General features: G+C 37.8%; 2 protein-coding genes and 1 pseudogene across 10 annotated transcripts; all 3 read left to right on the forward strand.

The window, feature by feature from the left end:
* Positions 1-2038: 2038 nt before the first annotated feature.
* Positions 2039-2580, forward strand: LOC147501690 (putative LRR receptor-like serine/threonine-protein kinase At3g47570 pseudogene; annotated as a pseudogene).
* A 12915-nt stretch (positions 2581-15495) lies between these two features.
* On the forward strand, positions 15496-15969 carry LOC147501691 (receptor kinase-like protein Xa21). The gene has a single exon (XM_086604372.1). It carries the CDS (start codon positions 15496-15498, stop codon positions 15967-15969), a length of 474 nt encoding a protein of 157 aa, XP_086460498.1.
* Positions 15970-32359: 16390 nt separating this feature from the next.
* On the forward strand, positions 32360-38220 carry LOC147501692 (uncharacterized). Of its 9 annotated transcripts, none has more exons than XM_086606715.1 (9): positions 32360-32744; positions 32953-33289; positions 33403-33541; positions 33679-33756; positions 34016-34171; positions 34268-34383; positions 34464-34731; positions 35543-35726; positions 35848-38220. In XM_086606715.1, the coding sequence occupies exons 7-9, from the start codon at positions 34507-34509 to the stop codon at positions 36465-36467; spliced, it is 1029 nt and encodes a 342-aa protein (XP_086462841.1). In that variant the 5' UTR covers positions 32360-32744; positions 32953-33289; positions 33403-33541; positions 33679-33756; positions 34016-34171; positions 34268-34383; positions 34464-34506; the 3' UTR covers positions 36468-38220. The 9 variants fall into 9 exon arrangements, 8 of the variants coding, with proteins under 8 accessions (XP_086462841.1, XP_086462848.1, XP_086462844.1 ...); XM_086606722.1 differs by lacking the exon at positions 32360-32744 and adding an exon at positions 35150-35225 and having other exon boundaries at positions 32806-33289; XM_086606718.1 differs by lacking the exon at positions 32360-32744 and having other exon boundaries at positions 32806-33289; positions 35848-36117; positions 36241-38220.
* The last annotated feature ends 19244 nt before the right edge of the window (positions 38221-57464 follow it).

Genomic DNA, 57464 nt, shown 5'->3' on the forward strand with positions numbered 1-57464 from the left:
CTCCAGATCACTTACGGTTATCCCATATGTTTCCCTCAAATAGGGGAACGCCCTCAAAGCGTGTCTATCTACAGCCCTAGGAGGCAGCCCACTAGAAGACAACCTCTCACCGCGACCTGAAGTACTCGCTTCAGCAACCACAGACGCAGATCGGGCCTCATCTTCCCCACTCTCAGCCTCCTCAACTTCATCATCTTCATCACCACCCTCGCTCACCCCACACACCGACTCTTCCTTCTCTTCCTCCATGTCATCCCAACAAAGAGAAACTTTGCGAACTTCATTAGATCGCGTGTCGTCTGAGTCAGACATTTCTCTCTTGTTTCTCACAATTTTAGCCACAAGCAACTAAACGAAAGACCTAACAACTTAATATCTAAGAGCAAGAATATAGCAAAGAGTAGAAGATTAACAATGGCAGAAAACTAACATGGAAAAACTGGGTGTAGTGAGTTTTTCTGCAAAGCGAAGCAACAAAATGGTGTTTCAGAGAGCCAGCGTAGTTTTGTATAACCGCCCCTCCAGTTCCCAAGGTGTTATGATGGCACCCTAGCCCTAGCCGCACACGGCTCCCAACAAGCTGTCTTGTCTTTTCAAATCCCGAAAAATGGGGCGGCATGTTTTCTCTGCAACCGCTTCAGATCCGCTCACGTGTTGTCCACGTGTCAGATATTTTGCCCATCAGATCACCAGGTAGCACGGAACGATCCCCACAGTTTGCTGGATATTTCCACTTCCACCAGCTTCTCTCTTCCGCCATGCTCCACACGCGCTAATGTGTTTTCTCAACAACTCGCTTCAATGAGCGGCGCGACCTACTGAGAAGGGGCTGTGTAAGGGAGTGATATTCTCCTTCAGGAATATCAGGCACGTGCTCAGCATGGTGGAAATACCGCACCGATCTCTGATACACCTCACCGATCTATGTCACCAGCTCACACTAACACGCTATGAGATCACTCCAGAACAGGTCGTATCATTATACAGACCGATCTATAGTGTGACTCATCTTATCTTCTAGAAGCAATCATGAAGGAATCTACACGTACGCAAATCACTGCCGTCCGCTACTGACCACTGCCGTAAGCTACTAAGCCAGCCTACTAATCCCCATTATTACAGCAGACCTATAAACACAGTTCTCACATGCCTCCACAATCTTGACCCTACATTTGTGGTGTTCTTTATACGTGGTGGGTGAGGATTCACTTGGATCGCCTATAAATACTCTCCATATGAACTACGCCAGACCTGATTCTTCTCTCCCCCCAGAATCCAGAGAAGATACGTAGGCAGTTCACTCCTCGATGAACTCGGTCTTAACCATATTCTAATCCGTTCTCCATCTCTCCCCTTGTATGTAAAGGAAATACCGTAACGCCCCTTTACATTACCTTTATTAGTAGGAAAACTAAAAAATATTTTTACACTGGAAGCGTATGGAAATAAGTTATATATCTGGTTTATTGCCTAGTACTTTTGGTGAGTGTTTGAGTTTGGAAGTCCTTTCCTTGGACGAAAATTTGTTTGATGGGACAATTCCTCAATCTTTGAGTTCTTTAAAGAATCTCCAAGAGTTAGATCTATCAAGGAACAACTTGTCAGGTCAAATTCTAAAATATTGGGAGGACCTTCGGTATCTCCAGCAGTTGAATCTATCCTTCAATAAATTTGAAGGTGAGGTACCAGTGAACGGAATCTTTAAAGTTGTTGGAAATTCCGATCTTTGTGGGGGTATACATGAACTGCAATTGCCACCATGCCGAGTTAACAAATCTGGAAAGCAAGATGAAGAAAATCAAGGAAGGTCCGATCAATCCAAAATAGCAATTATGATCAGTGTGGCCGTGTTCATTATTTTGGCATCATGTTCTCTAATATTTTACTTGAGAAGAAAAAGTAAACTTAAAACGACTTCTTTGCCATCATTTAGTGAGCAACATGTTAAGGTGTCTTATGAAGATCTTTCTCAAGCGGCCGGTGGATTTTCTCCGACTAATTTTGTTGGTTCAGGTGTTTTGGCAATGTGTATAAGGGAATGCTCAACCAATATGAAACCATTATTGCTGTTAAGGTCTTCAAACTTCAATTGAAAGGAGCTTCAAAGAGTTTCACGGCAGAATGTGAATTGTTACGTAGTATCCGCCATCGAAATCTTGTTAAGATTCTAACTTCTTGCTCTAGTATGGATTATGAAGGAAATGAATTCAAAGCACTAGTCTTTGAGTTCATGCCAAATGGAAGTCTAGAGAAGTGGTTGCATCAAGAGATCAGTGAACAAGATGAAGAATCGAATTTGAACCTACTTCAAAGACTAAATGTCACCATTGATGTTGCTTTTGCGCTTAGCTATCTTCATCACGAGTGCCACGCATTGGTTATTCATCGTGATCTAAAGCAAAGCAATGTGCTTCTTGATAATGATATGGTAGCCCATGCCATGTTGGTGATTTTGGTTTAGCAAAGCTTCTTTCGGGATCAATAGAAAACTTGCATGACAATCAAAGTACCTCAATAGGGGTAAAGGGATCTATTGGCTATGCCGTTCCAGGTAGGAATTTAAAGATTGACATAAGTTGATTTCAGTCCTTTTTCCAATTCATAAATGCATGAAAATCAATATATATCTGGTATACTGCATTAGTGATAAGAGCCCAAAACTGTAGTTTTAACCCCTTAATAATCATACTGTTAGACCAATTATGTGAATAATAAGTAAGAGTTAACACTGATTACGCGTTTTTATGCATTTCAGGCTTCAAAGTCCATTATGTGCATAAATGTACCACTTTAGCGAGATCTGAGGAGCAAAAGTCAGTGAACTTCCGAAGCCGTATCTTTGGACTCGGACCACTCGAATTGGGCATACCTTATGTCAAAACGACCGGCTCGGAAAGAGCTTTGTAATGGTCCAAGCCTTGACCCAATCAGAGGAGCAGAAGTGGACGAAAAGTCTGTGGAAGTCAACTGCAGCTGAAGAGGCCTTTTGATTTGAAAGAATTGGGTTTTGGGCCCCATTCTCCTCGCCCAAACCCCGGCTCCAAGCCCATGCACGAATTTTGGATCTGAATGTATAAGAACAAAAGCTTAGCTCTTCATTAATGGTAGATAGAGTAGTTAGAAAATAATAGTTAGCTTAGAATAGAAAGTAGCCATTAAAATAGCTTCTAGATCTAGTTTTATTTAATTGTTTTTGATTAAGTATAGTTTTAATATCTAATTCATTTCATTAGATTAAACCTTGAATCTTGTTCTTCATTTGATTAGATCAATAAAGTAGTATTCTTTATCAATTTCGATTTTGCCAATTCCAATTCTAGATCTAATTTCAATTCATGTCCTTAGTTCAATTTAGTCATTAAATTAGATTTCATTATTGTTTAATTAAATAAATTTCAATGCTTTATATTATGTTTAGTTTTAATATAAATGGAAATGATTCTGAATGATTCAAGGCTAAACCTCCATTAGAGGGGTTGTGAAGCCTTGATGAAAGCTTGATTCGATTATCGTTAGAATCGTCGATTTTCTATTCCACTCTAGAAATGATTAGTTCACCATGAGAATGGGTTTAATTGTTCACATGCTAGTTATGAATTGGTAGAAATGCCATGTATAATTAGGGATTAGGAATAACCAATTGTTTCGTTAGCGATTCATTCGGATTACGAATTATTCGTCGTTAGTGGATTAAGTTGAGTTATGGTGGAATCAATCCCCCTCTAACTCCTTATCATAGAATCAACGTAGCATTCCATAATTATTTAGATAATCGACTAGTTGCATCTTGTGGGTAGTTGCATCGTAGTATAATTCCCTTCAGAAAACTCTCATAGACTTAAAAACGACTAGTTAGATTAGAAAACATCCATGCTAGAGCACTAGGAGTGGAACGAACTTATCTACTCCACTATATCTCATAGGATTGAGAGTAGAAATCTTTGATAACTCAAGCACGTAAAAGTATAAGTTTAGTTTACTTTACGTTGTGAATTCATCGCTCATTTAAGTAGGTAGACTATTCATTTACAATATCAAATGGCCATTTATATCTTAGTTGCACTTTAGTATTGTTTTCATAATAGAATTAGTAATTTTAAGTCCCATTTCACCCACCCACCCTTGTTTGATTCATACTGTGGTTTGCCGCTTTTAGTTTTGGAAAAATTCCGCTGGAAATACAATCGAATCGAAGGCCAGCGCTTGTTAAGAGCGACCAGCTAAGTTAATGGAATTTTCGAATTTACTCGAAGGCCAACGCTACAAAGAGAGCGCCGACCAGCTAAGTTACCGGAATTTCGAATTTACTCGAAGGCCAGCTTCAAGATAGATAGATACGCCTTTACCTGAAATTTACGGATTTCCACGGTTTTGTTTCAACTTCAAGTTGTCAAGTTTTTCAGTTTCTATTCTCTTATATACACCAACACGCTGCACACCAAGACGCTATTCATAAGCAAAGCAAGGACTTGTCGTATTCCTTTCTTCCACACCTCGCGATCTCTGTTAGAGGTTTATACTAGTACATCGTAATTGTTTGGAGTGTTGCATGTTTAGTTAAGCTCGACTTAGCCTTGCATGAGATTAAGGTCCGGCCAACAAAACACCGAACGTAAATACACAAATAACATCAACAATCAAGTCTATCTAGTATACCACACACTACACCTCTAGCTACTATTCCACACACACCACCCCCGAGATAATGGGGGAAGAAAGAGAGACTCCTCTCTCGGACTTCTACAAAGCCTTGGAAATGATAGCCCCAAATCTTGCATCGTTCTAGCGGACCCACCGGGATTTTTAATCCTCCTCCAAATATTTTTAATTTGTTACCCGCTTTTTCATGGTTTAGACCATGAAAAACCTTACCAAAGATACATGCGGATTGAACAAGTCCTTACAAACATTCCACCATCCTACGGTTGGTTGAACAAATTAAATTAAGGGTATTCCCTTTCACCTTAGCCGATAAGGCGGCTTGGTTAACCGCCCAAGCCTAATTCTCAGGACTCGTGGGCTAAACTTGTTCAAATTGTTTATGGAACATTTTTACCCACCCCCCAAAGACGGATGAGATGCTTTCCAAGATTCATTTCTTTTTCGACAAAATCCTCATGAATCATTTTCGAGGCTTGGAATCGCTTTCACCGATCCGCTTATAGAGTGTCCACACCATAACTTAGCAAAAGACACGTTAGTTCGCGTTTTTCAAAAGGACTTCAACATCACCATAAAGAAGTCCTAGACATAATGAATGGGGTAGTTTCTTAAGTAAAGGAGCCTCGTGAGGCTTATAAATTTTTTAGAGGATCAAACTAAGCGAAATAACAACCGGGGTAGTGATGATATCCCCGGCCCCGCTAGTTCTTCTTCCACGCTTAAGACTACCAAGATGTTTGAGGTTAAATCAGATCCTCGAGCTTAAAACTCTAATTGAATCCCTCACTAAAAGGTAGATGCCATTTCGTACAACAAAAGCCAATCCCCGTCATGAATGTAAATTCAAATCCATGTAGTTTCTGTTGAGTCCCGAGCATCCCGATTCCCATCGGCCCTATAGCCTATGAACAGGCTTGTTCCATTAATAGTGAACCTAACGCCCTTGGAGACAAAATCCCAACTTCGGTTGGCGGAATAAACAAAACGCCACACCTCAAGGGTACAATAATCAATATGTTAGGCCCTCGCAAAGCTTTAACCAAGCCCCACTACGACAAGGGCGAGTGGTCGGTAATTTTAATAATTATAACAACCAAGTGCAACCTCGACAAGGTCAAGCACAAGGTCAAGGTAATTATAATAATTATAATGCTAATAGAGGTATCGTTCCGTAAAATAATAACTATCAAAATCCACCAATAAATAATTCACGGAAATAGTTCCATCCACCACCCGTGACCACTACACCCACACAATACCGGATCGTCTTGACACCTTTATACAAGTGAGCCAAAAACTTTTCCAAACCATGGCTCAATCCAACCAACGGCTTCTACAATCCAAAATAATTTAACCCAACAATTGGCTCAAGATAAAGCCCAACCCAAAGGTGTGTTTCCGTGTAACGCAATACCTAATCCTAAAACAACAAACACAGCCTTTGAGGTCACCGATAATACTAGTAATGAATATGAAAATGTAGGTGAGATAAATGCCATCACCACTCTCCGCTCGCAGAGTGGTTGATAACAAAGTAACTATGCCTATAGTTACCCCACCAAGAGTCCCTACACCTACTACTTTACTAGATACCGACATAGAAATCAAGAGCCTACCACGGTAGAGGTACCCGGTTACAACACAACCTAAGAAACGTAAAGCCACGGGTTAAACATCCAAATGATACCATAGCTAAATATAGACGAAACCACCGCTTCCACAAAAAAATTAGCCGTGTTAACTAGGGATACAAATTACGAGGAGATTAGGGACGTTTTCAAGAATCTAACTATAAACCTTCCCTTCCTCGGCTATTATTAAAAGCTACCACATCATGCTAAGTTTCTTAAGGAATTGTGTACTACTAGGGCGAAGACAAATATACCAAAAGACGCCTTTTTAACGTAACAATTCCCAACCTTATCCGAACATAATGGAATTGTTAAGTACAAGGACCACGGTCGCCCCATCGCATAATGCACCTTAGGAGATTCCTATATCGACCAACTGCGTTATTAGACACGGGGGGCTAGTGTTAACTTACTCCCATTTTATTTGTATAGACAAATAGGTCTAGACAAAATGCAACCCACTAAAATGACGCTTGCAATTAGCTGATCGGTCTATTAAGTACCCTAAGGGTGTAGTCGAAAAAATGTGCCGTAAAAGTTCGATTTCTACTATCGCGGCTGATTTTGTAGTCCTCGATACGTAAGTCGCTAACGACTCGTCCGATTATTTTAGGGCGCCCTTTCCTCGCAACCGCCAATGCGCCATTAATTGCCGTGATGGTTCAATGTCCATGTCTTTTGGCCATCTTGTCATTGAAGTCAATGTTTTAAAACAAGGACACAGTTATCCCGATTCATCTATGGATGGACAGGTTAGCATGATCGAGAGCTTTGCTTCGAGATTATTTCAACAACACGCTCCCGATAGTCATATGCCCAAAATTCTTTCCTTTGGAAAGTCGACTCAATATTTCCATTCCTACACTAGTCGATACACATATTATTGATGAGGACCGGATAGATGACTTTCTCAAAGATGTAGAGGACTACCATAGTAATGTGGATATGACCAATCTAGATGAGGAATTTGATGAGTTTTTTCGAAAGTAGGTGAAATTTCACCCTATCAAGAACTAACTTGCACAACATCCACCTCGATTCCCTCCTTCCACCCTTTTTCAAAGGAATCTCGAAGTTTGCACTCGATCCTTTTGTTTCTCCCCGTGTTTCATAATTTTTTAAATCCTCCTAGCAAACGGATACTTGTAAGGACAAACTATTTGACACCTTCATTTTTTGAATTGAGGAGACATTTCCCTACACACCTAATGAATGAATGAAGTTCGCTAAAACCACATCCTCATTGTGCGCAGTCTGTCTTTCTAAAAACTTATCCATATCCACATATATCCCTCCACAACCATTCACTTTTCCACACTTATTTACTAAAACACCCACGCATTCAAAATGAAAAAGAAGGTGCATGATAGGTTACACAATAGGGTTATCCGACTTCGTTTGGATTCTACTAGGTCGTGTCGAGGAAATCTTGGTGCTTCATTGTGTTTGGATATGTTTTCTGTGATATTTATTTATGGAATGATCCACAACTATTTCGGTTGTTGATATATGATCAACCGCATGTTCATACATATGTTTTAGATAAAGTCTTTAGTATCCCACTATAAATCCACTCAAATTTCTGTGTTGGTGCATTTCCTTTCATTCCAATATATTGGTGAGTGCACCATTAAGGTAACCGGCCCTCCCTATGGAGTGTGTGGCAGAAGTACGGATCCTAAGTCCACGGTTCACATAGTTCACGCTTCCACTCTTGCATGTTTTCTCGGATTTTTGAGTCATGTTTCTCTATGGTGTGAATTATGTCATTATTGCTTATTGTTTTTCCTTCTAAAACTAAAATAAAAAAAAAAAAATAAAATAAACATAGTAATCTAGGAAGTCTCGAATCGACTTTAAAAGACCATTTCTTAAAAACAAATTTTGAAGCTTCGTTGTAAAAATTTGTTTGGGGGTGGGGTGTTCGTGTTTCCATACTAAAATGTTTTATGTCCCATTAGAGTTGCTTTAGGCCGTTTTATTGTATTACGATTCGGATTGACATAATCTATTAATTTAGATTTCATTCGTTCAAGATAACTTACGCCACGCACGCATTTCGAGGCGTTTTCCACTATCACGTATGTCATCCGAAGTCGGAATAGAGTGTTTTATGGATCATTGGATAGGAAATTCTCTCCTGATCATTTCCATATCTCATTCAAAAAATCGGACATGTAACGGCGGGAATTTTGATTTGAAATTCGCGAAAAAAATCGAAAAAAATCGAAAATTTCGATTTTGGGCTTCAGTCCAACTTCATCCCACCAGCCCCATGGAGAAGGCCTCAGCGCTTACATTCTCACGCAACAGTTCATCTTTTCCATCTTCCACCGCCATTAACAACCTCCAAACCTAGAAAAATCAAAATTAAAAAGAAATACCATAAACCCACGCCAAAAAATCAAATCCCAACCCCAAATCGACTTCAAACACCAATCAAAACAAACTCCACCAATTTAACCCAACAAAAACGCGACCAAAATTTCAAAATTTGTTGTTATACGCCACCACCACCACCACCACCACCACTTTTCTTTAGGGTCGGTCGAAGTTAAACCACAACTACCACACCCTCTACAAACCCCAAACCGTAATCAAACTCTAAATGGCTCAACGCCGAATCATACCGAGCAAGGTGTTTCATCCGCACCATTTCGCCCGCTTTACGGTGACGAAAATGGCTAGTAGAGACCGAGTAGTCAGTGGTACTTCGATCGAAGACTTCTACCACGAAGACTTGGTCCGACGGTTCTACAACACCGGGAGTTGGAGGAGAGTAGGATTTTTGTGATGGTAAGAAGAAGAGAAGGGAGTTGACTACTGGATCGTTATTGAGATTCTAGGCATTCCGCCTAGAATCCATCCGAGGCCACTTCTACGAGCCCCAGCTTTGACGGGTAGAGCCGTTGATGGGCGTTCATCGCCATCAATGGGAGTTACAATCCAAACTCCCATTGTGGCGCCCAGCATCCACGAGGACCAACCACCGGCTACTGCCCGATGGATTGGGTCGGAATGTCCTAGGGAAGGTCAAGGTCGCGACATCGGTCCGACCGCCTCCATCGCAGTTATGGGTACTCCAGAGCGGAAGTACGATTTCGTATCCCGGAGTTTTGCCGAAAGCATGATCGGGGGGCTGGAAGGTCTTTGGCACCTCTCCCTGTGCTTATTACTAAGATCATGCTGAAGATGAAGGCAACTCCGACTTCTGAGAGGATTTACATTACCCTGCACAAGAACCCGCGTATCTATAGGGAGTGTGTCCAACAAGTCTGGTTGAGAGGATAGAAATGAAGAGGAGGCTGGGGGACAGCAGGATGATTCGGAGGAGGATGAGGAGGATGGCACCTGCTTTGATACGGATGCCTTCCAGAGGTGTTGGTCTGATGCTGAGCGCATGACTATGCTACATAGGGGCATGCGTTCACTCAACACTCTCTCGCGGACCTCGGACTCGACAAGCGACCATTCACCACAACTTCGAGATCCGCACCCGAGGGGAGGATGAGAGATGGGAGCAAAAGTAGGGTCGGATAGAAGCCCAGCCAGCCAGAGTGGATATGCTAGCACGCTTCCCACCTCGCATTGACTCGCCTCCGAGGACACAAATACGAGACATGAGCGCCGCCGTCCGACGAAGGACGGCTCGCTGCTGGACCTTCGGAGCCCGAGCCACCACTGAAGTTCAGGCCCTCGCCACCAAAATGATGGCGGTGTTTAGAGAGGATGAGGAGTGATAGTCCCGGTTATTTGTGTTTTATAAGTTGTTGTTTTATTTACTTTTGTTGTCTTTATTGTAATGTAACTTTTATTTCAGTAATGTGAATTTTGTAAGTGAAAGGACCTCCAAATGAAAATTTTAATATAAGGGGTTATTTTCAGTTTGTGTGCTTGTTTCATATTGACCCCACCTTCCCAACTTGTTTGGGGGTGGTTTGATTATGTCAAGCTGTATTTTTTATAAAAAACCCTAGTGTTAGAATTTACTGTGGAGTAAGGTGAAAATATGGAGTTTAGGCATATCTATGATTGAGAATCATTGTAGGATGAAATCTAGATTAAATAAGTACATTCAAATCATAAAATCCAAATAAGAGATACCGGTTTGAATTAGAATCCGTGAGATGAGTTGTTTCCGCTTTCGAGTTTGGAAAATTTAGATTTCCTGAACCGCCGTGAATTAGTTTTGGCAACTTTCCGATCCATTCTAGCAACTTTAAACCTATATAAACTTGATACAATCTATCCTCACAACTCACACTACACCTAAAATCCATCACTCACCCTTCACACCCGCGATTCCCACGCTTCGCCTCCATTTTCACAAAATCGCAACTTCGGGCGCCTCAGCTTCTAGTTGAAGCGCTTCTCTGCCAATTCTGTCGAGAAAAAATTTGGTCGAGCGCCCCGTCAAGTCAAAAGCGACCGCTAAGTTATCGGAAATCAAAATACAAAGATACCAGCGCCGACTTCTCTCGGACCGTAAATTTTCCAGTTTTTTGCGTAGTATCCGGATCATTCGCAGCTATTCCAAAGCGTAATTTTGAGATGACATCTCCAATATTGATACCGAACAGTCTTTTCGAAGATTTGTTCCAAAGCACTACTTACGGTGCTTGGTTTCATGAGGTGATCACATATGTTGGCTGGAACCTCTTATGGTAAGACCGGGTGAACTTTATTCTCCAAAGACTTGCATCTTATTTTTATAATAACCGCATTTTCTTTGAGAGACCGGACGGAGAACAAGTGTTCTCCATCAACATTGACGATGAACCAATGGAGATTACCGTGTTCTTGCTAGCATTTGTTCTTGGACTTGCTATGCCCGCTGAGATACAAGACCCATGGTGCTATTAGGGTCGATAATATGCATGTCTACACTTATGAGTCTTTGCACGAGGCTTATGGGGCGTGGCATTTTCCGATTGAGGACCAAGGGGACTATAACGCTGTTCTTGGTAGCTTGTCCATGAACATAGGAACCGGTTATGTTTTGGATTATGCTCAACATTTTGGGGAATGGCGTTTTTCTTACGTGAAATGACGCCACTTGCGCAGTGAGTTTTCCTTGCTTTAGCCAATGGACGCCGATTCTATGACCTTCCCGAAACTTTGATGTCTAGTTTAGCACGAGCCCATACCATGAGGCATAAGTACCTTCTTATGCCCGCTTCTAATTTCAATGATTATGCTATGTTTCTTTCCTGCTTTTTGTACACGTTTCACGGATTGGATTAAGGTAGACCGCGGTGCGACCCACCAATAGTATTATTCGATCTTTCCGCGTAAATGACTTGGCATGGGTGGCGGATACAACCTCACCAGGTTGCTCTACACCCCATCGGACCAAGTGGCACTTAATAGGTTAGCAATCATAGATGATAAATGGCGCAGCCCGGCAAATTATCATAGATGGCAGATCGCTGAAGGAACCTCTTCTTTATAGAAGTAGAGGATGACGAAGATGACGAATAACAACGGAGTGGAGGTAAGTTTAAGTTCGGTTAGTAATCCGCTTATGTCCCAAGCAATTTAACTCGTTAACCCCATAATGGGTAGAACTCTTATAGAGTTGCATCGCTTTTATTTCCTATATTAGTACGCTCTAACATTGTTTTGCAGATGTTTCAATTTCACGCTTCAATGGTATTTTTCCTACCCTCTTTATTTACAATGCTTTGAGGACAAAGCATGCTTCTTGTTTGGGGGCATAGAAACACGGTAATTAAGACATCCGCTATTATTATATAGATAGACATAATATGCATTTGTTTTCTAGTTAAAATTTCAAAAATTTAAAAATATAAATAAATAAGTCATGCTATACACTTAGGAATATTGGTATTGTATCTTTCTCCATGCTCTTAACAATCTAGAAGTCTCACATAGTTGTTGCATCAGAATAATTGTTAGAAACTTAGGTTAATAATGTAGGTAATAATCTTTGCATCTATCTATAAATATATTACATGAGTATCTATGATTGTTAGCAAAGAAGTTTCAAATCTAGGCTAGAGTACTTATTCTACAAATCCTGTGGAGAATATAGCCTAAAGCCTTATATGAGCTAAACATTTGAGAAATGACACAAGGGAGAAGTAAAATCTGGATAGAGAAATCACACGTCCACTTGCTTGATCACTAAACCATATCCTAAGTGAGAATTTAGGCCGCTCTTTGGATCGATATAGCCGAAATTCAAACCTATGAATTATTTTCCGCTAGTCACCACTCACGAGCCTTTTCTTTTAGCCTTCCATACACCACAATTCCTTTACCCTGTTACAAAAAAAAAAAAAAAAAAAAAAAAAAATAAATCAACCTACCCAATTTAGAATAAGTCTGAGAATAGAATGAGTGAAGAAAGAAGAAGAGAAAAACCTGTGTAAACAAAAATTGTTACTTGCTTCAGAAAATAAAGAAAAGAAGTTTCCATCCAAAGAAAAGAAAAATAGAAATAAAATAAAAACTCCAAAAAATAGAATAAAAAGGAGTCAAAAGCCAAGGAAAAAAAAAAAAAAAATACGGCTAAGGATGGAAACAAAGTGTAGAAGCAAAAGAAAATAACAAGGTTTTCTCTAAGTTACATAATATCTGAAGACTCTATTATCTCGGACTTGTCCTTTTGAATATCCATTTCCTTCCTTCTTAAACCATCTCCTAATCCCCCGTAACACCTAATAAAGACCTCTAGCTCAATTAGGAATAAAGTTAGTGTGATAGTAAGTGGCAGATGTGTTTGATTGACCCCGACTTCCTTGTTGTCATGGAGATTGTAAGGTAAAGTGTGCCCACTGTACACTGGAGTAACGAAACTTGAGTGAAAAATCAGAGTGTTGTTTCTTGACTATTATTGTGAGAACCTACTTAAGGACGCTATTCCGAGTTCTCAGAAACAAACCTGCTAAACATTTGATAGTACTACTCATTGTATATATGTGTATTGTAGATGATTGATTATTATGCATATATTAACTTAGGGTTTTGACTGGTTATTCTTATGTAATTGCTAGAGAGATGTATAGATAGTTGAGCATGAATAAGGAAACAATAGTTTTATTTTCTTAGTCGTTGTAGTATAGATGAAGTTTGTGAGTACCTTCACCGGAAAAACTCTCACGAGGCTATAACTCGTCCACTAGGGAATTCCTAGTGGTTTAAGGCCTTGTTGCATATGGACAATGCAATCGCACTCAGCGAAACGAGAGTAGTTAGAACTCCACTTTTGGTCACTTATTCTAATTTCTCATCTTTGCTGAGGACAAGCAAAATGTTTGTTTTGGGTGGTTTGATAAGAGCCCAAAAACTGTAGTTTTAACCCCTTAATAATCATACTGTTAGACCAATTATGTGAATAATAAGTAAGAGTTAACACTGATTACGCGTTTTTATGCATTTCAGCTTCAAAGTCCATTATGTGCGTAAATGTACCACTTTAGCGAGATCTGAGAGCAAAAGTCGTGAGAACTTCCTCAAGCTGTATCTTTGGACTCGGACCTCGGAATTGGGCATACCTTATGTCAAAACGACCGGCTCGGAAAGAGCTTTGTAATGGTCCAAGCCTTGACCCAATCAGAGGAGCAGAAGTGGACGAAAAGTCTGTGGAAGTCAACTGTAGCTGAAGAGGCCTTTTTGGACTGAAAGAATTGGGTTTTGGGCCTGATTCTCTGGACCAAACCCTGGCTCCAAGCCCATGCACGAATTTTGGATCTGAATGTATAAGAACAAAAGCTTAGCTCTTCATTAATGGTAGATAGAGTAGTTAGAAAATAATAGTTAGCTTAGAATAGAAAGTAGCCATTAAAATAGCTTCTAGATCTAGTTTTATTTAATTGTTTTTGATTAAGTATAGTTTTAATATCTAATTCATTTCATTAGATTAAACCTTGAATCTTGTTCTTCATTTGATTAGATCAATAAAGTAGTATTCTTTATCAATTTCGATTTTGCCAATTCCAATTCTAGATCTAATTTCAATTCATGTCCTTAGTTCAATTTAGTCATTAAATTAGATTTCATTATTGTTTAATTAAATAAATTTCAATGCTTTATATTATGTTTAGTTTTAATATAAATGGAAATGATTATGAATGATTCAAGGCTAAACCTCCATTAGAGGGGGTTGTGAAGCCTTGATGAAAGCTTGATTCCGATTTCGTTAGAATCGTCGTATTTTCTATTCCACTCTAGAAATGATTAGTTCACCATGAGAATGGGTTTAATTGTTCACATGCTAGTTATGAATTGGTAGAAATGCCATGTATAATTAGGGATTAGGAATAACCAATTGTTCTGCGAAGCAGTTCAATTCGGATTACGATGATTCGTCGTTAGTGGATTAAGTTGAGTTATGGTGGAATCAATCCCCCTCTAACTCCTTATCATAGAATCAACGTAGCATTCCATAATTATTTAGATAATCGACTAGTTGCATCTTGTGGGTAGTTGCATCGTAGTATAATTCCCTTCGTAAAACTCTCATAGACTTAAAAACGACTAGTTAGATTAGAAAACATCCATGCTAGAGCACTAGGAGTGGAACGAACTTATCTACTCCACTATATCTCATAGGATTGAGAGTAGAAATCTTTGATAACTCAAGCACGTAAAAGTATAAGTTTAGTTTACTTACGTTGTGAATTCATCGTTCATTTCGTAGGTAGACTATTCATTTTACATTTATCAATTAGTTATAATATTTATGTGCCACCATATTTTAGTGACACTTAAATACTTTTATTTGCCTATTTTCCCCCATGTTAACTTAGACACCATTAACAACTCAGTTACACCAGCTGATATATATAGGTACATGAGGGCCTTGGATAGTTGGATGTTTTCAGCTCCAGAGCTTATAACATAGTTAATTAGATATCTTTAAAGAGGAAAAATGAATTGTTAGTGCAAATGAAAAGCTGTTAGACTGAATAAAAACTATCAACTTAATATAACTTCTTTTTTGTCCATGTTAGTTGAGTTAGAATTGAAAAGATCAAGGTTGATGAAAGAAATGTGGTTGTAGTGGCAATTAAGCTAGTTTGTTTACTTCTATCAACATCTTAACTGACGATTGTGAGGACCTTTTCAATTCCTCTGTAGTATAATGGATGTAAAGCATTATGATATTATATTTTTTTTTTCTATTTCATTTCTTTTTGCTTGCCAATGGCTCTTAATATTTTTTTTTTACATTTAAATGGTTTTATGGAAACTAGTGATTGATGTATATGTTGCAGAATATGGCATGGGAGCTGATGCATCCATACAAGGTGATGTGTACAGTTACGGAATTCTGGTGTTGGAGATGTCCACAGGAAGGAGACCAACCGACGAGATGTTTAAAGATGGTTTATGCCTCCATAACTATGCTAGCAATGGTTTGCAAGATCAACTTATAAAGATCATAGATCCAATACTTCTATCTGAAGAAGATGACACTCTAGGAGATACTTATAATAGCATGAAAACTGGCAATCACAGAAGAGCAAAACTACTAGAGTGCTTGACTACATTAGTCAGAATTGGGGTTGCATGTTCTGTTGAATCACCGTCAGAGAGAATGGATATCAAAGATGTCAGTAAAGAATTACAAGCTAGCAGAGACACATTTCTTGGTACTAGGTTCACGGAGAATGTAACTGACTCCATGGACGGTTTAATTGAAAGGTAAAATCACATCTTTTTCTTTGGCTGTTATTTTGAAATTAAGTGCAATTGCCTCATATATCTTTTTGTCTTCAATTGTATCTGGTATCAAGTCTAATATCTCGGGAAATATATCCCACAAATAGTTGATACGAAAAGGGAAGGCTTATGTTGATGATACACCAAGGGACGAAATGTAGAAAGAAAGGATGGAGGGCATTGAATCAAAATGTAGGAATCGTAGCTTTGAGGAAAATATGAAATTATGGAAAGAAATGATTGCAGGCTCTGATTGCAGTGGTTGTAACTATTGTCTTCGTGGTAAGTAAGTTGGATATGTCGGACCCAAATAAGGCACTTCGAGATCCGATGTATTACCGTTGTAATATGGTTCCTCACCATAGTATTGGGGAGAAATATAAATTGTATCCTACATATGACTTTGCATTGCATGCCCATTTGTTGATTCCGTTGAAGGGATTACTCATGCCTTTCGATACGGTCTAGTGATTTCCATAGTTTGAATGTGCAGTATGATAGAATTCTCGAAGATATGGGATTGTGCAAAGTCTTGTTGGGTTAATGGTAGAGACAAGGAGATGGATTTCTACTCTAATAAGACTCTTTCTTATCTATTCACTCTCAAAATAGTCCCTTATATATTGGGTACAACTTACGAGTAGATATGACACCATAACTGTCATACTTACATGTTATGTCACTTCTTACAACATACATATACAGACTACTTAAAACTTTCTGTTCGGAGCCATAAAGCCAAATAGTACCTTTTCTACATATGACAACTTAAGTTATATATCTCTACCACTAACATTACATTAGTTAACATTCTCTCCTTTAATGAAATGTTCATGGACTCCTAAGAGTTCCCTTCGTTGCTGAAATTTCTCCCTAGACAAAGCCTTTGTAAAGATGTCTGCAATTTGTTTTTCGGACTTGCGATAGTCAAGCTGGATTTCGCCTTTCTCCACAACTTCCCTTATGAATTGAAGTGATACTTGATCAATATATGCCTTGTCTTGCTGTGATAGACTGAGTTCTTTGCCATTGCTATGGCTGATTTGTTATCACAAAACAACTCCGTGCCTTCCTCTTGCTTCTCCTTGAGATCCTCCTTATTCTTCTAAACCAAGTGGCTATAGAAGTCGCCATTGCTACTGAAATGTACTCCGCTTCAGTTAATGATTGAGCCACCGTTTCTTGCTTCTTTGAACACCATTAAAATATACCCGAACCAAGAGAAAATGCATTACCAGAAGTACTCCTCATATCATCAATGCAACCTCCCCAATCACTATCACAATAGCCAATCAACTTGACATTTACATCTCTATCATACTTGATGCCAAAATTCAGACTTCCTTGTATGTATCGCAACACTCTCTTTGCTACCCCAAGATGAAAGTGACTAGGAGAACTCATAAACCTTGACAACAAACTTGAAGCATATGTAATATCCGGCCTTGTCGCTGCAAGGTACAACAAGTTTTCAACCAAACTTCTATAGAAAGTCTCATCTATCTTCTTCCCCCCGTCTTGCTTCATGAGTTTCTCATTGACAACAAGTGGTGTTGGCGTTGGCGTTGGTGTTGGCGTTGGTGTTGGCTTGCCATCCGCCATACCAAACTTCTTCATAATATTTTCAGCATACTTCTTTTGACAAATGAACACCCCATCATTTTCTTAGTATATATCAATTCCAAGAAAGTGATGTAGCAAACCCATATCACTCATCTCATACTTCTTCATCATATCAATCTTAAATTCATCAATCATTCTAGCATCATTTCAAGTAAAAATCAGGTCATCTACATACAATGCAACAACCAAAATAGACATACCTTTGCATTTTACGAACAAGGTAGGCTCACTCTTACTTTTCTTGAACCCCCTTTTAATGAAATAGCCATCAATTTGACTATACCATGTCCTTGGTACTTGCTTCAACCCATACAAAGCTTTTTTCAATTTGTACACTTTGTCTTCTTCTCCTTTCACCATAAAGCCTTGAGGTTGTTCAATATACACCTCTTCTTTCAATTCCCCATTCAAGAAACCCGCCATACCAAACTTCTTCACAATATTTTCAGCATACTTCTTTTGACAAATGAACATGCCATCATTTTCTTAGTATATATCAATTCCAAGAAAGTGATGTAGCAAACCCATATCACCATCTCATACTTCTTCATCATATCAATCTTAAATTCATCAATCATTTTAGCATTATTTCAAGTAAAAATCAGGTCATCTACATACAATGCGACAACCAAAATAGACATACCTTTGCATTTTACGTACAAGGTAGGCTCACTCTTGCTTTTCAATGAAATAGCCATCAATTTGACTATACCATGTCCTTGGTGCTTGCTTCAGCCCATACAAAGCTTTCTTCAATTTGTACACTTTGTCTTCTTCTCCTTTCACCATAAAGCCTTGAGGTTGTTCAATATACACCTCTTCTTTCAATTCCCCATTTAAGAAACCCGCCATACCAAACTTCTTCACAATATTTTCAGCATACTTTTTTTGACAAATGAACACGCCATCATTTTCTTAGTATATATCAATTCCAAGAAAGTGATGTAGCAAACCCATATCACTCATCTCATACTTCTTCATCATATCAATCTTAAATTCATCAATCATTCTAGCATCATTTCAAGTAAAAATCAGGTCATCTACATACAATGCAACAACCAAAATAGACATACCTTTGCATTTTACGTACAAGGTAGGCTCACTCTTGCTTTTCTTGAACCCCCTTTCAATGAAATAGCCATCAATTTGACTATACCATGTCCTTGGTGCTTGCTTCAGCCTATACAAAGCTTTCTTCAATTTGTACACTTTGTCTTCTTCTCCTTTCACCATAAAGCCTTGAGGTTGTTCAATATACACCTCATCTTTCAATTCCCCATTCAAGAATGCTGATTTTACATCAAGTTAGTACAACAACCAACCTTTTTGTGCCTTTCAAAATTTTTGGACTTGTTTTGCTTGCTGTAACAGTAAGTACTTCTCTTCCACCGTGAATCCCCTATTAGTTGTTTCATAATTAGCATTAACAGTTAGTCTCATATAGTTTAATAATATAATTTAGTTATTTAAGTGTATATTCATTTAGTTTATATAGCTTAATTGTCTAGTGCATGAAAACTTGGTTTCGTGATTCACCTCGCAAACGTCTAATTAAAAGAGCAAATTCTTGTAACAATCTTCCAATTCTGGTTTTGGAGGAGACTACACCATCGAACTCAGGATCTGATTCTGAATCTGAGACACACACACCACTAGCAGACTTAGTTACACCATCTACACCATCTACACAAGTAGAGGATACGCCAGAGAGAGTACCATTAGCTGCCATTGCTGATTAAAGAACTCTTAGCACCTTGTTTCAACCTATCGCGGTTCAACCACCGAACTGCATAGTGATGCCTGACAATAACAATAACTATGAGATTAAGCCCACTATTCTTAATATGTTGCCAAGATATTATGGTAAAACAAATGAAGAACTGTATAATCATCTAAGTAAGTTCTTGAGCATATAAGTACTTTTAAAGCACCTCATCTTTCCCCTGAAGAAACTAGATTAAGGTTGTTCCCTTTGACTTTTGAGGATGCCGCACTACATTGATATAGATCCCTACCCTATAATTCTATAATTACTTGGGAGCAACTATCACAAAAGTTTATGAAACAATATTACCCTTTACGTAAAATTGAAGCCATGCAATTGGCTATTTCAACCTTCAAAGGAAAACCTAATGAAGAGTTTCATACAACATGGGATAGATTTAATGATTTACTTGTCCATTGTCCACATCATGGTTTTGACATACTTAATATAGTTCATTACTTTATAAAAGGTCTTTCACATATGAACTGTCAGTTAATTGAATCAATAAATGGAGGAAGATTTACTAGTCTTACTCCTGATGAAGCCTACACTTTTTTGCAAAACTTTTCTGAGAGTTCTAAGGATTAGGCCAATGGTAGTGACCATGAGGACATGGCACGGGTAGATGGGGGGATGAGTTTTAGTAAACCAGGTATGTATGAGGTTAAAAAAAACTCAATGAGAAACTTGAAGGTGCCATTGCTAGTTTATCCACAGGAATTGAAACTTTAAACAAGAAGTTTGATTCATTTACTTTAAATTCTCCAATGAATAATCAACCTAAACAAACAATGAATGTCAACCAATTTTGTGAAAATTGTCTTACTATAGATCACGACACCTCAGTTTGCTCTATGTTTATTGCTCAAGGTACTGATGATGTTTGCGCTTTTAATACATTCAAAAGATAGGGTTATCAAAATAATTTTAGTAACAACAACAACTATAACCCAGATCTTAGAAATAACTCAAACAATTCATGGAGATAAAATATGTCTCCACAGCAAAACCAATATGGTTTTCAAGGTAATCAAGGGAACAATAGGCAACAATACATAAATAGAGGCGCAGTAGTACCTTCTCCTCAATATCAAAATCAACAACAACAACAAACAAACGTGAACAGAGAATTAGTTATTGATCCTATGACTAATTACCAAACCCAACCCAACACCAAAGATGAAACCATTAAAGCTTTATCCACCAAAATTGAGAACGAATTCAAAAGAATTGACCGAAAATTCGATGTTATCACTCAACAAATTTCTCAGGTAACTCAACAGATGAGCCAACAATTCAATCAGATACTAGCTAGTCTAGCCGAGAGACCCAAAGGAACCTTACCAAGCTAACCTGAACAAAACCCAAAAGGTAGAAATGTTTATCAAGTTGAAACCACCCCTTCATCCGCACTGTCACACCCCGAATTTTGACAGAATTCGAAAAAATAATATTTGTTCCTGACTCTTCGATCTTCGAGGTGTGATGCACTCTCAACTCCCAAAAACCAATAAACAGTTTAAATATGCGGATAATTAAAAACCAATAAAAAAATTTCAATTAAACAAAGTCCTCTTCATTACAAAAATTCACAAATAAGATTAGGTTACAAATCTCTTTTCAATAACTCTTTATTTAAAATTACAAATGAAAATACAAATAACATTGTCTCAACTGAAAATCTATATCACCTCAAGGGAAAACAAAACCTATCTTAAAATGCGACGCTAATGCAAACCACAAGCAGCAACCAACCTTCTTTAATATTAAACCTGTCAAGACTTATCAACTATGTTCATTTAATGAACACACCCGATAAGCAAACATGCAAATCGGGTCAGCATTATAAAAATGCCGGTGTGAGTAACTCTAAAATACAATATATACTTATACATATATTTACACACTAAATAAGGCAGTTAGTTCCTTCACCGAGGCGCCTTAACATCCAACGAATAATACAACATCCTTAAGTACAATAATTAAGGCAGGTAGTTCATCCACTGAGGTGCCTTAGCTTCCCAACAATAATACAAAGGCATTTAGTTCCTCCACCGAGACGCCTTAGGTTCTAGCTAAACTACTAACCAGCCAAGCATATTCTATACTTACCGTATTTCATGATCAATTACAGAGTGGGTCGTCTCTGCACAAGTAATTAGTTTGACCTACCCTTATGCAAAACCATATACAATTATCTATCTAAAGATATATCATTAACCAACATATTACCATAATTATATTAATTAAGACTTTCTTTGCGTGTCCCTAAAATCACATCGTATCTATGTCTTACCTAGTTTTCCTGGCTACCACAATCGCTATCTAACGCCGAACATGTACATCCACATGCCTCCCCTCACATAATGAACCACTCCGTGCGTAACTACCCTGAGCGGGATGCCGCACACCAGGTAACCCTCACATGAAAGTCATTATATAAGTACTGCCATTATACGGCATAAAAATATCGCGCGTCTCGTTATAATTTTGCGAACGGAATAATCAAGCCACCATTCGGCTACACCAGAAGGGTCATTCAGCTTCACTGAAACGCCAGAAGGGCCAATCACATTACTTACACCAGAAGGGCCATTCAGATTCACTGAAACGCCCGAAGGGCCAATCATATCACATACGCCCATCACAAGGGCCAAATCACATGAGTTGTGGTAGCTAGGTTCTAGGATTTTCGTTACGTAATTTATTCAAGTGTCATACATTTATATCTCAGAATAATTCTTATTCTATCTCATGCCAGTATACTTAATTGTACTGAAGCTCAACGTTTCTCGTTATAATACAATCCATATTATCACGTACCAATACTATTCATTGCACGATATCTAAATATCTCTATATCAAATCTCGAAAGTTATTATTTCACGTGCCAATTATATATTGCATTACACCATAATCTCGTGGGAAATATCTACAAATACTATACTACCTCATAATAGCATCTTACAGATATAATAATGGAGCGTTTACATCCATTACTCCAAAAATATTGCATTTAATATATATATCTCAACATATCATATAATGTCACAAATGTTCCAAACGTATCACATAACATTTTTATAGTGTTTTAGGAGTATTATATCTCCTAAAACTTCTATCTTGTCACGTGTCAAAAATTGCACAATATCAACGTCAAATCTTTCTTAGATAATGACGGCCAAAGTATACAAGTGTCACCAACATCCTATCATTGGGTTGGTCCATAAACATTCAATCTATAATATTTTGGAAAAAGTCAACAGTCAATGGGTCAACCGTCAAACCCAACAGTCAACAGTCCTAATCGGTGGTCATCCCAACCGGTCCTCATCCAAACCCATATTTAAAAAAGGTTCAAACTTTATTTAGTCCTAACCGACTTGGCTAAACTGACCCGGTTCAATAACTTAAGCTTTAACCAGGCCCATAAACTAATTTGGCCCAACTTGAAATTTCCTAAACTAAACAGATCTTAGAATAGTAAGAATACTATCCGATCCACTTAAAATTTTATGGAACAGCCCACACAAACCTTTTAAACCGGCCCAAAACAAAAGACTAATTGAACTGGCCCAAGCAAACTTTAACTTTTCGGCCCAAGGCCCAACCAACCAAACACAGTGTCGTCTTCCTCACTTCTTCTTCCTCAACAGCAGCCTCCACCATCAGATCTACCACCACCAGCCACCCACATTTGGCCCCTCAAAACCCAGCGATTTTAACCCCCATGAAAACCCCCATCTACCGATACTATCATAACCCGATTCCCCTTACCTTCAAACTCAACCCCTGACCGCCATTAAAGCACCTCCGGAGCTTCAACATCACCCCATTCGACAGCCCTCACACACACTACATGATAAGAGCCCAAAACTGTAGTTTTAACCCCTTAACCATCATACTTTTAGACCAATTATGTGAGTAACAATTAAGAGTTAATACTGATTACGTGTTTTTATGCATTTCAGGCTTCAAAGTCCATTATGTGCATAAATGTGCCACTTTAGCGAGATAAAGGAGCAAAGGTCGGTTGCTAAGGAGTTCTGTGAATAAAGGCCAAGATTCAAGGAGACAAAGCCTTTGTAAAGCCCGGTCAAAAGCTGAAAAGTCAACACGGGCAGAAATAGTGCATAAGTCAGCAGAACTTCCGAAGGCCGTATCTTTGGACTCAGACCTCGGAATTGGGAGTATCTTATGTCAAAACGACCGGCTTGGAAAGAGATTTCCAATGGTCCAAGCCTTGACCCAATCAGAGGAGCAAAAGTAGACGAAATATCTGTCAAAGCCAACTACAGCTGAAGAGCCCATTTTGGACTAAAGAAATTGGGTTTTGGGCCCGATTTTCCGGCCCAAAACATGGCTCCAAGCCCATGCACGATTTTTGGATCTGAAAGTATAAAAACAAAAGTTTGACTCTTTGTTAAAAAAGGAGGTTAGGTAGTTAAATTAGGTTAGGTAGAAAGTAACCATTAGAGATTAGTTTTTAGATCCAAATCTAGTTTTACATTAATTAATTAGTTTATTTCTTGAGTATTGAATCATTGTTTTTATTGTTCATTAGATTCATAAGTAGTTGTTATTCATTCAATCATATCTTGTTCTTATTGTTCTATTAGATTTATAAAGTTAATTACTTATTCCATAATGACATGTTCTTATTATTGTTCTTGTGTTGGGAATGGTAGTATAGAAATTTCACATCAAATCATTACTCTCACCATTGTTCCTTTTGGGTTTGATTAGTTGAATTCAATTTAAGTCTAGACAGTTAAGAGTGGAACGAATCCTTACTCATTATATTGCATGATTATGTTTTGAGAGTAAGAATAATTGATTTAAATGTAAGAACGGTAGGATTATGTATTAGTGTTGTTAACATTAATATTTAGGATTCTACTATTTTTACGGTTATCACTACACTACCCCATTTCAACCTATCATCAATCAACCAACCAACAAAAAATCAACCAAATAACAGTTCGAATTATTTTACTAGAGGATGTCTGGGTGTGCCGCCATTAACGAGTCTTGGGAGCTTCCAACAGCTCTTCTGCCAACCCCCAACCACCACCAAACGGTTGGGTTTCGATCCCCATCAAAACCAAACCTTTGGAGTGAAATCAAAACCCAAACAAAACTTCACTGTTCACAAATGTCAATGCCCTTGCAGCTTTTTTTCAAAGCTTCAACAGCCCAACCACACCACACCACATACTCAAATCGATGGCCCGACCACCGTATTCCATCCAACAACAACACACAACCCAATTGGTAGCCACCTTCCACCCACAATCAATTGCCACCACCGATTCTACCCCGACAACCAACAAAACAGTCCAACCAAAACTAATGAAACTGATAACATAATCAACAACACTCACAGTAACAATTTATATCTCTATATGGATAAATAATTAAAATTTATTAGTAATCAAACCCAATTTTATTAGTATAACTTGGTTTCAGCAGCAGATAGAATATTTCAGTACACAACAGAATGAACAACAAAAATAAACAGAAAACTCATATATTTTGACAATAAATTCATAAATTTTAAATAAACGAAAATTCTAGTTTTAGTAGTCGGTGAAAGATAAAATCTACTCACCTAATTAACAGCTTGACGAATCCCTCCTAGTACGAATTATCGCGCTCCAACGCTCTAGCCAACGAGCTTTTATCTCCGCCTCCATTTTTATTTTATTTTTATCTCCAAACCCTATTCTCTAGAAAAATATGTATATATACCTGGGTTTGAAACCTAAGCCCAACACAGACTCGGGCCCAGAAATCAGGCCCACGTATCCCAAATCCAATCCAGCGAATTTTAAATAAATAATTAAATTAATTAATTAATAAATAAATATGTATTTTAAATACGGGTGTTACACGCACCCACAGAGGGAGTTAACTCGATATCTACCCTTAGGTCAGGAAAAAAAATAGATAACAAAGTTGACATACCTGATTCTGATGAAGTTGTTATAACAAGAGATAAGGAAAAGCCAGTTGAAACTGAGAAAACCAAAGAGCAGTAAAAGACCTAGTAAAGAAGAAAACAAATATCCAAAAGGACGCTTTCCTTGGCACAAAGTTGTTCATCCTTTCTACAGAACCAAGCCATAGTAAAACATAAGGACCTCGGTAGTCCTATAGTTATGTGTAGAATAGGAGAGGATTACACTGATAAAGCATTATTAGATTTAGGTGCTAGTGTGAATTTATTACCATACTCAGTTTATAAATAACTAAGGTTAAAAGACTTAAAACCAACAAATGTTAGACTACAGTTAGTAGATAGATCAATTAAGATTCCACGAGGGGTAATAAAGGATGTGATTATCAAGGTCTCTAATTTTTATTACCCCATTGATTTTATAGTTCTTGACACTTTACCTGCAAATGGAAACCAAATTCCTATCATCTTGGGTAGACCATTCTTAGCTACAGCAGAAGCTTTAATTAATTGTAGGAATGAGAACATGTCCATCACTTTTGGGAATATGAGAGTAGATGTAAACATCTTTACATTATTTAGAAACCCTGACAATAATACAGAAAAGATGGATGATTTATGTGTAGTACACATAATAGCTAATAAAAGTTTTAGAAACACTCATCATGAAGATCCATTTTTATCACGTTTATCACAATTAAGCACAAATTATAACAAGAAGAATGTTATACACCATATTAATGTATTTCTAGATGCAACCCATCCACCATACACTAGGCAACCTCATGCAAAAATAGAAAACATTTGAGCATCTTTATGTTATGCTAGCTTTAACCGTAAATTTGTAAAAGATTTAATTAAGATGGCTCACCCTCGACTAAAATGTATAGGTCATGTATGGAAAAGAAGGAAGATAAAAAGAGTAAAAAAATCAAATTAGAGACAAGTTTTAAGTCTAGGGAATCTAACTATAAGACCCACAAATTTAGAAAATTAATTACCTAAGCTAGTTAGGGGGGTAACCATAAGTCCCCATTTGTGTCGGCTGCTTATGGGAGGCAACCCAATTAGCTTAAATAGATAGTTTAATCAATAGCTCTTGACAACGAAATTGAACTAATAAAAAATGCGTACCTACAACTATCCTGTAGACATGAAGTAAAGACCTCACTGAACTCCACATTGCTTCAACTATATAAGAAAAGATTTTCCTACTTCCACTTCAATTCTTGTTAGCTGTATATTAATTCCATTTTAACTAGGATGAGAGGACTTGAATAGTCCAACATAACCTAAAAGACTAAATAAATTCGTATAAAGAAAGAAGAGAGAGTCTGGTAGTCTATAGAATTTGAGTTCAGAAAGGAGTAGAAATCTGCCTAGCGTCAGGAAGTTGTAGCTTTGCAATCATGACTAGGAGAGAAGTGGGGCACTTCTGAAAGTTTTCCTATAAAGCTCAATCTTGTCGAGTCTTCTGAGTTCACTACTTCAACACTTTCTACATCTCTGTATTTTATATCCCATCACCACAATAGGTTCGGTGAGGAGCTTTAAACATCAAGAGTATGGAGAATTGATTAGTTTTTAGTCGTTATGGTATAATATTAGAAAGTGGGTAGAAGTATAGTTAAGTTTATTTCTTATTGTTATGAGCGCTTAGTTGTTTTTAATTTATTAGAATATCAATAGTTTATGGAGTGAGTGATTAATTAGTTTTTAGGAATAAAAATAAGATTAATAGAAGCTTAGAACTATTATGTGTGATGGGTTTGTTTTGAGTTGTGTTTTAGTAAGCTGAAATTCTTCTCTATTCCAGACAAGTCAGTTATAATCCATTTTTGTTTCGAACCCAATCCTAATCGGTAACCACTTGGGCCTAAAAACTAAAAACGCCCAATTGACTAGGGTATTATCTTTTACTAATTTAAAAATCTTGACCTTGACCTACAGTGCCGCAGCAATAGTGAATCTATAATAAAAAATGTGTGACTCTTGGTCACTTTTTATTGACTATTTTACCCTTATATTTTTGTTCTAATTACCAAATTTTACTGGCTTCACCGCCCTGCTTTCCCGACCCCTAACTTTGATCTATCTGTTTTCCACTTCGCCTTAACTCCTTTCGTTTATTTTGATAGCGATAATAATACCAAATCAAACATTCACTCCCCCCGCCCAAATCCCCCTCATATGCTAATCTCGAGGAACTGAGGGAAGTTTAAATTGACTTAGTGTGCGTTTGTTCTGAAGGAAAGACTATGGAAAGGAAAGGAAAATAGGTGTGGTCCACCTTTTCCATAGTTTTTTGGCCGTTTGTTTGTCCCATGGAAAGGAATAGGTCATTCCGTATGGAAACAAAACTAGGGAAATGGAAATGGTTTTGTGTCCGTGCTCTACCCCTAAAAAAATCGCGGAAAAAAGAAAAAAAAAAAAAAAAAAAAAAAAGAACCACTTCAAAAAAAAAAAAGAGGCGATAGCTCAAGCCACCACACCCTTCTTCTTCTCTTCTCATCTTACACCACTCAAACTTCATACTCTATCTCAGGTACTTTCTTTCTCTCTTGTCTTTCTCTTTGTGGGATAAACATATTTTTTAAATATACAATTTTTTTTCTTATGGACACAATTTTTCATTAAACTTAATCATGCTTAAAACAGCCTTTACTTATCCAATATTTAAGATAATCTTCATGCTGGGAAGGATGTGTACCAGTGTCTACTATTAGAACCCCAATTAATTAACCTTCTAGTATCTCAAACACGACATTGCTCCTAACTCGAGTTGGTCAAATTGCACTACACTTTCAAAGAGGCCTCAAGTTCTAGTCTCCTTGGATATTGGGATGCTGGCTTAGCGAGAATGGTGTGGGTGCCTTGTGTCCGTCTGGAGTGTTGTTTTAACGAATCAAAGGATTTGTCCTAAATTATGTTTGCTTTTGATTCTTCAGATATAAAATTTGTCTTCTACGGCTTCCTGGGTGCTATTCTATATATTTTTGTGCCTTTTGGCACTTCCCCTATTTGTTTAACTACTAAAACTAGAAATGTCCTTATTGTTATACCTGGACAGAAAACGCCATTCCTATTCAGGCTTTGCATTTTCTATTGTTAGACTTGTGGGAAACTGTGTGGTCTCCTCAAGCAATTCATTAACTTAGGACTGTGTGGTCTCCTCTTCTTGGAGTAAGGTCCATTTTACTGCTGATTTGATAGTGAACCAGAGAGGTTGATTTACAGTGTATAGATTTACTCTAAACATACAAGATCGGATATCGCAGACATTTTCATGTTAGTTAATATTATATATGTTGTTCTTAATATTTATCTGTTAATTAATTGTATTAATATTAACTCCTTGATAATATTATATGTTTATCTGTTAATTAATTGTAACTCTGTTGATCAATAATGACTGTCTTAGGAATATGGATGACTACGAAATAGTTGCAGTCTTTTGTGTAATTGCTGCATATTTTGTAATGTCACGTATGCTTGAGAACATGCCTATTGAGAGGGTGCCACGTAGAAATCGGGACTACGAGAGACATCTAGCTCTAGAGAGGCTGTATTCAGAAGATGATAATAATTGTCATAAAATGCTCCGGTTGAATAGAGTATGTTTTAATACCTTATGTGAACGACTTCAAGAAAGAGGTTTGATTTGCTAGTAGGTGGGTTTTACGTGAAAGAACAAGTGGCAATATTTCTTTACATTTTAGGCCCGCGATACACGTATGGGGCCTACTTGCTTGGACTATGATAAGGTCACAAGAAACTATCCACCGACATTTTCATAGAGTTTTGCAATCTGTATTGAGGCTTGGTAGGGAATACATAAGACAGGCACGTTAAACGAACTCCCCAGCAACAGGAAGTAATATGAAGCCTTGGGCCATGAGATATTTTAAGGTAAACCGAGTAAAATACTTACTCTTAAACCTAGCTAGCATTTGCCTTAAAGGTATAAAGTTAGTCGTAATTATATATTTTTTTATTTCCTTGTTTTATAGGATTGTGTTGGTGCAATTGATGGTACTTTCATACCGGCAATAGTACCTATAGCAGACCAACCACGGTATCGCAACCAGAAGGGGAATTTAGCGCATAACGTTCTAATGGCTTGTACATTTGATATGAAAATATCATATGTATTGGCCGGATGGGAGGGTTCTGCTCATGATAGTCGGATATTGAGAGCTGCTCTAAACCATCCAAGGGAGAGCTTGTTTGTTCCACCTGGTAAATATTACTTAGCGATGCGGTTACCCACTTGCCCCAGCTTCTTAGTTCGCGTCCGGGCAACAAGGTATCATTTATCTGATATTAATTGGAGAAATGGCAGCATGGAACGAGAAAGAGTTATTTAACTTTAGACATTCTTCACTGCGTAATGTAGTCGAGCGTACTTTTGGACTTCTAAAAAACGGTTAAACTTATTTGAGGACAACTCCTTTTTACAATGTGGATATACAAGTTGATTTAATCATAGCTTGTTGTATACTACATAATTTCATACGAGAGGTTGATCCTGTTGATGTTGGTGGATGGCCGGATGAACCGGATGTGGAGGAACCTAGAGATATGGGTAGCCAAGCTCAGGATTATAGTGCACTGAGGCCAACTAATGAGTGGAAGTTGTTCAGGACCAACCTAACTGAGAGCATGTGGAATGAGCGTCATATGTTTCAAACACAAAGAGAGTGATCGACTACTTTTATGTTTTTTAGTTATTTATATGTTGTATTTGTTTTTGGGTGGTAAGAATATGTACTTGCATCTAACATTTATGCAAAGTGTGAATTGCAAATGCTATGGTTTGATTATATGTTGTTGATTAAAACGATGAAATCTAAATTTTATGGATCTTTTCAATTCCTATGTACTATATTTTTTAATAATTTATATTGTGGAAATAGATGTGTTATGATCATATAATAATTTTAATAGGGATGACAACACAAGCAACACCTCAAACACCACAAGCACCAGTACGCGATCAGAAAGGGAGACTAGTTTGGACTCAATCTATGGATGATGTCATGTTAGAAGTTTTCTTGGAACATCTTGCGAAGGGTTTAAGGGGAACCGGTGGATGGAAGAAAGAAATCACATTCTTCGCTGTCACTGAGGCAATGAGAGATCAGTTGGGTTTTGCTATCGATATTGAACACGTTGAAAACCGAATCAAGACAAAGAGGGCTGCGGTTAAATCATTCAAAGATTTGAGATCTTTTTCTCATAGTGGTTTTGGTTGGAATCCGGATACAATGATGATAGAAAGTGATGCTTCAGTATGGGCAGATGCAATTAAGGTAAGAATGTTTATGCGAACAAGTTTTGTTAGTTATTGTAGTATAATGAGTACTTTAATTATTTGATTCTTTGATAACATAGTTATTAGTGCCCAAGCTAAGATTTTATGTTCCTTTAATTTTGTGACAAATAATATATTTGTGTAAGCAGTTTTTGTTGGTTTAATTTCTGGTGTTGGTTAAGAAGATTCTTGAAAAATTGTGCTTGAGAATTTGGTCTCGGGGCTTGAATAAGATTTTTAGATCTGTGAGTCTGCTTTCCAATACAATTGGATTCATCTTGTTTCAATATTTGCACAGTAAGTTACGACTGTTTTAGTACATAATGGTCAGCCTGGATTTTTCTGACGAAGTTCTGTGTTTGGTGGCGCTCTGTGCATTTTCTGTTGGGAACCTCATTTCATGGCCTGAAAGTTAGTTGTAGACAATCTAGTGTAGTTTCATACCCAATTTACCTTGTACTAATCCGAGTTATAAAAATAAAGTTATGACAGTTTTAGTGCAGATAGGTCAACCAGGATTTTTTTGACGAAGTTCTGTGTTTGGTGGCGTTCTGTGCATTTTCTGTTGGGAACCTCCTTTCATGGCCTGAAAGTTAGTTGTAGACAATTTAGTATAGTTTCATACCCAATTTACCTTGTACTAATCCGAGTTATACAAATAAAGTTATGACAGTTTTAGTGCAGACTGGTTCAATATTTTTTTCTTGAAATCCAACAAATATTTTTTTATGTCGCAAGCAAACCCGAAAATGAAGACCTATAAAGGTAAGCAAATACCTAGGTTGTTGGATTGGGTTGAAGTGCTTGGAGACAATATTGCTTGTAGTAACATACAAAAAACTGGTCTTACGGTGGATGAGGATGCTACAGTGGCAAGTGAGATGGACATGTCATCACAGGTTCAGTATTCAGATACTTTGCTTAGGGAAGGCATGCGTATCCATGTGGATAACTCCCCACCAACTAATAACGAGGGTGGAGGCTCCCACACTGCTACTTCCCAACCATCAAGTCAGTCTGCCCGTCCAAACAAATTGCCTCAGAAGAAGCGCAAGAGCATGGAAGGTGAAGGCAATGATGTTATAGAAGGCATGAGGCTTGTTATGCAGAATGTGGCAGATTCTTTGCGTGTGAGGAGTGAAATTGAGCGTGAGAGGATTGCAGTTGAGGCTAGTAAGAACAATGCTCTAGCCCTTACTTGGGACCAAATTTGTTTAGCCATTAATGAAATTGATGTGTTGGATGAGGAACAAAAGATTGCAGCTATGGAGTTGTTTTCACAAGATGGTGCTGAAAACCTAAAAATGTTTTTTCTCAAGATGAATACCAACAAGCGTGCTAGTTGGTTATTGAAGAAGCTTGGTGATAATTGAGTGGATGGGTTCTCAAGTCTTTTGTGGTTGTTTTAGATACACTTTGGATATGCTTTCATGTGTTCTTTTTCTTTTTATGATGGAGTGTTAAAGTCTTTTGTAATATTTCAGATCCATTAACTATTTTGGATGTTTTCAAGATTATTGTAGTATTTTATTATTGTTTTAGTGAATGCAACAATAGTTTATGTGTTTGAGGGAGTTCTCTATTATTATTGTTAGACAATATTATATATGAGTTTGCAGGTGTCATACAAGTGTTCATACTCCTAAAACAGGGTAGTTTTTGTTTTTTTTTTTGGTTCTATATGCTAAATTCATTTTAATTTACAAGTTTCATGTATATATATGCAAAATGAAAAAGGTCATGCCATTTGTTTTTTATTTTATTTTTCCGAGAGCAATGAGTTTTGGAGAAAAATGATAAGTAGTTTGGAGAAAAATGATAAGTAATATTGATGAAGTATTCATGTTTCCAGTTTTCTTTTCCTTTCCACAGCTTTTGCATAACAAATAGGATTATTTCTTTCCTCAGTTTTACTTTCCTTTCCACAGTTTACCAAACAGACACATATTTAAAACTCTTTCCATTCCATTCCTTTCCACAGTGGACCACTTTCTTTATTTCCTTTCCTTTCCATTAGTAAAATTTTAACAAACACTTGCCAATACTTTCTTGCAATACAATATACTTCGAGTTTTTTGGATGGCAGACACAGAGTTACAGGTATTAAAGTTTTGAGTTTATCTTCCTGTCTAACTTAAGATTTCTCTATCTAACTTTTTATTTGTCAAGAAAAAAGAGTCACATATTTGTTTGTTTATTTATTTGATATTATTATTTTGTTTGATTGGTTTGCTGAGGTGATTGTGTATTTTTATTCATGTAATGTTTATTTATCTAACTATTTATTTATCTCTCCCGCCTCATTTAGGTTTTTGGTAGCAACTCCCATCTGATTTAAAAATGGATGCCAATTCGATTGCCGGTCAAATAGCTAATACTCGGTTGGAGCGGCGGCGAGATCGTTATAGAGAATGTCCCCAGATGATGACTGAGAAACAGAGAGAGATTCAAAAAGAACGTTGGCGTTCACAATATAGAGAACGTAGACAAAAAATGAGTAATGAGCAAATTGCCGCTGAGCGAGAGCGTAGGAAGCTTCGTGCTAGATCACGTCGATCGACTCCAAATTGGTGCTAAAATGTTGCTACAAAATGATGTAGATTCATCTTCAGAGCATGCGGGCTCGCTGATGTCCCATCATTTAGGTATAAAAGATAGGGTTTAATATATGCTTGCACTATTTATTTATTTAAATTATGTGCACTTATTTCTTTGTTCCTTGCTTCTATTCACACACACGTCTTGATATGTCTTGCAGCTCAGCGTGTCTCTACTTCCATCAACATTGGGGTTGGCCAAGGTCCTACTCCTGAATCCATTCGAATCCATTCTTCGTTCACAAAATAATTTGGATTTGTCTTCAGACCATGTTAGCTCACTACCATCCAATCATTCAGGTGTGTATGTATACTTAATGCACGCTTGCATTTTTCCAATCATATACTGTTAAGATATTATTTTCTATACACTTTTTTATCTTATTTATCTATTCCTTACTTTTATTCACACGCATATATCTCACTATGTCTTGCAGATCAGCATGTCTCCACTTCTATCAACAATTCAGATAGGAAATGTTCCATACCTCAGTCTGTTCTTCCTTCACAAATTAGTGAGTCTTTTTTACATCATCATTCTTCAGCGGAACTTGATCATCCAACGACACCTACCACAGGACTTCATAATTCCTTTTCTTTATATATTCTTTTACAATTGATATTTTTAATTGTTAGCACTATTTTATGTGTCCTTTTACGGACTTGATTAGAAAACTGCTAATACCCCTGAATTTTGTATTGATGATTCATCTTACTCACATATATGAGTTATTATTATTTTATTTTATTTTATTTTTATTTACTTTTTTTTAGACAAACAAACGACCCCAACAGATTTAGACACATCTCAGCTTATTGGCATTTTGCAACAACATTTGGAGTCAGAAGTATCTAGGATCGGAGGACCCTATTACACTCCTGTTTTGGATATTAGCCAAGGTTCTATAGTTGTTCTGTTTAATAAAACAAGTGTGCTAACTCACTGTGCTTTCTAATATATAATGTATATATGATTTGTATCAAATTTGTTAGTGAGTTCATGTTTTGGCATTCTTACTTGAACAGTCTCTACTCCAAGTGTTAGCGGTTTCCATAAATCAAATCTCGATGTTTTTGGGGATTGGAACCTATATGAGGAAGGTCATGAGCATGGACACTCTGATCAGGACACGTCTACTCTTGTAGGTTTTTTTGTACCTTTTTGTTTTCTATATTTATTGTCCATGTGGTTTTTCAAACTTGATTTTTTGTTCAATCGCAGATGATCCCCATGTTGTTCAACCTAATATATCAAACCGGTCAAGATGATTCCCCAAAGGCAAAGGTCATCTCACAAATGTGCTAGGGACTTTACTGAGTCTCCTCCTCTTCAGCGTATGCATTTAGGCAACATGCGTACTTGCAGTCACTCTCAGGTGAAACTATACCATCACGAATCACAAGAGTTTTGTTGCCTTAATGGACGTGTCAACCCGCCGCTACCTCCTGTACCTCCTTGTTTGATGTATCTTTACACAGCGCAGTCTGAGGTAGGGAAACATTTCAGGGATAACATAAGAAAGTACAATCATGTATTTGCCTTTACCTCGATGGGTGTGCATATTGACAAAAACTTAGCTAATGCAAGAGATGGTGTTTATACATATCGAGCACTGAGATCTATATACCATAGAATTGGTGGGCTTCTGCCCAAAGCTGGTGATAGACCAAAGGTATCTGCAGATGTATATATATGACACGGACAATGAGCTAGACTACAGAATCTCTGAAAGCAAATTGCTTAATAGGCAAGTCCTCGCAATACCCAAGCAAATGTTAGATAAGTGCAATCCTTTTGTTAGTGTGCTCCGACAAATTTCACAGCGCAATGACATAGATAACATTCGATTACAGCTTAAAGAGAGTTCTGTTGAATGACACCGATATGCAATGCCCACTTCATCGCAGGTTGCTGCTATCTTGGTCGGTCCTGATGAACTTTTTGAATTGGGCAATAGAGATAGCGTGGTTGAGACACAATTTGGTAACTTACTTCATGTACCGGATACTGTCGGCTTTTATGATCCTCTCCAGTATCCACTTTTACTACCTTATGGTAGTTTTGGTTGGGATTTAAATATATTCTGCAATGACTCTCGCCGGATAAGTTGCCGTGAATTATACTCTTACATGCTATAGGTTCCATTATTTATTTATTTATTTTTAAAAATATTTTGCGTTATTAATTTTTTTTTATTTTTTTACACTACTTATTTGCAATTTATTTACTTCTAATTCACGCTTATCTATCAAGTAATCTATTTATTTCCTACTATATATTCACTTTGATTTATCTTTCAGATCAGAGAACATCTTGACTCCCTATTTCTTATTGGTGGAAGGCTTTTTCAACAATATGTGGTTGACCAATATGTCAAAATCTCTACTCAACAGTTGAGATATATACGGGAAAATCAAGACAATCTTCGTGCCGAGCTTTACCAGGGCTTACATGACTCTGTCATAGCTGGAGAAACATCTACAAGTACAATATTAACTTATATTTGTTTTATTTACATTTACAAAAAATATTTATTATTGTTATTAATTATTTTAACTAATGTTTGTTTGTTTGTTTGTTTGTTTTTGTTTTTGTTTTTTTTAAGGTAACGTTGGAAGAAGAACTATTTTGCCTTCATCATACATTGGTAGTCCACGTGATATGCATAGAAGATATCATGATGCGATGGCTTTGGTTCGAAAATTTGGCAAACCCGACATTTTCCTTACAATGACTTGCAATCCAAACTGGGATGAGGTCATTGAGGGGTTGTATCCTGGGCAAACACCACCAGACAGGCCAGATGTAACAACTAGGGTGTTTCGAGCTAAGTGCGAAGAGCGAAAAAATGATTTGTTCAACCACCATGTACTAGGTAAGGTGATTGCACACGTACATGTCATTGAATTTCAGAAGAGAGGCTTACCCCATGTTTACTTTCTTCTAATATTTGATGAATATGAAAAACTACGGACTCCTGACGACTACAACAAATTAGTTCGTGCAGAAATTCTAGATCCATCTATAGAGCCTGAGTTATTTAACGTTGTCTTGAAGCATATGATTCACGGGCCATGTGGGAGTCTAAATCCATCTTGCGTTTGCATGAAGGATGGAAAATGCAAAAAGAACTTTCCAAATGTTACTATGCAAAGTACCGATTCCTATCCGATATATCAACGAAGAAATGATGGTCGAGTTGTCCGTGTTCATCACGGCACTTAAGAGATCGATAATCGATGGGTAGTTCCTTATAATCCTTGGCTCCTGAAGAAGTATGACTGCCATATCAACGTCGAGATCTGCTCTAGCATCAAGAGTGTGAAATATTTATACAAGTATGTCTACAAAGGAGGTGATTGTGTTTCTATGGAGGTCTCATCAGGGTCTAATGGTGATAAAGACGAGATAAAACAATTTGTTGATGGTCGTTGGATATGCCCACATGAAGCTTTATGGAGAATATATATGTTTCCTCTGAACAAAATGTACCGTTCTGTTTATACCTTACAGGTTCACCTTCCCAACATGCATCAAGTGACTTTCACAGATGGTCAGGACCTTTGTGAGCTAATGAGGGATGAACAAACGTCTCGGACAATGTTGACAGAATATTTTCGTTTGAATAGTATTGACCTTGAAGCAAGAAAGTATCTGTATCAAGAATTCCTGGAACATTATACATGGTGCAAGCAATAGAAGATTTGGCGTAAAAGAAGTAAAAACCGAGTTATTGGAAGACTCTCCAATGTATCTGCTTCTGAGGGTGACATATATTACTTGAGGTTGATGTTGAATCATGTTCGAGGTGCCACATCCTTCCAAGATCTCCTACAGGTTGGCTCCACAAGACACACAACATTTAGAAATGCAGCTGAACATCTTGGTTTCCTCAAATCTGACAACACCGTTTGAGAATCATTACTTGAGGCGTCGATCGTGCACATGCCTTCTGCCATGAGAAGACTATTTGTCACAATATTAGTTCACATGAATCCCATCGGAGTAAGAAAATTGTGGGATGAATTTCACTCCTTCATGATGGAGGATTATACTTCAACAAGCTCCAGTAATGCAGTCAATCTTTTGCTCAGTGACCTCGAATCTTCGTTGAGTGAACTTGGCAGAAAAATATTTGATTTCGATCTCACATCTCGATGTGATCATCCTATAGAAGGTCCATATGTCCCAAGCTCAATTGCTGAAGAACGTTGCGTACCAATATCTGCTGATGATCTATCTTCATATGTCAAGTTGAATTCTGGCCAAAGATATGCCTTTGATAGGATAATGGCTTCTATACAGAGGAAAGAGAGCTCTATATACTTCATTGACGGTCCGAGTGGAACTGGAAAACCCTTTCTATATCGATCCCTCTTAGCTTTCTTGAGAAATGATGGTCACATAGTAGTAGCGACCGCTACATCTGGTATAACATCGATAATGATGCCAGGTGGGCATACCGCTCATTCAAGGTTCAAAATACCAATCCTACATACTCAAGATCAACTTGCAAAATCAGCAAGAAATCTGATGTGGCTCCATTACTTTGGGAGGCAAGTGTGTTAATATGGGATGAAGCATCGATGACTTCGGACATGCACTTGAAGGCGTTGGATAGGTCCCTAAAAGACATTTTTGATAAAAAATTACCTTTTGGAGGGAAGGTGGTCGTATTAGGAGGCGATTTTCGACAGTTACTTCCCGTCATTAGCCATGGTACAAGAAGCCAAACTGTTGATGCATGCATTACCAACTCCCCTTTGTGGCAACATGTACATATCTTGCGTCTCAATGAGAACATGCGGGCCAGAACTGATCCTTTGTTTTCATATATATTATTGCAAATAGGTAATGGTACAGAAACTTATGTATCGGGCGATATGATAAAACTTCCGGATGATATAATCATTCCATGGGAAGATGACCTATCTCTAAACTGCCTTATAAATGAGATCTTCCCAGATCTACAATCAAATGCACATGACTGCAATTACATGATAGATAGAGCTCTGATAACTCCATTGAACAAGAATGTGGAGATGCTTAACCATTAAGTCATTGATATATTTCCTGGTCAAGAACACACGTACTATACCTTCGACTATGTCGAAAATGGCACCCATAATTTGTATCCTCTGGAGTTTCTGCATTCTATGTTTCCTGGTGAATTACCACCCCATGAATTAACTTTGAAGTTGGGGTCACCAATAATACTCTTCAGAAACCTTGATCCGAAAAATGGATTATGCAATGGTACAAGGATGTTGTGTCATAGATTCTATCAAAATCTTATTTATGTAGAAATTATCACTAGAAGTTTCTTTGGCACGCCTGCTTTATTAAATAGGATTCCCCTCAAATCTTCTGATGATGCTAAGGTCCCGTTTTTTGGTTATCAGAAAACAGTTTCCGGTAAGATTAAGTTTTGCACTTACTATAAACAAATCACAGGCCAGACCTTACCTCACGTCGGTGTATACTTGCCGGCATTGTCACCAAGTTCGGCATATTGGCAAGGTGTTTGGTTCCAGTTTAAAACCCGGGTAAAACCCGTTTTAAACGTTTTAAACGCGTTTTAAACTTAAAAAGCGTTTAAAACCAGAGATTTTGAAAATCTCCCATTTAAAACTTTTTTTTTTTTAATCTAAAAGAAAACACGAAGAAGAAAAAGGGGTTTTGGAGTTTACCTTTTTGAAGAGTGGGCGTTAGATTGACTTATTGAGACAGTTTTATTTTGTTTTGGATTATTAATAATTAATTATAAATTTTAAAGTTATTAACTTATTTGCAGAACTTGATTATGTCATTATGGTTGGTAATTAGTAGTATCTTAGAGTCGTGTTTTGGTACTGAATCTAAAACTTCTAGTATTTAGATAAGTAATGATAATTTGATACTTTCATGTATTTGAATTTTCTTTCATTTGTATTATTTTTATTTTTATTTTATGTGTCAATTCTTTTTTCCACTCTTATAAAAAAATCAAATTATTTATCTATTATATTATTTATCATCGGTTTTTACCGTTTCTTTTACGTATTGTACGTATTATACGTTTTAAACCCGTTTTTTATGCCCCATGTTTTTTTTTTTTTTTTTTTTTTTTTTTTTTTTTTTTTTTTTTTCCCAAGGCGTTTAAAAAAACACCTAACTAAGTTTTTTCAAATACACCGCTTTTAAACCCGTACCGTGCATTTGGTGACAATGCTTGCCGGATCATGTCTTGACCATGGACAACTATATGTTGTTTGTCAAGGGGTATATTAAAGGCGCATAAACAAGGATTTTAGTAAAAATGGTTCTCTCAATGATCACTTTCGGTGCTCATCTCATACAAGGAACGTGGTATACAAAGAAGTACTACAAGTATCTTGCTGAAAATCACTACGTTTTTTTTTATAAATGGTAATCTCTAAGTCCTACCTATTGCTTTATTATTATAATTTTTTTTACCACCTGATTGATGTCTTATTCTCTGTTCAGCAGCTAACCTTTCTTGAGTAAAATTGCTCATTATACTAAAGTATTTCAGGATATCTACTGCATACAAGTCTCTAGAACATCAACTACAAAATTGGTAGTCCTCTATTCTCTGACTTTAGCAGGTAAACTCATTTGTATTCTATGTAACCAGTTTTGGCACTTTGCAAGATTTGAATGTATAATTCCATATATGCTGTTGAAAGCTAAAAATAATATATTTAGTAACATTAATTTCCCAATAGAAGATGATATTTGTACTGCCAATCTGTTTCTATATCCGAGTCTACCCAAAATGTTTGGTATGTTGCCTGTAATAAGGTTATCTGCGACACCAAAATATTTCAAACCTATGAGGTTGCCTGAATATTGTATTATTTCTATGTCAATATTTTCAACTGTAGAGAAAAAAATTCCCATGGACTTGGGTATTGAACCTCTAGGAACATTTCCACATACACTTAAGACTTCTAAGTTGATACAGTTACTCAATGAAGATAGAAAATCCATATTACTTCCAGCTCAACTTCCCAATCTATTAGAACCAACACGTATTCGGTAAGGGTGTTGTAGGCTTCCTAAATCTTCAGGCACTGGTCCACTTAACTAGCTACCTGAAACTAACATAGTAGTGAGTTAGTCCCTTCTTCAGATGTTTTATGACCTCTGTTCTACTGATTTTTTTATCCTCTTGGGCCTATTTATATTTCTATAATATAAAGGGAGAGAAGTTATGAAATGGAGACATAAGGCCATTATAGACTGGGGGTGAGATTTAAAGTTTTCTTTTGCATTTGCTACATTTTATCTTCTCTATGTTTCACTTAAATTTTAGAAGCTTCTCAGGTGAAATTGTCATATATTCTATATAAGCTGCTATCAGTAAGGAAATAAGAAAATATTTGTTAGAAAAATTTTATTGGATTTTAATTATTTGTTGACATAACGTCCACAAGAAGAGTTTTGATTCTATGACAACCAAATAGAGTTGCACTTAGTCGATACATCACTTTCATTACCAAAGATGTTGATATCTACACTTTGTGGCAATAAGATTGATTCTCATTTTCGTTTGGTGTAGATTCAAGTCCTTACTCACGCCTTTACGTGTGTCTAATTCGAGAAAGGATTCGAACCAACCTAAATACTAGGACAGACGCATACAACTTTATTGTGCTATAAGTAGGGAACTAGTGAGTAAGATTCAATTTTAGATTACTAACTAGGTTTAGTTATGTCATGTAAATCCTAACGAACGTTTAAACACGAGAATACAAAAGGCGGTAAAACTAAGATGTTTTCTAAGATATTCGAAGAAAAAGAAGGGGTGGAGAATTATGCTGCTCATGCAAGGTCATATTATCCTATCTTTGTATCGGATTACCACCATCTCTAAGCTGTTTTGGGTTCATTATCAAACCCGAATTGGCTTGAGCGTCGATCCCTAGCGAAATGGATTCATCTCTAAGTCCATTTCACTAGCTTAAGAAGTTGAACTGGGGTTTCATCTCTGAAATCCCATCTCAACTTCTAGACTTATAAAACTAAATCCTGTCAAATCTGGAAACAAGAAGCTAAATAAGACCAGCATGCATAGCTAGCCCAGGCAGAGAAAGGGAGGCGCACGCGAGTCTCCCTTCACTTCCAGGCCTTAAGTTTGGCCGGACACTACCATTTTGGGATAGTGTGTTAGATGTGTTCTTAAGTCTAGGCAATGAATCCTACTACTAAGTAATCTATACGAACCCTCACATGAGCATCATTAACCCTCCACCATGGAGGGTTTTAACTCATGATCCTAGAATTTGATTAAAACTACAAGAAGGATAAGTAAAAATGAGAGAGAGAGAGAGAGAGAAACAAGAAACTAACAACCTGCTTTTAACTAAGGAGGAAGAGTTTATTCAAAAACTAGCAAGTGTTTCCACCATTAACATATTACAAGTTTGTTTTTTCTTAAACCAAAAACTAAAAACTAAAAATTAAAGACTAAGTATTAAAATGGAACAAGAGTCAAGTAAGGGAGCTAATGTAGTGCATCCCCCCTTGTTTTGTTTTCTTTTCTATTTTAGAGAAATCTTATTTCCTCCCACGTGAAACAAAAAATCACATTTACTTCCTTCTTACCCACATAATTCAAAAACTTTACACCTTGCTTCCTTTTGATTATTAGCACCTAATCTCATTAATTACATGCAAGGTGTCACTTTGGCACCAATTATTTGCACTTTTGTCTTGACTTGAATGATGACTCATCAAATCTTACAGGCCCGCATGGTGGGTCCATGTGCTGTGTCCAGTGGCGGTCCGGTCTTTTGGCATTTTTGCAACTTCCTGCCAATGCGTAGAGTTTGCCGCACTGATCGTCTGAGCAGCTCACTTGTCGCATTCGGAGTTCTGGTTCAAGATATATGAGCTTCGGCAGTTGGATGCTTCTATGCACGTAATCCCATTTCTGACTGGATTATGTACTGTTTGAGTCTTTGGGCTTTAGTCTGGATTTTTTGGGCTTCACATGGGCTTGATCATAAGGCTTATGTATACTCCCTATTCCGTGCTTAAATGCTGGCTTTATCATCATTTTTTCATTAGTTGCTCCAACCTGCAAAAAATACGAAGATGCGATTATTTCATGATTATTAAGCACAAAATTGACTGAAATGTTACGTCTTTATAGGGTTTTATAATACAATTTTAGGTGCTTATCACACCACTCCCAAACAACATTTTGCTTGTCCTCAAGCAAAGAAGAGACATTAAAACAGATAAGTGGCCAAAACTGTGCATTCTAAACTAAGTCTCGTTCCGCAGAGTGCGGTTGCATTAACCGTATACAACAAGGCCTTAAACCACTAGGAATTCCCTAGTGGACGAGTTATAGCTTCGTGAGAGTTTTCCAGAGAAGATACTCACAAACTTCATTTATACTACAACGACTCAGTAACAAAAGCTTGTTTCCTAAATTAATCTCAGATATTTATACATCTCCTTAGCGGGGAACAATGATTAATTCCTTTGAAACTTAAGTTAATATGCATACAATAATTAAAACATTTACATATGAACATGCATACAGTGATCTTTACATTGAAATGCACTAGCAGGGCCGTTTCTGGATCCTTTGGAGAGCGTACCTAAATGGGTTCTCACAGGTATGTGTCGAAACACAAATTCACTCAAAATTTTACCACTCAAGTTTTGTTAACTCCAATGTGCAGTGGGCACACATTTCCTCACATACTCGATGATAGTCAGAGGAGCCGAGGTCGATCAATCACATTTACTACTTATTATCACACCATCCTACTCCTAATTGAGTTAGAGGTCTTTATTAGGTATTATGGGGCTTAGGTGGTAGTATAGAAGAAAATGGAAATGGATAATAAAAAATGATAAGTATGAGAGAATAGAGTCTTCAAGATATTTACACTCGAGAAATCCTTATTTTCTTTTCCTGCTTCTACCTGAGTTTTCCTACCTTGCTCTTAAGCCCTTGTACTTATTTCCATTTTTTTTTTCAAGGCTTAAGAAACATTATTCTATTTATTTATTTATTTTTCTGAAGCAAGTAACTAACTTTTATTTGGAACAAGTCTTTCTCTTATTTTTCTACATTTCATCCTATTTCTCATACTCATAACTTAGGTAGGTTATTTTATTTGGGGTTAATAGATGGGTAAGGAATTTTTGGTGAAAGTGAAAAGGTTGATGAAAGGTTCATTAAGATGACTAGCGGAAAAATTTGTAACAGGTAAGAATTTTTAGCTATGTCGATCCAAAGAAGGCCTAAATTCTCGCCTAGGGTTCGGATCGTGATCAAGTAAGTAGACGTGTGATTTTCTCTATTTAGAAAAACTACTCCTCTGTGTCATTTCTCACAAATCACTCATATCGAGGCTTTTGGTTAGATTCTCACAGGATTGATAGTTTAAGTAGACTAACCGTGGGTTCCATAAACTTACTGCTATGTATAATCAATGATACTCAGTGCATGAATACTCATGAAACGATGTAAAAACTATTGCGTACGTATTATCTTAAGTTTCTTAAAAACGAATCCTAATTCGAATGCTAACGTGAGACTTCTAGATAATTTTCATCATTGAAAAGGAAACAAGACTTTGTCACTAACTACCTTTACTAACAAGAAAATAGAAACTATATACAACCTACAGGTTGCCTAATTTTTGCCACAGGATTACATCACTCCCAAACAGAGTGATGCTTAGTCTTCGAAATAAAAATAGATAAAGAAAGAAATTACCTGAGTCCGTGAGCAAAATTAGGGCTGGATTGCTGCAACTGAAAGTTGTGGTAACATAATATATTACACAGAAATAAACAACGAAAAACAATAGCACACTATATACAACTATATACAGTTAGATATATGTACAATTCCCTACTCAAGTTTACCATCCTGGATGTGGTGATGGTCTGGTGTCTTCTTTAGTGAAATGCATTTCCTTAGCATCACGCCAAAATATAATGTATTCCCAAATGGTGGCCCATTCTTGTTCACCGGATTCGTTCAAATGTTTCAACATTTTATCATCGTTTGGATAACAACGAACATGCCTTAAGTATCGTGCAGGACGTTTCCATTGCCTAAACCTTAATGAACGAATAACCTTATTTGCTGGGCACATAGAATCTACCTTGACCCAGTCATGAAAAGTAGCTGAAAACTGTGGAAAATGTGTCTTCATAATTCAGCAAGCGGTTACAGGTAAAAGTATATACTGATCCCGAAAAGTGCGAGCTCATTTCAGATTGGAGATAACACAGTTTAAGATATCAAAGAATGTATGACCTTGAGCAAGCACATTGAAGACTACACATGCAACATCATTGGCGGTCGAAAAATGCCAATCTCCCATGATGTTCAGAAGGACAAACAACATCGCATTTCCAACGTTCATGGTCATGCTGGCTAAAGGAATGGTGATGTCTGGCCATCTACCAAGTTTAGTTCCTTCATCTTTAATTTCAAGACTGTCACCGTATGTTGCGCGAAAAGCAGGCCATGAAAAAGAACGAGTAGAGTTGTGATAAATGTATGGCCATGTTGCTGCCGGCTCGTGATATGGAAGATCCAAAGTCAGGGCAAGTGTTAGCTCTGAAAAGACATGGTTTGTGCCACCAACTTGGATTGTGAACCCGTCTAAGAAAAAGTCATGAGCAGCATTGAATGCTGGTGTATCTTCCATATTAGCATAAAAGTAGGTCGCCAAACTTGGAGAATAAGTTTGGTCAGGGCGAATAACAAGGGAAGACCACCCGATGTTAGTAATGCAATCACGGAAGTGAAGGCTATAAGCTTCGGAATCCATCATAGCCTAAAAAGATTCCTCAGGAATGAGTTTTGGAGGTGCCATGCTTGATGAGATGCTACGTGTGACGAAGAAGCCATTTATGATGGAGTAGAGCGATGGGTAATGCAAAGATTCCTGACAGACTATCAATCAGTGTACGTAAGGAAATGTCATACCCCGAATTTTGACAGAATTCGAAAAAACAATATTTGTTCCCGACTCTTTGATTTTCGAGGTGTGACGCACTCTCAACTTCCAAAAACCCATAAACAGTTTAAATATGCGGATAATTAAAAACCAATAAAAATCTTAACTTAAACAAAAGTCCTCTTCATTACAAAAATTCACAAATAAGATTAGGTTACAAATCTCTTTTCAATAACTCTTTATTTAAAATTTCAAATGAAAATACAAATAACATTGTCTCCACTAAAAATCTATATCACCTCAAAGGAAAACAAAGCCTATCTTGAAATGCGACGCTAACGCTAACGCAAACCACAAACAACAACCAACCTTCTTCAACACTAAACCTGTCAAGACTTATCAACTATGTTCATTTAATGAAAACACCCGATTAGCAAACATACAAATCGGGTCAGCATTATAAAAATCTTGGTGTGAGTAGCTCTAAAATACAACATATACTTATACATATACATATATACACAATCCATAAGGCAGTCAGTTCCTCCACCAAGACGCCTTAACTTCCAACAACTAATACAACATTCTTAACTACAATAAGTAAGGCAGGTAGTTCTTCCATTGAGGCGCCTTAACTTCCCACTAACCACACAACAAACCATACACATAATAAAAAGGCATTTAGTTCCTCCACGAGGCGCCTTAGATTCTAACTAAACTAATAACCAGCTAAGCATATTTTATACTTACCGCATTTCATGCTCAATTACAGAGTGGGTCGTCTCTACACAAGTAATTAGTTTGACCCACCCTTCTGCAAAACCATATACAATCATCTATCTAAAGATATATTATTAACCAACATATTACCATAATTATATTAATTAAAGCTTTATTTGCGTGTCCCTAAAATCACATCGTATCTATGTCTTACCTAGTTTTCATGGCTACCACAATCGCTTCCCAACGCCGAACATGTACATCCATATGCCTCCCTCACATAATGAACCACTCCGGTGTAACTACCCCGGCGGGGATGCATACACTAAGTAACCCTCACACGAAAGCCATTATGTAAGTACTTGCACTATTCGGCATAAAATATCGCGCGTCTCATTCAAATTTTGCGAACGGAATAATCAAGCCACCATTCGGCTACGCTAGAAGGGGCAATCACATTACTTACACCAGAAGGGCCATTCAGATTCAACTTTGAAACCCCCCGGCGGCCAATCATATCACATACGCCCATCACAAGGGCCAAATCACATGAGTTGTGGTGGCTATGTTATAGGATTTTCGCTACGTAATTTATTCAAGTGTCAAACATTTATATCTCGAATAATTCTTATTCTATCCCAAGCCAAGATACTTAATTGTATCTTTGAAGCTCAACGTTTCGTTATAATACAATCCACATTATCAATGCACCAATACTATTCATTGCACGATATCCAAATATCTTTATATCAAATCTCTCGAAACTTATTATTTCACGTGCGATTATATATTGCACTACACCATATGGAATATCTCAAGCCTTCATAAATACTACAATTCATTTGAGTAGCAACTCATAATAGTAATCAATCCTGTAACGTATTTATTCAATATATTTATGTGAACTCAATTCACCATCAAAGGCACACATTATTTCCATTTGTGCACAATATAAATAGTATATAAATAATCAAAATATAAGTCCATTCCACCAAATATCCAAATGGAATGACTTTAAAAAGAAAGAACAACTCAAGTCCAAATATCACGCATAATTATTCGAGTCCAAATCACAAGTCTTATAAGAATTCCCCTCTTGTTACGTGCCAATATTTATATTACTTACACACTACTCACGTCAAATCTTAATTAGATAATGACAAACAAAGTTATACAATTTTCGACAATATTTTATTACTACATTTGTCCATATTCTTAAATATGTGAAAATCTGGAAAAAGTCAACATTCCACAGTTAACGGTCAATGTCAAAGTTAACATATCATTGTCAAAGTCAAACTGTCATTTCTATGTTCAACAGGCTCAGGGTCATAGCCATGGTTCATGGCTAAGGTCAAAGGTGCATGGCTCATGGGCTCATGACTAAGGAAATGGTTCGGACCTTACTAGCCGAGCCCAAACCCAAACCTTAGAACCCGGCCCCAAAAAGTCTAAACATTTAAAGACCCAATTAGATCTATTTTAAGTTATATAGACCGGCCCCCAAAACAAACTTGAAACTAGCCCAAAACTTTAATTGGTTCGGCCCAAAGAAAACTAAAGTTGTCTGACCCAAGAACAAAATAGAACTGGCCCAACCAAATAACTAAAACCGGGCCCAAAGAAAACAAAATAGAACTGGTCCAAACTCAAAAGAAACTTGGCCCAAAACAATTTAAACTAATATGGATTGGCCCAAGTAACTAATTGGTTCGGCCCAAGGCCCAACCACAGCAACAGTTCGTCTTCCTCATCTCCCTCAGCCTACCAGCTTCGTCCACCACCAGCCACCACCGTATTCTCCTCCTCCTCCAATTTCCATTCCAGCGGTTTGACTCGTGATGAAAAACCCAACACTTTGGTACCATAAAAACTCCAAACCCTTGCTGCTCCAAAACTCCATCGCGCCGCCATTAACGCCTGTCGAAGCTTCATCCGCACCACTGCCAACCTCCAACCACCACCAATCGGTGCGGGTTTGGATCTCCACCCAAACACCTAATTCTAATCCAACCAAACCATCCTCACTCCTCACCAATTGATCTCCACACCAATTAATCTCGACGCCATTATAGCCCCTTTGTAAAGCTTCGACAGCCCCCTCTCCATCACTTCACCAATATACCACAACAACCCAACATTCATCCCCTTACTACTACCAGTCTTCAATCAACAACAAAACAACAATAACAGTTACATAAATGGTATTGGCGATTTCTCAGTGCCGCCATTAACAACCTCGTCCGAGCTCCAACAGATTAAGTTCAGAGTTTCAATGCTTAAGTAAATAAATATACTAACATCTAACCAGTCTAAAAATTCCACAGGATGAGAAAAATAACCCGACATAGGAAAAGCAAAAAAACTGAGCGAGAACAAAAACTCTGACAGTAAATGTTTTTATTCTAAAACCCTAATTTCGACGAAAAAGAAAAACATAACTACTCATATTAATTAACAGCTCCACGAATCCCTCCTAGTCCGAATCGTCGCGCTCCAACGCTCTAGCCAACGAGCTTTTATCTCTGCCTCCATTTTTATTTTATTTTTATCTCCACACCCTATTCTCTAGAAAAAATATGAATATATACTTGGGTTTGAAATCTAAGCCCAACACAGACTCGGGCCCAGAAATCAGGCCCACATATCCCAAATCCAATCCAGCGAATTTTAAAGAAATAATTAAATTAATTAATTAATAAATAAATACGTATTTTAAATACGGGCGTTATAGCTATACACATCTCAAAAGAATCTCGTCCCGAGATTCGAAAGTAAAATAATCTATACGAACTAATAACGTTGGTTATTAACTTAGAACCTACACAAAAATGTGCCGAGATTAAACTTAAGCAAGATAACATTGATATTAATTATTTTTAAATAATTTTAGAATATATGTCTCCATGCCATTACAAAATCTATTACAGTTTAACTGTCTATATTAAAACAAATTATTACTATCACTTAAATACAAGATAAATATATCATTTCTCATTAGCATGCAGTTTCTTGACATGTAGCAATCTCTACGAAAAAATAATACTCTACTTAAACTAATCAATAATGTGGGGTAAGTTCCTCCCTGCATAAAACATTAGGGAGTCTTTTATTATTATGCACCAAAGAAAAATCAGTGCCCTAATACACTTAAAACAAAAATCACTCATGTCATGGAAACTACAAAAAAATCTCAAACATTTTAATTAAGTGTACTCCCATTCCATATGAGTCAATTCGAAAGGAAACCATCTAATTAAAAATACAAATAATAATATGAATCAATGATGTTCACTACTCTAAACACCCATGTATCGTCATTAATAACACATTAAAACACTTTTATCAAATTTTACATCCATTTCTTCTCATGCATATATCAAAATTTATTCTCCTTTACTAGTATTTTTTTTTTTACTAAATAAACAAATCAAGTTCTCTTATTATCATGGATGACCCTCTAAGTAATTGACATACTACGTATTTCGTAAAAAAAATTGAAACAACAAAATGCATATAATCCGTAGTTTATTTCATGACTACTCACTATGATAAACCATGGATCTGAAAGTGTAAGAAAACTTCGACACACTAACACATTTTAATCATACAAGAATAAAATTAATAATCGACAAAAGTTATAGTGAACAGGTGAGTTACACTAATTATTATGCATGTGAAATCTATTGAAATGCCACATGCCATAGGATAATAACCACCTCAAACAATAAAACTTTATATTAACTTTAGTCATGCTATCAGAAACCCTTTTATTCTATTATTTTATTGTATCTACAAACGTTATTTCTTTGCATTATCAAACAAAATATTAAGGAACTCTTTTTTTTTTTGCATGCAAGTAGGATGTTTTATTAATTGGTAAAAAAAGAATGCAACTCAGTCAAAATGGATTTACAACAGACTCTAAAAATCAAATCTGTAGTAAGTCCGGTGAGGACATTCTAGGGACCTAATGAAGGGGGGTCTATTGGGACTCCAATAGATCTCTCCTTTTTGCAAAGTTGTTCCATGTTTTGCTGCCGCATCTGCCCCGAAGTTTGCTTCTCTGAGTGTATGCGAGATTTTCCAATCAGTACTCCTTGATGCTCTATACCACCGCTCTCCGACCACCATGGGACTTCTCCTTTTTGGAATGCTAAGACAACCGCCATAGAGTCACTCTCTATCCAGATTTTTTTCTGCCATCCTTTTTTCACGCTAGTTTTAGGCCGCCAAAACCACTGCCAAACTTTCTGCCTCATAGTTTGTAGTGACCCCTAAACCGTGTACCAAAGTGCCCAGAACTTCAGCCGTATAGCTCCTAAAAATGACTCCCGCACCCCCATTTCCTGGATTTCCGATTGCCGACCCATCTGTGTTAGCCTTGACTACCCCTATATCAGGAGGGATCCAAGACACTTCCCTGATTTTACTTGCTGGTCGCACTCTTCGTTTGATATTCAGTTGGTGCAGAATTTGAAGATCTATGGCAGAATTGCTCATTGTCCCCGATAGAAGGATGCCAGCGGTGCTTACCCCTTTGAGGACTTCACATTTTATCCTTTGTCTTTGGTTTAGCTTCCCATCATCCCGGAAAATGCTATTGCGAAGCTTTCCATAGTTGGACTATGATATGGATAGCCGCAACATTCCAGAGCTGCTGCCGTATCTGGCTGTGTCCTTTTCCTGCCTCCATTATTGCTTTTAAGGTGAAGCCTATGGGCTTTACTCCAAAGTAGGACGATGCCCATTGCCACAGTGCCGTAGCCTCTTCACACTCCCAGAGCATATGCTTCACGCTTTCTGATTCCTTCTCACAGAGCCTACATCGCGAAGCAAGATGGACTCCTTTTCTTTGCACTCTGTCATCAGTTGGGACCACTCGATGAATCAGTTTCCAAGCTAGGCCAGCTTGTCTTGGGTGGATATGACGAGCCCACACCCACTTATACCAGCTGATCTTGTTTTCTTTTTTTCTAATCATCTCGAACCCTTGTTTCACTGTGAACATCCCATCATGAGAGGGTTTCCAGATTCTGGTATCGTGTTCTTCTCCTGTTGGTGGGTTGAGATGATGTACGTCGATGCCCGCTTTCACCAGCACTTCTTGGATAGGTGCTGCGATATGCCATTTGTTGTTGATGATGAGGTCTGAAACCTTTGCCGAGAATTCCTTCCAGTTTATACCCTGAACCACTTCTGCCACTGCTGCTCCTGCCCAAGGTTCCTGCCACAAATCGATGTTTCTGCCCTATCCCACAATCCATCCTAGGAAAGGCTTCATTTCCTTTAATGCCCATTTCAGCCCCTGCCATATTGATGAATGCTTGTGGTAGGTTAGGTAATTGCCATCTCTCATCGCACTTTTGTTTCATGAATCGCTTCCACTCTGCCTCCCCATGCGAAAAGTTCCGTGCTAACTTCATAAGGAGAGCAAGGTTCAGTTCCTTGAGCCTTCTAATGCCGAAGTCCCCCCTTCAACGAGCGGCTTACATACCTTTTCCCATTTTAGAGTGACTGCCTTTCTCACCGTTGGATCCCCTGCCCAGATGAAATTTCTTATGGCGAGTTCACATTCCTTTATGCATTTGTCTGGCCATTTATACACCGACATGTTGTATACCGGAAGACTGCTTAATATTGACTGTGCGAGAACCACTCGCCCTTGGAAAGACAACATCCTACCAGCCCATCCGCTAGCTCTCCTCCTGATTTTGTCCACTAAAGCTTGAATTCTTGCACGAGTTACTTTGCCTTGGAAAATGGGTGCTCCAAGGTACCTCTCCGGCAATTGACCGATCTGGAATTCAAACAGAGAGGCGACCCGAGTCCTCTTGGATTCAGACATGGCGCCCAAGTATAGCTTGCTCTTTGATGGATTAAAAACTGCCTGGCCGAGAACCGGTAAAGATAGAGCATCTCCTTAAGCAGTTTGAGGCCTCGTATATCTCCGTTCGCAAAGATAAATATATCATCGGCAAAAGGATGTGCGTCGGGCTCGGACAATTTCCATTTGCCGTCATATGCTTAATCTTTCCCATAAGGAAGAGCGGTTTTATGCCTCTGCTTAGAACATCTTCAGCCTATGTCGAGCGATTATAGGAGAGAGTGGATCACCTTGCCATGCAGTCCTCGTCCAGCTCAAAAAGCCACAAGGACCCCCATTTATCATAACAGATGTCGCACTCTTTAGCAGGCGTAGAGATCCATGAGCACCAAGTATTATTGAAGCCAAAACGTGACTACTTCGCCGAGGAGGAACTCCCAAATTGAAATTAATCAAATGCTTGAGTAATATCCAGTTTCATTGCCAAATTTCCACCTCTTTTCTTTAGGCCCAGCTCATTCATCATCTCCGAGGCCAAAGCTATTCCTGTTGTGCCTGTTCTGCCTTTGATGAAAGCTAATTGCTCTCCACTTATAATGCGGTTTAGGATTTGCTTAATTCTTAGAGAGAGGATTTTGGTGATGATCTTGAAGAGGAAATTGGACAAGCATATCGGCCTGAAGTGGTTCACTGTCATGGAGTTTTCAATCTTCGGCACTAGGACGAGGAAGCTAGAATTCATTCCTTGAGGGAGTGTGCTATCCCTGAAGAAGGAAATGATAGCATTGCCGACGTCTTCTCCAATAATACTCCAGAAAGAGTGATAAAAGCAGCCCTGAAATCCATCAGGACCTGGGGCACTGTTAGCTTCCATGGCAAACACAGCATCTTTGACTTCTACCATAGTGGGGATAACAGTGAGAGAAGCATTTTCCTCGTCAGTAACAATCTTGGGGATGAGATTTAGCAGGAAAGGATTGATGTTAACTTCTGAGTACTTATATTTTTCCTCGTATGCCTCCACAATGAATTTCTTAATTTCTGCCTGTTGCGTCAGCTTGTTTCCCTGGTTATCCTGTATCTCCACAATTTGGGACTTAGCCAATCTCATCTTTGTTATGGCGTGGAAGTACTTTGAGTTTCTCTCCCCTTCCAGAGCATCAGTAACTCTAGCTTTCTGCCTCAGAGTCTGGATTTCCACATCTTTAAGAGCTTGAATCGCCATAGCCTTTTCTACTTCTTGGTTCTGTAGCTCAGAGTTGAAAGGATCCTGTTCTTGCTCTTTTAGTATGGACTCAAGCTCTCCCTCTAGCTCCTTCAGATGCTGTTTTGTATTGCCGAATACCCGCCAACTCCATTCCTTAAGAACAGTTTTGAGGTGCTTTAGCTTTTTTACCACTTTTCTTATGGGCGCATCATGCAAAGGTTCCTTCCAGCTCCTTTCAACCACCTCTCTCAGATTTTCATGTTGAACCCATGCTTGCTTAAATCTAAAGGGTATGTTCGAAGGCTTTGGAATTTTGGTGTTCCAACCCACAATCGGACCGATGATCGAGTGTCTTCGTTTGAGTCTACCTTCTCCGACCATCGCCGGCGTCCACCCACCTTTGGTTTACTAGCATTCTATCAATCTTTTGGTACATTCTTCTATGCCCCATTCTTTTATTGCACCAAGAATATTTGAAACCCATAGTTGTTGAGTCAGTCAGAGCATTTGAGTGAATAAAAGAGTTGAAATCTGACATTGCTGCTAAACAAGGGGTTCCTCCGCCTTTGCGCTCGCTTATTTCAGAGACTATATTAAAATCCCCTACCACAGCCCATGGCTCTACAGCCAATCCTAGTAGTGACAGCTCTGCCCAAAGTGCTCTTCTGATGCCATATGCGCTATTTATTTGGGACGAAGGACAAAAAGAGATTACCTGTTTTCACTGTGATATGCTGTTGTGAGAGAGCATACAATGTCACTACCTTGCCCTTCCTCCAACAGACCCAAATATTCCCCACTTTACTAGGAGAGTCATTATGCAAAAACATAGAGTCAAAACCCATCGCTAAAAGCGCCCGTAGTAGCCGAAAGCAGCGGTCTTATTAGCGGCTCCGCAATACACACAAATTCTGGTTGATATTCCGTGACAATATCCTCAAGGTACATCCAAGGATTTTGTCTTCTTATTCCCCTCATATTCCAGAATAGTGTATTCATGGGATGATGTTATTTGGAGTTCCTGGCCCTAGTAGAAGGTGGGGTAAGGACCTGCACCTGCCACATAGGCTTGTATCCTTTCTTGTTCTTCGCTAACTCTTCTTCCTTTTCCATCTGTTCCCCCCAGTTACCTGACTCCAAAATCTTTTCTGCTTCTACTAGAGCCTGGAATCTGTTACCTTGTGGGCCTGTGTTACGTTCTGCAGGTGAGTTGTGCTGGCTCGTGCCGTCTACCTCCCCCTGTTCATTTCCTGCATTCTCATCCATTTCCATATTATGCTTCTCCTTTCCATCCTCTATATTTTGGACCTCATTCAACTCCATTTGCCCTTCAATCATCTCCTGTCTGTGAACTTGCGATTCAGACCTCCCCAAAACCTCAGGAATAATCTCTAAGGTTATCCCCTCAGCTATTTCTGCTGCAGAAGCAGTTCCCAAATCCTCTCGATCTTGTGAGCGAATACCCCCTTCGCTCTCCGAAACCTCCTGGCTTTGCCGGTCAGCCTCTTCTACTACCACAACCGTTTCACTTCTATTTACCTCTGCTCTTACGGCTTCTTGATGCCTTTGCTCCTGCTCCTCCACCAACAAAGTTTGAGTTTCAGAATTTGGAGCTTCCTCATTCACAGTTCTGTTCTTTTTCCGCCATTTCTTTTTCTGATTTCTCGTCATAGGTTTCTCCCTCAGCCCTTGCCCTTGGGAAGAGTTGCCCACCTCCGTTTCACCCAACGACTGAGCTACCACTGTTTTCCCTGTTTGAGCCAGGTCCTTTTTCAAGAATCGACATGAAGTGACCAAGTGACCAACTCCTTTGCAATGGGTGCAATAGTCCCAAGTTTTCCCAGCCTCACTTCTTGCGAAGGCAACTCCATGCTTCTTTGATTCGACCCAAATTTTGTCGGGATTTTTCTTGAGAGATCGATGTCTACCAATACACTCGCAAAAAATACCCCACTTTTAAACTTTCTTTGTGGTTTAGATCCACATGCATTGGACGTCCTAGTGTTTTCCCCATTGCTAGGAGGTTCTTAACTTCCCAATATTCCAGACTCAGCCCCGGGAATCTTACCCAGACCATCGCGTGTGACTGGGACTCCTTCTCTGTGGTCAAATTTGGAGTCCATTTGCTCAGTCGTAAAACTTGAGAGTCAAACATCCAAGACCCTTGTTCCCAGACCTTTGTGTAATCCTCTTCCTTATCAAATTTAAACATCAAGAATCCCTTCCCCAGGGGAGTTACTATGCATTCTCCTGATGGCGCCCATTTATCGACCACTAAAGCTTTGACCTTGTCCAAGTCCATTTTGACTAAGTCTAGCCTTCCAACCAGCGATTTTAAGCAGTATTGAATACCTCGATCCACTTCTTCTTCTATTAGGCATATTGTTGGGTACTCCCCTTGCATTCCTGGAGTTGGAAGTGAAGATGCATCGATGCTCCGACCATACTTTGGTTTAGCTGCAGCTGCTGCATACGACTTCCTTGTTGGGTTCCCCCTTCCACCAGGAGCATTCTCAATCACCCTTTGACCCGTTCCCTCGACCAAGTGTTCATTAGGGAGTATTATATCGCGATCTTTGCCGTCGCCATTTCCATTGAGGGTTGCATGATTTGGTGTTGTTGCTTTTCACTGGATGATATACTTGGATTCTCAAGTTCATACAGGTCCATGCTAATTTCTAATTTCCTTTGCAGAACTATCACTGTAAGCCAGTGTAGGATTTTGCCTGGTCAGGAAAAGTGTCTCCTCGAGCTTCAGAACTTCCACAGTTTGGCTATGGAGGATTTCACCAAGAGAGAGAGAGAGAGAGAGATGACCCACCTTTTACCGAACTCTCCACCATTGTTGCAATGGAGGATTTTACCCGAATTGGTGGGAAAGAAGAAGGTACAGAGGATAGAATACGGTCACCAAATTTTTTTTAACTAAAAGCGGCAAAATACTTGGAGTACAGGATCATAAAGGCTTCTTAAGTTATGTTGCACCCAGTCTCCCTATAACTGGTCCCCATTGTTGTAGTCCCTCATGTGTTATTAAGGAACTCTAACTTCACTTCATGCAACTATAATTCATCCACATGAGAGGAAGATAAACAATCAAACATATAATACTCTTATTTAAGCAAGCAAAAATGAATAATTTGAAACTATATAAATCATGAACATGTAAACAACCATCGAATCCTAAATCAGGAATGCAACTAGATCAAATATAACACGAATTTTAAAAATAATTTTTCATATCCCTCCATCAAAATTATATAGACTGAAACAAAACAATTAAGAGGAAATACTCGAATATGCAAAAATCAATGTGAAGCTAATTTAACAATATTAATCAATCATGTCATAATTTATAGGCACGAAACACGCTTATAAAAATAAAAATTTGTTTGTTGTTGATTTAAGATCATCATTATATCAAGACATCCTCTACATAAATTCCAATATGGTTTACGCTACCAATTATCACAATTATTTTAATTAATCATTAATAATGCGGCATTAGGAAAACAGCCTACACATGCATGCCTTATTAGTGAAACAATATTATCATCATATATACACGGTAATAGTTCATCTATACACAATAATATAAGAAAGCGTGTATACGCAAGTATACACATCTTAAAAGGAATACACATATATTTTATTTATTTTTTCTTCTATTTCTAACTAACCACATCTATAAATTAATCTCCTATACTTTAAAACATTATTCATCCATTAGAGTGTACGAGTGAGGTGAGATAGTTCCTCCAACACCGAGGCAATTAATTCCTTACTTAGTACGTCACAAAGTCATCAGTTAATGCAGCTCATTCAATATAGATTAAAATATCTCTTGTTTCATGAATAATAACATAACACTCAAATACAACGTTCACAAACATGTTATCGCACTTAATCCATAATCCATGTGAAAATGAACACCAACAATAAAACAATATTATAGTAGCACACATCATTTTGATCAAATCCGTTAATAATTAACATATTACACATATAACAACTCCTCATATGATAAGGAAAAATAAATGTATTTCATATGCACTCCACAAGAGTAACTAATATAAATATACACATTACACATACAAACAAATTAAGAAAAATATTGACTCTCTTTATTTATGTATCTCTTTTCTTTTCTTTGAAAAAAATAAAATGGCTAGCGGAAATAGTTTTGAAAATAAAACTTCTTAAACACTACCCATAAACCACGATCCGAGAATCACTTAGACTCACATAAGTCTAAGCTAATCAAATGCTCTGATACCAAACTGTCACACCCCGAATTTTGACAGAATTCAGAAAAACAATATTTGTTCCTGACTCTTCGATTTTTGAGGTGTGACGCACTCTCAACTTCCAAAAACCCTACGTCATACACATGAAAAGAAAAATACAAATAAGTATATCCAACTATCTTGGGACACTAGGGAGATTTCTTAGTCGAGATCAATGCGTGACTCGTCAGCGGTGTCTAGAAGATCCTTCTCCTTGACTGCGGGTCCTAGCATGTC

This window comes from Coptis chinensis, chromosome 4 (genome assembly GCF_015680905.1).
Source record: "Coptis chinensis isolate HL-2020 chromosome 4, ASM1568090v1, whole genome shotgun sequence".
Taxonomy (NCBI): Eukaryota; Viridiplantae; Streptophyta; class Magnoliopsida; order Ranunculales; family Ranunculaceae; genus Coptis; species Coptis chinensis.

What these genes read in the sequence shown, in the direction of transcription:
- LOC147501692 (XM_086606715.1), top strand. Translation starts at nt 34,507, where the DNA reads ATGATTCCCCAAAGGCAAAGGTCATCTCACAAATGTGCTAGGGACTTT. An exon ending in TTTACACAGCGCAGTCTGAG is followed by an intron (nt 34,732 to 35,542) that starts GTAGGGAAACAT and finishes TTTATCTTTCAG; the next exon opens with ATCAGAGAACATCTTGACTC. An exon ending in AGCTGGAGAAACATCTACAA is followed by an intron (nt 35,727 to 35,847) that starts GTACAATATTAA and finishes GTTTTTTTTAAG; the next exon opens with GTAACGTTGGAAGAAGAACT.
- LOC147501691 (XM_086604372.1), top strand. Translation starts at nt 15,496, where the DNA reads ATGGTTTTATGGAAACTAGTGATTGATGTATATGTTGCAGAATATGGC.